Genomic DNA, 72,089 nt, shown 5'->3' on the forward strand with positions numbered 1-72,089 from the left:
AGTCGACCAATTCAGTGCAACAGTCTGTGGATCTGGCTCTGGTGTATAAGCTTGCAAAAGATCAAGTAACTCATTAGCAGTAGAAGCAGAGATAAACTTGACACAACTTAAAAGTAAATTTTAACTCCCAAGTATAAGAGTGTCTTGTTGTATTATAACTCGGTGAGTCCGAGGTCGATCCACAGAGAAAAGATTTAATTAGTTTATTTTATTTTATCTAAAAATTGAAATTAAAACTTGAATATAAACAACTTAATTTAAATGAAACTATGGAATTGAACTAGTTAGGGTTATGGATCCACTCTTAGAAATAAATAAAACTTAATAAATTCTTTTTGCCAATTTGTTTTAGATTTATTACTCAAAAGATTAATTATACAAATTATTATTATTTTCCCTTTAATTTTATGATGGATTAAGTATTTATTGTGCCAAAATTTAATTTGTCTACAATAAGTCAAAATACCATTTCACCATGCCTTATATTAAGATCTTAAGAATTTATTGTGCCAAATTCATTTGTTTGTCTACAATAAATCAAATTTTCAAAATATAAAACATGTATAAAATTAAATAGAAAATAATTTAATTTATAAAATTAAACATAGAATTTGATTAAATCATATTTATTTCTTAAGAGTTTCACCTTCCCCTAACTAATATTATTTAGTTAAGCATAATTAAAATAAAAAGAAGTAGTAAAATTGAATTACTTATAATTAAAAGAAATAAAAACAACTAAAATTGGAAATAAAACTAATTTTATTAATGAAAATAATTATACAAAATATTAAAAACACACCTGGAAATCAAGATTACAAGGAGATGGAGAGAATTTGAGAAGAAGAGAGTTGTAGAGAGATGATTAAAACATAAAAATGAGGCTCTATTTATAGAAAAATAAATTCATAATCCAGTGCTTTGCGGTCCATCATAGGCTTCATGCATGTGCTCCTCACAACCCTTAGATCAAGATCCAATGGCTGGTCAAACTTCAAAAGTCAACATCACACATGGCATCATTTGACTCGTCCGATTTACCCAAAGAACGGTTGAGATTTGGCGGGTTAATGGGTGGATCGGGTCGACCCAAATACAAAGATTCGGATCCTCCAACTTGCTTCACCAACCATTGCCACGTGGCACAATCATGGCCATTGAATCATGAACGGTTGAGATTTAGTCAAGATTGCCAATTATCCCATGCACTCATATCTATTGTAAGCTCATTTCATCATCCAATCAGTGCTCGGTCAACAGGAAAAGTCAACTTTTTTTTACACAAGCCCAATTTTAAGCCGATCTTGACTGATCTTAAGGTTTTCGGACCTCCGGAATCCAAATTTGACCTCCGTTTATCTGTTTGGAGCCTCGAAGTACGTGAAATTAATAATTTTCCTAATAAACACATAAAAATACACAAAATTAAATATATTTAAAACATAATTAGTAATTCATAATATATTACATAAACACAAATATAAATTATAACATAAGCATAAAATAACATATTATCGCTTGATAATTAAACAATTTTTAATACTAATCAGTGTTGGCTAATTTTAGGACCCTAGTTTTTTGTCACAAATAATTATCTACTTTGACAAAATTAAAAAATAGTAATTTTAAATTTTGTCTTGAATAATAATATAATTCATGACTTTTTTTTCCTAGCACGTTATTTAGTATCTGACTCTTTTTTTTTTTTTTACGAACTTTACAACACTAAAGAAAAAAGAATAATAACAACATAACCTAAACCTTAGTAACAACACAACCTAACTCTCACTCACAGCCAAAGAAAATAAAGCATTCACAGCCACCATCACCTTACCCTCTCACTCAACTCATAGCACTTAGCCTCCCACTTAAATCAGTCGTCATTGTTCGATTGAAGAAACTTTAGGCCATGCGAAGACCAATGGAAGCGTTGGTAGTGCTGATGTGCGGTGGGATGCAATGGGTCGAGATCCATGACCTGTGCAAATTTGCTGGCTGGCCATAGTAACTCCAATGGCTTTTGGGCAGTGGTGGTGATCGGATTTTGAAGGGGTTGTTGTGAGGAGTAAAACACAGATGGTAGTGGGTTGAAAATCCGGCGGATCTTACTGATCATGGTGACGCTTTACGGGAGAAATCATGGCTTCGTGTAGCCATTTCTAGCTGCTTTTCGGTGGTGACGAAGATACGCGGTTGCTCGCCGGTGCTTGGGAGTTAATACTTTTACTTAACATTCTCTCTCTCCAATTGTTAATCTCGCAATACTTCTTTCTCTTCCAGCTAGTTTTTGGAAACTTCATATAATTGTGTTCCCGTCTTAAATCATGTAAGGTATTGGGATGCACATTATTATAGAAGGCAACAAATGTAGACAGATGATGATGATAAGAAAATGAACTTTATCGAATCTGTAAGTAAAGATTTTAAATTATGTATTTTCCTGGGATCCATATTTTTATGGAATGCATTTATATGTATATAATCATGAGATTGGTCCAGTAGCTTTTGCAAACCTAAAAGACTAAACATTATTTGGTTTGGATTTGATTTGTTACATGTGAACCATGCTACAAAAATCTTTTGAGAATTAAAATCGAATTAAAGTTCCATTTTCTATGAATATTCATAAATTGCATTTTTCTTTTCCCTGCTTTTTTTTAAAATCAATATCAAGCATTCTTTTCTCATATGTATGAACTTTATGATTGCTGGAGATTGCAGGTTGTTCTGTGTTTTTTTTTTTTTTTGGCATAGGAGCCCAATCTAAGCGTTAACAAATACTTTAAAAGAAAGAAAGCACATAATTTCTATTGAGGATTGAGCATGATAAAATATTGCCGTTGTTGATTCGTGGTTGTTTTAATTTCTTGTCATTTACATGATTCATTTATGGTTATTTGGTTTGCAAAGTTGCCTATGGTTGATTGAGTTGTTTTTTTTTTTGCTTTATACAGGTGTTGTTGGACTTGATTTTTGGGTCGTATAAGGTTGACTTGCGGGATTTCTGGGTTGCAAAAGCTTTATGGATTTCGGTTGTACTTGCTGCCATTGATTGAGTATTTCTGGATTAACTAAAGGAATGATAATTGTATCAACAAGTAATAATTGTATACCCTTTAATGGGTTTATGTTAATAATACTTTTCACTTTAAAGTTCTTTTGTCATTAAATTTTAAATTCTATGGCTACATATTGTTATTAAAATTCATGTGAGACTATATAAATTGTCTTTAAAAAAAATTTGAAACTAAATTAATTACCATTTGTATTTGTAAAAATTGTCACAAACAACTACTGAAGATGATTATATAATGTCGCGATATGTAAACTTCAACAACGAAAAAATAGCGTCGATAATTGTATCTTCAAATCTCTAAAATGATGATTTTTAGTAATTATTGAGGCTATATTTCCACACTCTTGAGACAAATATTATAATTATTATAAATCACATATTGAGACAAATATTATAGTCACAATAAACCACGTATTGAGACAAATATTATAGTCACTATAAATTACTTATTGTGACAAATGTGGAGTATCATCGATTGCATTTTTTAATATCATTTGTGACGATTTTAACTTAATTTTAAGACAATGATTGTTGTCACAAAAACATATTTTTAACATGACGAAAATAATTTTGGTCGCTAGAACTTTTTAAGACGATCTTTCCACGACTAACGTGTGACAATTTATTTTTTGTCGTAAAAGATATAAGGTGACTAATTTGTTATCTTTAGTGACTAAATTTTTGGTAATAAAATATCATTTTTCTTGTAGTGGTTATAGACATCTTTCATCGCTTGTAAGGCTGCTTCTGCAACCGCCTATTTGATAACCTCCACAGACCATGCCTGCATCCCTTGATCATCATCTTTAGGATGGTTATTCCTTTGTTCGTGTGGTCGTACCATGATGACAAGTGAACTTGCTTTGATACCAATTGACGAAGTGGAATTGTAAAGAAGATAAAGAAAACAAATTTCTGAATAAAAGTTTATAGAATAATTGAGTCTAAAAAGTTCTTAAAACAATAACAAGACTTTTCTATTTATAATAGAGGAATCTCATTTCCCTAAGTTAACTTAAAATGGGAAACTAAATCACAATTATAATAGAAACAAAATATACTTTCCTAAGCTAACTAAATCTCATACCTTAATTGACTCTAATGAAAATAGAAAGTTCTAAAATAATAAAATACCATAATTGACTTTAATTAAAATAGAAAGTCCTAAAATAATATAATTCTAGAATCTTAAAATTCCTAAAATAACATCCTACATCATGACAACAATGGAATACATAACAAAGGACTAATGCTTGAAAATGAGAATTATGATGTTAAGGAAGAGGGTGAAACAATTGAAAATTATTGTAGTGATAATGAAAATATTTCATCAAAAGATGATGACAGTAATGTCAATTAATAATGCATGCAATATAAATTGGTAATCTTTTTTTTATATGTATTATTATGTATGATTTATTTTAAGTTGTTTGTTTATGTTATTATCTATCAATTGTATATTTTTTAAAAAATATTATGGATTATTTAATTATGTTTTGTTAAATTGTAGGTTATTGGATCATGGCTGCTAAAGGTTCTCGCTGATCATGTTCAGTAGCAGCGGCACAAGCATGTAATGAATTAGCTGCACCAATTAATTCATTGTCTAATTCTAGCTCTAACGCCATTCTTGGTATTTTATCTAGTCATATTTTAATTTTTTTATTTGTATCATGTCATTTAAAATTATTGATATTATTATTATTATTTTTTGGTAGCTGCTAATGCCAAAAAAAAAACAAGAGATCCAAGTCAGGAGGCTAAAAACTTGACAAGCTCATTCACTAGTGCCAAGCACCATTGCCAATTGAGTTTTGTGAAACAATGAATGTGCCTATTAGTGCTAATGCAATGATAACTCTATGAAATGAGAGTGATCATGACATTTTTACACTTAAATCAATATTACTTAGAAAATAAATGACATATTCTTATTGCATTTTAGTTACATTTTGCATGAGCATCTATTTTAGTTTATTTTTAATAAATTGAGTTTATTTTAGATCATTTTATGCTCAGAATATGTGCATGGTGACCGAAAATTTCAAGTTTGATGGATGGAATGTTGCTGCAACAAACTTGTAGAGATGACAAAAGAACTTGGCTGCAGAGGAATTAAAACAAGTTTGAATCAGTGAAGATGTTGTAGCCATTACTGTAGCAATCCTGGAGTAATGACAGAATGATTTCGCGCGCAAGAACTAAAAGATTGTAATATGAAGTTTCCAGAAATGGAAGATACGCGCCAAACACTTTCAATTGCCCTAATTCCAAGTTATAAAGCACGCATGAAAAGAAAAAAAGAGAGCCATCATTCAAGGAAAAACAACAGAGAAAACAATAAGAAAATAGAAATCAAGAGAGATTTGAGGGCTGAAATGAGGATTCATAGATCAAGTATATTTCAACTCTTTATCTTATTTTCTTGTTTTATATTTTGTTTATGGGAATTATTTACTATTCTATCACAAATTACTAACTAAACGTTGTTGTGGTTGAGTAATAAACAAACTTAATGTTTATTTGACTGATATATGCGTGTTGCTTTGTATTTGCTATATCATTTTATCTTAATTTTACTTATTGCAATTATGTATTTCAACTAACCACTCATTTAGTGGATACTAACTAAGAAAGAGCCTAAAGATGGCCTGACTTAGTGGAACAAATTAAGACAATACTTGGTTATAGATTGGGTTTCCAAAGTTGAGTTAATCTTGATTTGGATAGGGTCATGCTTGATCTACAACTAGTGAAGAACTAGACATAGGGATTTACCTTGTAGGGCAAATGAAACCTAGAATGTTTAATGTGATATGTTGAGTGTTAGAAAGTGTATATTTATAAAGGAGAAAATTGTCATTTTACACTCCGAGTCTCACTAACATCCCTAATTTATGTTTTTAAGTCCCTTGTAATTTAATTATGTGTGTTTTATTATAATTATGTATTTTATGTATTTTAGGGGGCATCATGGTCATTTCACAATGAACGAGAGAACATATAGCAAAACGGACAATAATTTTAAACTCAGGACAGTCGAAAACTTTAGGAGGAGCATAAAAGGATAAATGACACTGTTCACATATATAGTATTGTTCACACATACGGTATCGTTCATGACACTATTCACAGCACTGTTCACATATACGGACCGATGACATAGCATGGATCGATGATGTGGCAGTATTCGATTTGGACGAATGATGTGGCATTGATTGCTTCTGTGGCATTGACTGATGAGTTGGCGTTGGCTGATGATGTGTCGCGATCCTATTGGACGAAAACGATTATGTAGAGTTGATCGGTGATGTGGCAGTATGTCAGTGGACTAAAAAAAGTACGTACAATAGATTGTTAGCATATATGTATCCATAATGTTGATTTTGATGATAACAAACAAGATTAAGAATGATTAATGTTTTAAAAGCTCAAATTATTTTTCATACATTTTAAACAAATCATTATTTTGATAATATAAGGTTTTATACTTAAAGGAAAAATGATTTTATAGAATTGGTTAGTTTTCAAGTTCATAGTCAAATTGAAAAAGTTTAAAAACTACGAAAATGGACTGATTTGTAAAGTTTTATGACGATTTGAGTCATAGTATAATTATAGATAGTTTTGGGGTAAAAATATAATTTTAAAAAATAGTATCACTGTAGCAAACGACTAACCGTTTGTGAAAAATGGCAAACCGATAATTTTCAACAAGCATGTTCTACAAAGGATTGTTAAAATGATGATTCTGGAAAACAACGGTGAACCGTTTCTGGAAAACGGTTAACCAATAATTTCCAGATTGCTAACCTTGAACCGTTTAGTGAGAACGGTTAAGCCAAATTTATTTTGCAGGTCTTTAGAAATTAATGGTGAACCGATAGTGACAAACGGTCAACCGTTTATTTGAAATTCAGCTCAACGGTAACTTTGACCAGAATAAACGGTTAACTATTAACAGTTAACGACAATCCGTTTACGGGCAGACAGTCAATAACGACTAGTTTTTTCAGCTCCAACTATAAATAAGCTCAATCCAATTCAAATAAGTAGAATTCCAACAATTATCATTGAGAAAAATATTGAGAATACAACTTTCATTAAGCTTTAAATCCTTGTATTCATCTCATTCATTCACACATTGAGCTTTCATTTGTGATCAAACATATTGTGTGAAAGAAATTCATTTGTAATCCTTTTTGTAAAATCAAGTTAAGAGATTGTAAGTGTTGGGATACACTTGGGTTAAGACATTGGGGATAATCTCTTGTTGTGAAGGTCCATTGACACCTTGGAAGTCAATTGTAAGCATTTGAAGCATTGGAGACTTGCTTAGTGAAATCCTCAAGCTGGGTGAGCTTGAAGGCATGGACGTAGGCGGGGATTGCCGAACCACGTAAAAATCATTGTGTTTGTTTTCTCTTCCCTTACTCTCTTATTATTATGCTTTATTGAATTTATTGTTTTTGATTCCATTAAGGCATTAGATTAAATTCTTGTATGGTTTGCTTAGTTTAATTTTTAATAACCCAATTCACCCCCCCTCTTGGGTTGCCTAGTTAGTATTTCATTTAGTATCAGAGAGAGGTGCTCTTGTATAGACTTAATTGTCTAGAGTTAAAGATCTATAGCCACCCAAATTAGCTCAATCTTCATGGAAGACCAATCTACCACTAGACCCCCATTCTTTGATGGTAATAACTATCCATATTGGAAAACTAGGATGAGAGTCTTTTTACAAACCTTAGACTATGAAATATGGGAAATAGGTTGTGATGGTTCATTCATTCCTAGGAAGAATGTTTTAAGTGAGTCGGATAAGAAAAATATGTCTTTAAATTCTAAGGTTATGAATGCTTTATTTTGTGCCTTAGACAAAAAGGAATTTCATAGAGTTTCAAATTGTTCTAATGCTCATGAAATTTGGAGAAAACTTGAAGTTGTGTATGAGGAGACTACAAACGAGGAGGAATCTCATGAAGTGTCAAATTTGGCACTTATGGCAATTGGAGATGAATCGGATGATGAACTTAATGAGGTAAATGATCTTCCTACTTATGATTAATTACATAATGCTTTTAAAGAATTGCATGATGAGTGGATGAAAATTGCTAAAAAGAATATATGTCTTAAAATAAAATGGTAGAGCTCACAAATGAAAATGAATCTCTAAGTACAAAGATTATATGCCTAGAATTAGAGAGTAAAACATTGCATGATAAAGTTGGATTATCAAATGAGAAACGTAGCACTTCACACGAGCATCTAAAATCACATGTAGATGACTTGAAAAATGAAAAGGATACTTTACAAAAATACAATGATTCATTAAATAGAAAGATTAAAGGACTAGAGTTAGAGAATAAAACTTTGCATAATAGAGTTACATTATCAAATGAGAAACCAAGCACTTCACATGAACATCTAGAGCCACATGTAGATGATTTGAAAAAGGAAAATAAAATGCTCAAGAAAAAGAACATTGAACTTAGTGATGCTGTGTTAAAATTCACAAATGGCCAAAAGAACTTAGATAACTTGCTTAACTCTAAAAAATGTGTATTTGATAAAGGAGGACTAGGGTATAAGTCTAACTTGAAGCAAAAGTATTATAAGAATTACTTTGTTAAAGCTACCTCCACTAATGATCAAATTGTATGTCATTATTGTAATGGAAATGGTCATTTGAGTTTTAGATGTCCAGTTAAGAGAAATGTATATTATGGAGTCAATCAAAGGAATAGCCAAAAGAATACACCATTTGAAAATCAAGAGGAGCAACATGAAGAAACAAATGCGGAGTAAAATGAAGGTACTTCTCAAACACTCCCCAAAGAGTAGAGGTATGTTTCTTCTCACCCTAAGAACTTAATTTTGGAAAATCCATCACAAGGTGTAACTACTAGATCATCACTTAGAAATATATGTAAGCATTTGTAATAATAGATTTGATCACTTGTTCTTTAGCTCATAATAATGGCTTATCTTAATAGCTATGTTAATTTTGATGATCTATATATTGTCATTATGTACTTATGCTTTGCTTAAGTTTTGATGATAAAGATTGTTCTTTGATGATTCCATTGTATTTGATGAAATTTGGTCTTATGGAATCTATGATTGGTGAATGGATACTTTTTTTTTTTTTTGCTTTCTTGACGCATTGTTAAATATGCATTACTTGCTTTAAATGATATCTAAAGGGAGAGAAATACATCTACTTTGAGATTTTTTAAGCGTATAAGATTTTCTAAGTTATATTGAAATGTCACATTAGATCTTTGATAAGTTTAGTTGTCTCGATTTCTAAAATGTGATTAGTAATTATGGAGCTTGGATAGTTGATAATATGTTCTTATAACTTTTGCATGCTAATTTGCTAAACAAATCGAAACCTCTTTGCGAAGAAATATTTTCAAAAACTCAGCATAACCTTGGGATGATGAAATTTATTAATATCTCTAAGCATGTTATTAATATGATTAAAATTGAGTTCTTGATGATTTTGATGATTAATGATTATATCTGTGTTGCTTGATGAATTGATGGAGTTGTTGGTTTGTTATAATTGTTTAAGCTTATATGGAAGTGTTTTTAACCACGTTGTGTATTTGAGGATTTGTTCATTTTTAAGGGGAGACTCTGTCGAAATTTTTGCTCGCATAAAATGGGTAATATCTTCATCGAATTATTTTTTATGATCTTGTTATTGCATCTATCTATCTTTTCTTTTTATGATAAAGGAGGAGTTAAATATGATATGTTTTTGGATAAAATCATTTTGGTTAAAATTTTGAATTGGCCATATATTTAGGGAGAGCATACAATATGATTTTGGATAATATGCATTTTGAGCTTTTTTTTTATGGTTGATATTTGATTATGGTGATGATTTTGAGATATGATGATGATTTGATTACATTGTTTTATATGATAATTTTATGTTATGATAATTACATGGTTGTAATATTATTAAACTTGTATTTGAGGTGATGCTTGTTGTGAGGGGGAGATTCTATCAAAATTTCTACTCGGCCAACATGGGTAACAAATTTGTTACTCTTATTCGTTTCCTTTAAGTTTTATTTTTTATGATGAAGGGGGAAAAGAATACATGTTTTTAAATTTGTAAAAATTTCTACACTTTTTCTTTTCCATTAAGTTTTCTTTTTTATGATGAAGGGGGAGAAGAATACAATTTGTTAATTTAGTTCATTGGCAAATTGTAAGGGGAGCTTACATTTAGCGGGAGAAATTTGTGGAATCATTTTTTAAATATATGTAAAGTTTGCCATCATAAAAAAGGAGGAGATTGTTAGCATATATGTATCCATGATGTTGATTTTGATGATAACAAACAAAATTAAGAATTATTAAGGTTTTAAAAGCTCAAATTATTTTTCATACATTTTAAACAAATCATTATTTTGATAATATAAGGTTTTATACTTAAAGGGAAAATGATTTTATAGAATTGATTAGTTTTCAAGTTCATAGTCAAATTGAAAAAGTTTTAAAACTACGGAAATGGACTGATTTGTAAACTTTTATGATGATTTGGGCTATAGTATAATTATAGACAATTTTAGGGTAAAAATATAATTTTGAAAAATAGTTTCACTGTAGCAAATGGCTAACCGTTTGTGAAAAACGGCAAACCGATAATTTCCAGCAAGCATGTTCTACAAAGGATTGTTAAAATGATGATTCTGGAAAATAACGGTGAACCGTTTATGGAAAACGGTGAACCGATAATTTTTAGATTGCTAACCTTGAACCGTGTAGTGAGAACGGTTAAGCCAAATTTATTTTGCAGGTCTCTGAAAATTAACGGTGAACCGATAGTGACAAACGGTCAACCGTTTATTTGAAATTCAGCTCAACAGTAACTTTGACCAGAATAAACGGCGATCCGTTTATGGGCAGACAGTCAATAACAACTAGTTTTTTCAGCTCCAACTATAAATAAGCTCAATCCAATTCAAATAAGTAGAATTCCAACGATTATCATTGAGAATACAACATTCATTGAGCTTTAAATCCTTGTATTCATCTCATTCATTCACACATTGAGCTTTCATTTGTGATCAAACACATTGTGTGAGAGAAATTCATTTGTAATCCTTTTTGTAAAATCAAGTTAAGAGATTGTAAGTGTTGGGATACACTTGGGTTAAGCCATTGGGGATAATCCCTTGTTGTGAAGGTCCATTGACACCTTAGAAGTCAATTGTAAGCATTTGAAGCATTGGAGACTTGCTTAGTGAAATCCTCAAGCCGGGTGAGCTTGGAGGCATGGACGTAGGCGGGGATTGCCGAACCACGTAAAAATCATTGTGTTTTTTTTTTCTTCCCTTACTCTCTTATTATTATGCTTTATTGAATTTATTGTTTTTTATTCCATTAAGGCATTAGATTAAATTTTGTGTGGTTTGCTTAGCTTAATTTTTAATAACCCAATTCACCCCCTCTCTTGGGTTGCCTAGTTAGTATTTTATACATGCATTACACAAAGTGGCAGCTCTAATGATGTGTTCTATCCAATCAGAACTTGCCATGTGGCGCTGATTAATATTAAAAATTGTTTAATTATCAAGCGATAATATGTTATTTTATGCTTATGTTATAATTTATATTTGTGTTTATGTAATATATTATGAATTATTAATTATGTTTTAAATATATTTAATTTTGTGTATTTTTATGTGTTTATTAGGAAAATTATTAATTTCACGTACTTCGAGGCTCCAAACAGATAAACGGAGGTCAAATTTGGATTCCGGAGGTCCGAAAACCTTAAGATCAGTCAAGATCGGCTTAAAATTGGGCTTGTGTAAAAAAAAGTTGACTTTTCCTGTTGACCGAGCACTGATTGGATGATGAAATGAGCTTACAATAGATATGAGTGCATGGGATAATTGGCAATCTTGACTAAATCTCAACCGTTCATGATTCAATGGCCATGATTGTGCCACGTGGCAATGGTTGGTGAAGCAAGTTGGAGGATCCGAATCTTTGTATTTGGGTCGACCCGATCCACCCATTAACCCGCCAAATCTCAACCGTTCTTTGGGTAAATCGGACGAGTCAAATGATGCCATGTGTGATGTTGACTTTTGAAGTTTGACCAGCCATTGGATCTTGATCTAAGGGTTGTGAGGAGCACATGCATGAAGCCTATGATGGACCGCAAAGCACTGGATTATGAATTTATTTTTCTATAAATAGAGCCTCATTTTTATGTTTTAATCATCTCTCTACAACTCTCTTCTTCTCAAATTCTCTCCATCTCCTTGTAATCTTGATTTCCAGGTGTGTTTTTAATATTTTGTATAATTATTTTCATTAATAAAATTAGTTTTATTTCCAATTTTAGTTGTTTTTATTTCTTTTAATTATAAGTAATTCAATTTTACTACTTCTTTTTATTTTAATTATGCTTAACTAAATAATATTAGTTAGGGGAAGGTGAAACTCTTAAGAAATAAATATGATTTAATCAAATTCTATGTTTAATTTTATAAATTAAATTATTTTCTATTTAATTTTATACATGTTTTATATTTTGAAAATTTGATTTATTGTAGACAAACAAATGAATTTGGCACAATAAATTCTTAAGATCTTAATATAAGGCATGGTGAAATGGTATTTTGACTTATTGTAGACAAATTAAATTTTGGCACAATAAATACTTAATCCATCATAAAATTAAAGGGAAAATAATAATAATTTGTATAATTAATCTTTTGAGTAATAAATCTAAAACAAATTGGCAAAAAGAATTTATTAAGTTTTATTTATTTCTAAGAGTGGATCCATAACCCTAACTAGTTCAATTCCATAGTTTCATTTAAATTAAGTTGTTTATATTCAAGTTTTAATTTCAATTTTTAGATAAAATAAAATAAACTAATTAAATCTTTTCTCTGTGGATCGACCTCGGACTCACCGAGTTATAATACAACAAGACACTCTTATACTTGGGAGTTAAAATTTACTTTTAAGTTGTGTCAAGTTTTTGGCGCCGTTGCCGGGGAAAAGTTTTTTATTTGGTTTGTTTTTCCGTTTTTATTTTTCTCTTATATGTAAAATTTCGTTTGCCCCCTTTTCCTTTTCTTAAATTCTCTTTTGTCCCCATATCTTTCATAATTCTCGTTTCACCCCAACAGTTTCCGTTTCTAGCCCAATCTTCTGGTAATTACGTTCGGACCCCGATATCTTTCAATTGTTTCACTTTCATCCCAAATTGCTAATTCTAAACTTCTAAAAATTACAGTTTGACCATAAAATTAAAAATAATTTGCAATAGAATCCCTAGACGAAATTCCTCAACATAATCAAGACTTGGACATATTTGGACATACTTTGGACATATTTGGACATACTTTGGACATATTTGGACTTATTTTGGACCAAACTAACTTTAACTACTAACTCTAATTACTAACTCTTAACTTACTAACTGCTAACTCCTAACTTTTATTTAATTTCAGTTATTTAATTTTCTGCATTTATTTTATTTCGTATTTATTTTTTTTTTTTTGCTTTATTGGTGGGTTTAACCACCAAACTAACTACTAACCCTTAACTTTTATTTTCAGTTATTTAATTTTCAGTATTTATTTAATTTTGCATTTTTTATTTTTTTAATTGGTGGGTTCAACCACCATTTTTGTTATTTAATTTTCTTTTGTATACTTATATTATTTGCTTATTTATTTATTTTATTTTATTTTGTTATCAATTTATGTAAATATTATCTTTATAACATAACCCTTGCATGAGACATTGGTCTCGATCTTCAAGTGGCAGGTTAATTCGTAGATCTCAATCTCCACCACCAATCATGGATGAGAATCAAGGCGAAAACGTTTTGGGCGAACCTAATCCTCAAATTGATCAGGGAGACAACCAATCTCAACATGGGCATGATCAGAATCAACCAAGGACTCTGAGAGACTACATGAATCCAACCAGAACCGGAGCACCGTCGTGTATAGTATTTCCTCCAGAAGCATCTCGATTCAATTTTAAACCAGGTATTATCCAACTTTTACCAACATTTCATGGTTTAGAATCTGAGAATCCGTACTTGCATCTAAGAGATTTTGAGGAAGTTTGTAATACATACACGGACCAAAATTGTAGCATGAACATAATTAGATTAAAGCTTTTTCCTTTTTCATTAAAAGATAAAGCTAAAACTTGGCTACAAAACCTTAGATCTGGATCAGTAAGAACTTGGAATAACATGCAAGAACAGTTTTTGAAAAAATTCTTTCCACCTCATAGAACAAATTCTTTTAAAAGGCAAATCACTTCTTTCACTCAAAAAAATGGAGAAACATTATACCAATGTTGGGATAGGTTTAAAGAGTTGCTTAACATATGCCCACATCATGGTTTTGAAACTTGGCGATTGGTCACTTATTTCTACGAAGGCTTAATACCCCAAAGTAGACAGGTTGTTGAAATGATGTGTAATGGTGAATTTAGGGATAAAAATCCTGAAGATGCACTAGATTACCTTGACCAATTAGCTGAAAATGCACAACATTGGGATACTGTTGGAACTTTTGAATTGACAAATAAGCAACAATCATCTCCATCTAGTGGAGGAATCCATAACCTTAGGGAAGATCATGATTTACAAGCAAAATTTGCATCCCTAGTTAGGAAAGTTGAAGCTTTGGAGCATAAAAAGAGTGATCAAGTAAAATCTGTTCAAGAAATTGCATGTAACATATGTAATTCGAATGATCATTTCACTCAAGAGTGTCCCACTTTGCCTGCACTTAAAGAATGTCTAAATGATCAAGCTAATGTTATTAACACTTTCAATAAACCAAACCCATATTCACAGACTTATAATCCTGGTTGGAAAAATCATCCGAATTTCAGTTGGAGGAATAATAATAATGCACAATCTTCACAAGCACCACCTCCACAAAATTTTCAAAATCCTCAGCCTTATGCACCATATGTTCCACCACCTTGGAAAAATCTGGAGGACACAATGCATTCATTCATCAGAAAGCAAGATGTTATTAACAATCAAAATGCACAAACTTTTTCTGATTTGAAAGATACACTTGCTAAAATTGCTTCTGCACTCACCATTCAAGAAAAAGGAAAATTTCCAGCCCAACCACAACCAAATCCTAAAATTCAACAAAATCCACCCACAGACCAAGTCAAGTCAGTTATAACTCTTCGTAGTGGTAAGGTTGTTGATAGACCTATGCCTGAACCTTATGAAAATGATGAAAATTCAAAGGGTAAGGAAGGACTAAATGAACTTACACCTAGTGAAGAAATAACTAGTGTTCCACCTGAACCACCATTTCCGCATGCATTGAATAAACCAAAGAAATCAAACCACTCTTCTGAAATTTATGAAATCTTTAAGCAAGTGAAAGTTAACATTCCTCTATTAGATGCAATCAAGCAGGTTCCTTCATATGCCAAATTTTTAAAGGACTTGTGCACTGTTAAGAGGAAATTGAAGGTAAGAAAGAGTGCTTTCATGGCCGAACAGGTAAGTACAATTCTGTCTACTAATAATAAGTTGAAATATAAAGATCCTGGTTGTCCTACCATTTCTTGTATTATTGGTAACCACAGAATTGAGCATGCTTTACTAGATCTTGGTGCTAGTGTTAATTTGCTTCCATATTCAGTTTATCTTCAACTTAATCTTGGTGAGTTAAAATCAACTTCAACTACACTTTTGCTTGCCGATAGATCAGTTAAAGTACCAAAAGGAATAGTGGAAGATGTTTTAGTACAAGTTGATAAATTTATTTATCCTGTGGATTTTATTGTCTTGGAAACTGAACCTGTTGTGAATAATTACAAACCAATTCCTGTAATTTTAGGTCGACCATTTTTAGCAACTGCTAATGCTTTGATTAATTGTAGGAATGGTTTAATGAATTTATCCTTTGGGAATATGACTTTGGAATTGAATGTTTTCAACATGTGCAGGCAACCTAATGAAGAAAATGAGAATGAAGATGATACTGATGAACAAAAGGAATTGTTTGAATCTTGTATCGAGGAAAATATTCAAAAAGGGGATTTTTCTGAACTTTCTAATGTTTGTTTAGTTAATTCAATTGAGTCAAATAAGCAACTTAAACTTGATATTTCTAATATAAATTCGTTGCTTGATTCTATGCAGACTTCGCAAAATTATGATGACGAGCCAAAATTTGAGGAGCTTGGAAGTATTGAAAAGACAGAACAACAAGAAGCACCTAAAATGGAATTGAAACCTTTGCCTGAAGGATTGAAATATGCTTTTCTTGGAGAAGAACAAACTTATCCTGTTGTGATTTCTTCTACTTTAACAAGCGACCAAGAAGGTAAGTTACTAACTGTTCTTAAAAAGCATAAAAATGCAATAGGATGGACTTTAAATGACATTAAAGGCATTAATCCCTTAATCTGCACACATAGAATTAATTTGGAAGAAAATGCTAAAATATGTCAACAACCTCAAAGAAGATTAAACCCACACATGAAAGAGGTAGTCAAAACAGAAGTCCTTAAATTACTTGATGTGGGAATTATCTACCCTATTTCTGATAGTAAGTGGGTAAGTCCTACACAAGTAGTGCCTAAAAAATCTGGAATCACTGTTGTTAAAAATGAAAAAGGTGAATTAATTCCAACACGAATTACATCTAGTTGGCGCATGTGCATTGATTATAGAAAATTAAATGAAGCCACTAGAAAAGATCATTTTCCATTACCATTCCTTGACCAAATCTTAGAAAGAGTAGCAGGACATCCCTACTATTGTTTTTTAGATGGATATTCAGGTTATTATCAAATTCCTATAGCACTTGAGGACCAAGAAAAGACCACATTCACATGTCCTTTTGGAACATTTGCATTTAAAAGAATGCCATTCGGGCTTTGTAATGCTCCTGCAACATTTCAAAGATGTATGTTAAGCATTTTTTGTGATATGGTTGAACATTGTTTAGAGGTCTTTATGGATGATTTGACTGTGTTTGGGAATTCTTTTGATGATTGCCTTGATAATTTGGAGAAAGTTTTAAAAAGATGTGTTGAAAAAGAACTCGTGTTGAATTGGGAAAAATGTCACTACATGGTTACTTCTGGAATTGTTTTGGGTCATGTTGTTTCTATTAAAGGAATTGAAGTTGACAAAGCAAAAATCGAAGTCATATCTAAATTGCCACAACCAAAAACAGTTAGAGATGTGCGATCCTTTTTAGGACATGCAGGATTTTATAGGAGGTTTATAAAAAACTTTAGTGCCATATCTAAACCACTTTGTAACCTCTTATTAAAAGATGCACCGTTTGAATGGAATGATGATTGCCAAAAATCTTTTGAAAAAATAATTTGTCTTTTAACATCTGCACCTATTATGCAATCTCCTGATTGGTCTTTGCCATTTGAATTAATGTGTGATGCAAGTGATTTTGCTGTTGGTGCTGTTTTAGGACAAAGAAGGGATGGTAAGCCTTTTGTGATTTATTATGCGAGCAAGACTTTGGATAGTGCTCAAATGAATTATTCTACAACTGAAAAAGAATTACTTGCTGTGGTATTTGCATTAAACAAATTCCGTTCATATTTGCTTGGCTCTAAATCTGTTGTGTTTACTGACCATGCTGCTGTGAGATATTTGATGAGTAAACAGGATGCCAAACCGAGACTAATTCGTTGGATTTTGTTACTACAAGAATTTGACCTTACCATCAAAGATAAAAAGGGTGCTGAAAATGTTGTTGCTGATCATCTATCAAGACTCACATCCGAATTCTGCAATGATATAACACCCATAAATGATTCTTTCCCTGATGAATTTTTATTTTCTGTTACTTCAATGCCATGGTATGCTAATATTGTTAATTTTCTTGTTACAGGTAAAATGCCTTTGCAATGGAATGCTCAAGAGAAGAAGAAATTTTTTGTTGAAGTAAAGAAATTTTATTGGGATGATCCTTATTTGTTCAAATATTGCCCAGATCAAATTTTTCGGCGATGTATTCCTGATAATGAGGTAAGTAGTGTCATTAATTTTTGTCATTCTGAAGCATGTGGTGGTCACTTTTCTTCAAGAAAAACTACTGCTAAAATTTTGCAGTGTGGATTTTATTGGCCTACCATGTTTAAAGACACATATGAATTTTGCAAAAGTTGTGAAAAATGTCAAAAATTGGGATCAATTACAAAAAGAAACATGATGCCCTTAAATCCCATACTTGAAATTGAAATATTTGACTGTTGGGGAATTGATTTCATGGGTCCATTTCCATCATCTTTTGGATTTGTGTATATATTAGTTGCAGTTGATTATGTCTCAAAATGGATTGAAGCAATTTCTTGTCGAAATAATGACAGTAAAACTGTGATTAAATTTTTAAGAGAAAACATTTTAAGTCGATTTGGAATCCCTCGAGCCATTATCAGTGATGGAGGTAAGCATTTTTGTAATAAGTCATTTGAGTCTTTAATGAAGAAATATGGAATTACACATAAAATTGCTACCCCTTATCATCCTCAAACAAATGGTCAAGTTGAATTAGCAAATAGGGAGATAAAACAAATTTTGGAAAAAACGGTTAACCCAAACCGAAAAGATTGGTCTCTTAGACTTAATGATGCACTTTGGGCTTACCGCACTGCATTTAAAACATCATTAGGAATGTCACCCTATCGGTTAATTTATGGTAAACCTTGTCATTTACCTGTTGAACTTGAACATAAATCACTTTGGGCTATTAAAGCTTTTAATTCAAATTTGGTTGATGCTGGTAATGTGCGAAAATTGCAATTGAATGAACTTGAGGAATTAAGGAATGATGCATATGAAAATTCAAGAATTATTAAGGCAAGAACAAAAGCATTTCATGATAAAAGAATTTTTCGAAAAACATTTGAGATTGGTCAAAAAGTGTTGCTTTATAATTCTCGTCTTCATTTATTTCCAGGAAAGTTAAAGTCAAAATGGAGTGGCCCATTTGTTGTAAAAAATGTATATTCATATGGGGCCATAGAAATTGAGAATCCAAATAATGGTGTCACATTTAAAGTTAATGGTCAAAGATTAAAACCATATCTGGAACATCACCCACGTGACGAGGACACCGAAATTAATTTGGATGACCCACCAATTCTTGATTAAGTTTTTAATGATTTTTTTTTGTTTTACTATTATTTTACCGTTTCATTGTTTGACTTTTTTTTCCTTAGATTGATGCACTGTACATAGTTTTTTTTTAACATTGTTTTTCTTGTGTAAGCGTGTTTGTTTGACAGTTGTACATTCTCTCATTAATTTTCATTTTACATCATGAGCACCTCAATGAGAAAATACCTGTTCGCACATCTTAAAAGATTTCGGCGTATAAAATTTCACTTAAGAGGCCTGATACAAAGCTGTAAATCACATCCACTTTGGGATCTGCAACCACCAGAATTCGTGTCCTATGTTGAGGATCTAGAGGGACAACTCAGAACAGTAGAGAGTGGCATATATGAATTTCAAATGGAGCTTGAGGTTAACTCAATGAGAGGACGAATGTAAGTTCATTTTCCTTTTATATTGTGTGCTTCTTTTTGCTCGCTTTCACGCTTGATTTGATTTTGCAGATTTGTTTTTGGTGTGTTTTGATTTATTTTCCCGTATAAATGGCGGATAACGGTACTCCGTGACTTCTTAAGTCGGTATCTTCAGTTTCCCACAATAACTGAAACCCCAAAATCATACATGGAAGAAATACAACATAAACTCCATAAGCATTTTCCCTCTCTCCCTCAGAATGCCCTCAGGAAAATTTACAAAGCTCGTTGTGAACGACTGCGTTTGTTAATGATCAATGGCATTCCTTCTGACATTCGTTGGTTAATTGAAGCAAAGGTCCGATTAGCAGGTGAGTTTTCTGGTCAATTTGTTTCTTACATGCCTGGTTTTGGTAAAAGTACGTTTGCTAAGAAAAGGAGAGCTAAACGACTTGGCTCAAAATGTCATAACTGTGTGAGACTTGGTTGCAAACGACCAGATTGTAAATCTTTAGGAATGGTTTCTGATACTCGTGAAGATAAAATTAAATTCGTTAAAGATGGCATGAGTAAAGAATCGTTGGATGATATCTTACGATCTCTTGAGACGCATCGAAGCGGAATTGTGCAACGTGAGATTTACAATTTGTGGATACTATTCCAAAAACAAAGTGCACAGTTAAGTCTTGGGAATCTGACTCAAAAAGACCCTGTTTGCCAGTTTATAAGAAAACTGGATGGGAAGCCGATCCTCGACCCATAGAGGGCGTTCAAGCCGTTACTGGACGTAAAACCAGAGGAAGATGTGAGCCACAATCACAACTACCAGTAAATATCCTTTCACTTCACTGTTATTTTACTTTACTGTTATTTTATCATTTGCATTATTGCATTTAGCGATGTGATTTTGTATTTAATAAATATTTGGTTTTCTTTTACTGTTTGCTTTTTCTAATCATTACTTTCTTTTTACTGTTTGTTTTTGAATTATTGAGCCACGAGCTTTACTCGTCATTTGACAAATATTGCCAACCCATTTACAGCTGTTTCTCATTATTTATGTTACCAAGATCTTTAAATATGAGCTCATTTTTCAAACACTCACAACTTGTTTTTGAAAAATTAGTCCAATGGCATCATCTTCGAGTAAACAATTCAAAAATATTTGTGTGCTTTCTGGGTTTCACTATGGAAAGTACAAAGAGTTCGTTCAGGCAGCTGTAGATCTTGGTCGTGTCATAGCAGAGAGGAAACTGCATCTTGTATATGGAGGAGGTGAACGAGGGTTATCAAGACTTGTCTCAGAAGCTGTTTTTACCAGAGGAAGCCAAGTACTCGGCATTATCCCAAAACCCATGAAACCGCTAGTGTGCATGTCTGGCCCACCAATTGGAGAAGAATTAGTGGTATCAAGTATGCAAGAGAGAATATCTGAAATGATGAATCATGCTGATGCTTTTATTTTCTTGCCAGGAGATCTTGCAACTTTTGAGGCACTAATTACATTTGCATCTTGGGCCCACTTGAACATTCATCAAAAACCCATCGGTTTGTTAAATGTTAATAATTTTTATGACGGCTTGCTAACTTTTATTAACCATGCAATAAAGAATCATTTTGTTCCACATTCTGTAAAAAAAACTCTTTATCTCTGCTTCTACTGCTAATGAGTTACTTGATCTTTTGCAAGCTTATACACCAGAGCCAGATCCACAGACTGTTGCACTGAATTGGTCGACTAATGACGGTAACGGTAACAGTAGCAGTAATAAGAAGTGCGATTTAGATTTAACTCTCCGTTTGTAAATATTTTCTGTTGTAGTGTTCATGTGATGTCTTCTACACTCTTTCTCTTTCCTTTTAAAACATTGAGGACAATGTTTTTTTCAGGTTGGGGGGAGGGAATAGTTGATAATTGTGGAATGTCTTAGTCCTGGTTATGTGTTTAAAAAAAAAAAAAAAAACAAAAAACAAAAAAAAAAAATTTTTTTTTTCTGTAAAGACTAACTTAGGACAAATTTGAGTCGAAGATGGCAGGATATAGAGAATGTAGTCTCTCTAGAAACGCATCTTCTTAATCTTAAGGGTGTTGTTAAAAAAAAATTGACTCTTTCTTCATCTTTGTTATTTGCTTTTAAGCTTCTGCATCAAGTTCAGGTGAGATCTCTTCTTCTTCTTCTTTTATTATTCTCTTTTATTTTTATTTTTTTGCATATCTGTAAAATTATAAAATGTTAAGATAATGTTTAGATTAGGTTGTGGGGTGGAGATAATTGACGTATATTTTAAATATGTGTGTTGTTTTTCTCTTTTCTCTTTTCTTTTCTTTGTTAAAAAAAAAACCAAAAAAAAAAAAATTTGTTTTTTGTCTAGGATGGCCGTGTAAAGAGTCACGACTTTTGAGACGCATCCTAATAGTCTTGTTGTATTATATTTTGATTTTGAGATTCATAGTAAGTTGTTTTTGTTCCCTTTTCTTTGAATTACTCAAATTTGTGAACTCTCCACTTGGTTATTAAGTTATTTAATTGTTTACTCATTTAACAGGTATTATTGAATCATTCTTCACACACACACTATGACACATACTAGTGGGTTGTAAGTTAAAGTTTTACAGCATTTAGTTCTTTTGATTTATTAGGAATAGTATCTAAGGTAGTAGAAAGTGTATATTTCCAAAAACAAAAAAACAAAAAAAAACCAAAAAAAAAAAAAAAATCAAAAAAAAAAAAAAAAGAAGAAGAAAAAATGTTTTTAATTTTGTTATATCTAGAAACCCGAGTAATTAAGTCCGTAGGGGTGTTTCAACACCTAGTGCCCTAAGGTCAACTGGTCTGGGAGTCACTGGCATAAAGCTCGCTACATGGGTAATAGATATATTGTTTGTTTATTAGAAACCCGAGTAATTAAGTCCGTAGGGGTGCTTCAACACCTAGTGCCCTAAGGCCAACTGGTCTGGGAGTCATTGACCTAAAGCTCGCTACACGGGTTAGAAATGTAATATAAAAAAAAATGTGTGAATAATCTATTGCCTAAAGATATAATTTCTAATGAATTTTAGAACGAAAATGTTGTTTTTCTTTTAATGAAGCCCCATCAGTATTGTGTTAATTACTTGAGCACAAAAGAAGGTTTGATGATATTCTGGATAATGAGTGAACATCAATGTGGTAAAGGAATTTGGGAGAGTTCATTTATTTGGTAATTTAGAGGATAGATGAACAACTATTAACTTGCATGTGAATTTTATAAATCTTAATATAACGCTTTAATTGCTAGAGGGCTAGCAATAAGCTGGTTGGGGGGTGTGATTAATATTAAAAATTGTTTAATTATCAAGCGATAATATGTTATTTTATGCTTATGTTATAATTTATATTTGTGTTTATGTAATATATTATGAATTATTAATTATGTTTTAAATATATTTAATTTTGTGTATTTTTATGTGTTTATTAGGAAAATTATTAATTTCACGTACTTCGAGGCTCCAAACAGATAAACGGAGGTCAAATTTGGATTCCGGAGGTCCGAAAACCTTAAGATCAGTCAAGATCGGCTTAAAATTGGGCTTGTGTAAAAAAAAGTTGACTTTTCCTGTTGACCGAGCACTGATTGGATGATGAAATGAGCTTACAATAGATATGAGTGCATGGGATAATTGGCAATCTTGACTAAATCTCAACCGTTCATGATTCAATGGCCATGATTGTGCCACGTGGCAATGGTTGGTGAAGCAAGTTGGAGGATCCGAATCTTTGTATTTGGGTCGACCCGATCCACCCATTAACCCGCCAAATCTCAACCGTTCTTTGGGTAAATCGGACGAGTCAAATGATGCCATGTGTGATGTTGACTTTTGAAGTTTGACCAGCCATTGGATCTTGATCTAAGGGTTGTGAGGAGCACATGCATGAAGCCTATGATGGACCGCAAAGCACTGGATTATGAATTTATTTTTCTATAAATAGAGCCTCATTTTTATGTTTTAATCATCTCTCTACAACTCTCTTCTTCTCAAATTCTCTCCATCTCCTTGTAATCTTGATTTCCAGGTGTGTTTTTAATATTTTGTATAATTATTTTCATTAATAAAATTAGTTTTATTTCCAATTTTAGTTGTTTTTATTTCTTTTAATTATAAGTAATTCAATTTTACTACTTCTTTTTATTTTAATTATGCTTAACTAAATAATATTAGTTAGGGGAAGGTGAAACTCTTAAGAAATAAATATGATTTAATCAAATTCTATGTTTAATTTTATAAATTAAATTATTTTCTATTTAATTTTATACATGTTTTATATTTTGAAAATTTGATTTATTGTAGACAAACAAATGAATTTGGCACAATAAATTCTTAAGATCTTAATATAAGGCATGGTGAAATGGTATTTTGACTTATTGTAGACAAATTAAATTTTGGCACAATAAATACTTAATCCATCATAAAATTAAAGGGAAAATAATAATAATTTGTATAATTAATCTTTTGAGTAATAAATCTAAAACAAATTGGCAAAAAGAATTTATTAAGTTTTATTTATTTCTAAGAGTGGATCCATAACCCTAACTAGTTCAATTCCATAGTTTCATTTAAATTAAGTTGTTTATATTCAAGTTTTAATTTCAATTTTTAGATAAAATAAAATAAACTAATTAAATCTTTTCTCTGTGGATCGACCTCGGACTCACCGAGTTATAATACAACAAGACACTCTTATACTTGGGAGTTAAAATTTACTTTTAAGTTGTGTCAAGTTTTTGGCGCCGTTGCCGGGGAAAAGTTTTTTATTTGGTTTGTTTTTCCGTTTTTATTTTTCTCTTATATGTAAAATTTCGTTTGCCCCCTTTTCCTTTTCTTAAATTCTCTTTTGTCCCCATATCTTTCATAATTCTCGTTTCACCCCAACAGTTTCCGTTTCTAGCCCAATCTTCTGGTAATTACGTTCGGACCCCGATATCTTTCAATTGTTTCACTTTCATCCCAAATTGCTAATTCTAAACTTCTAAAAATTACAGTTTGACCATAAAATTAAAAATAATTTGCAATAGAATCCCTAGACGAAATTCCTCAACATAATCAAGACTTGGACATATTTGGACATACTTTGGACATATTTGGACATACTTTGGACATATTTGGACTTATTTTGGACCAAACTAACTTTAACTACTAACTCTAATTACTAACTCTTAACTTACTAACTGCTAACTCCTAACTTTTATTTAATTTCAGTTATTTAATTTTCTGCATTTATTTTATTTCGTATTTATTTTTTTTTTTTTGCTTTATTGGTGGGTTTAACCACCAAACTAACTACTAACCCTTAACTTTTATTTTCAGTTATTTAATTTTCAGTATTTATTTAATTTTGCATTTTTACCACCAAACTAACTACTAACCCTTAACTAAAACCATATCTGGAACATCACCCACGTGACGAGGACACCGAAATTAATTTGGATGACCCACCAATTCTTGATTAAGTTTTTAATGATTTTTTTTTGTTTTACTATTATTTTACCGTTTCATTGTTTGACTTTTTTTTTTCCTTAGATTGATGCACTGTACATAGTTTTTTTTTAACATTGTTTTTCTTGTGTAAGCGTGTTTGTTTGACAGTTGTACATTCTCTCATTAATTTTCATTTTACATCATGAGCACCTCAATGAGAAAATACCTGTTCGCACATCTTAAAAGATTTCGGCGTATAAAATTTCACTTAAGAGGCCTGATACAAAGCTGTAAATCACATCCACTTTGGGATCTGCAACCACCAGAATTCGTGTCCTATGTTGAGGATCTAGAGGGACAACTCAGAACAGTAGAGAGTGGCATATATGAATTTCAAATGGAGCTTGAGGTTAACTCAATGAGAGGACGAATGTAAGTTCATTTTCCTTTTATATTGTGTGCTTCTTTTTGCTCGCTTTCACGCTTGATTTGATTTTGCAGATTTGTTTTTGGTGTGTTTTGATTTATTTTCCCGTATAAATGGCGGATAACGGTACTCCGTGACTTCTTAAGTCGGTATCTTCAGTTTCCCACAATAACTGAAACCCCAAAATCATACATGGAAGAAATACAACATAAACTCCATAAGCATTTTCCCTCTCTCCCTCAGAATGCCCTCAGGAAAATTTACAAAGCTCGTTGTGAACGACTGCGTTTGTTAATGATCAATGGCATTCCTTCTGACATTCGTTGGTTAATTGAAGCAAAGGTCCGATTAGCAGGTGAGTTTTCTGGTCAATTTGTTTCTTACATGCCTGGTTTTGGTAAAAGTACGTTTGCTAAGAAAAGGAGAGCTAAACGACTTGGCTCAAAATGTCATAACTGTGTGAGACTTGGTTGCAAACGACCAGATTGTAAATCTTTAGGAATGGTTTCTGATACTCGTGAAGATAAAATTAAATTCGTTAAAGATGGCATGAGTAAAGAATCGTTGGATGATATCTTACGATCTCTTGAGACGCATCGAAGCGGAATTGTGCAACGTGAGATTTACAATTTGTGGATACTATTCCAAAAACAAAGTGCACAGTTAAGTCTTGGGAATCTGACTCAAAAAGACCCTGTTTGCCAGTTTATAAGAAAACTGGATGGGAAGCCGATCCTCGACCCATAGAGGGCGTTCAAGCCGTTACTGGACGTAAAACCAGAGGAAGATGTGAGCCACAATCACAACTACCAGTAAATATCCTTTCACTTCACTGTTATTTTACTTTACTGTTATTTTATCATTTGCATTATTGCATTTAGCGATGTGATTTTGTATTTAATAAATATTTGGTTTTCTTTTACTGTTTGCTTTTTCTAATCATTACTTTCTTTTTACTGTTTGTTTTTGAATTATTGAGCCACGAGCTTTACTCGTCATTTGACAAATATTGCCAACCCATTTACAGCTGTTTCTCATTATTTATGTTACCAAGATCTTTAAATATGAGCTCATTTTTCAAACACTCACAACTTGTTTTTGAAAAATTAGTCCAATGGCATCATCTTCGAGTAAACAATTCAAAAATATTTGTGTGCTTTCTGGGTTTCACTATGGAAAGTACAAAGAGTTCGTTCAGGCAGCTGTAGATCTTGGTCGTGTCATAGCAGAGAGGAAACTGCATCTTGTATATGGAGGAGGTGAACGAGGGTTATCAAGACTTGTCTCAGAAGCTGTTTTTACCAGAGGAAGCCAAGTACTCGGCATTATCCCAAAACCCATGAAACCGCTAGTGTGCATGTCTGGCCCACCAATTGGAGAAGAATTAGTGGTATCAAGTATGCAAGAGAGAATATCTGAAATGATGAATCATGCTGATGCTTTTATTTTCTTGCCAGGAGATCTTGCAACTTTTGAGGCACTAATTACATTTGCATCTTGGGCCCACTTGAACATTCATCAAAAACCCATCGGTTTGTTAAATGTTAATAATTTTTATGACGGCTTGCTAACTTTTATTAACCATGCAATAAAGAATCATTTTGTTCCACATTCTGTAAAAAAAACTCTTTATCTCTGCTTCTACTGCTAATGAGTTACTTGATCTTTTGCAAGCTTATACACCAGAGCCAGATCCACAGACTGTTGCACTGAATTGGTCGACTAATGACGGTAACGGTAACAGTAGCAGTAATAAGAAGTGCGATTTAGATTTAACTCTCCGTTTGTAAATATTTTCTGTTGTAGTGTTCATGTGATGTCTTCTACACTCTTTCTCTTTCCTTTTAAAACATTGAGGACAATGTTTTTTTCAGGTTGGGGGGAGGGAATAGTTGATAATTGTGGAATGTCTTAGTCCTGGTTATGTGTTTACAAAAAAAAAAAAAAAACAAAAAACAAAAAAAAAAAATTTTTTTTTTCTGTAAAGACTAACTTAGGACAAATTTGAGTCGAAGATGGCAGGATATAGAGAATGTAGTCTCTCTAGAAACGCATCTTCTTAATCTTAAGGGTGTTGTTAAAAAAAAATTGACTCTTTCTTCATCTTTGTTATTTGCTTTTAAGCTTCTGCATCAAGTTCAGGTGAGATCTCTTCTTCTTCTTCTTTTATTATTCTCTTTTATTTTTATTTTTTTGCATATCTGTAAAATTATAAAATGTTAAGATAATGTTTAGATTAGGTTGTGGGGTGGAGATAATTGACGTATATTTTAAATATGTGTGTTGTTTTTCTCTTTTCTCTTTTCTTTTCTTTGTTAAAAAAAAAACCAAAAAAAAAAAAAATTTGTTTTTTGTCTAGGATGGCCGTGTAAAGAGTCACGACTTTTGAGACGCATCCTAATAGTCTTGTTGTATTATATTTTGATTTTGAGATTCATAGTAAGTTGTTTTTGTTCCCTTTTCTTTGAATTACTCAAATTTGTGAACTCTCCACTTGGTTATTAAGTTATTTAATTGTTTACTCATTTAACAGGTATTATTGAATCATTCTTCACACACACACTATGACACATACTAGTGGGTTGTAAGTTAAAGTTTTACAGCATTTAGTTCTTTTGATTTATTAGGAATAGTATCTAAGGTAGTAGAAAGTGTATATTTCCAAAAACAAAAAAACAAAAAAAACCAAAAAAAAAAAAAATCAAAAAAAAAAAAAAAAAGAAGAAGAAAAAATGTTTTTAATTTTGTTATATCTAGAAACCCGAGTAATTAAGTCCGTAGGGGTGTTTCAACACCTAGTGCCCTAAGGTCAACTGGTCTGGGAGTCACTGGCATAAAGCTCGCTACATGGGTAATAGATATATTGTTTGTTTATTAGAAACCCGAGTAATTAAGTCCGTAGGGGTGCTTCAACACCTAGTGCCCTAAGGCCAACTGGTCTGGGAGTCATTGACCTAAAGCTCGCTACACGGGTTAGAAATGTAATATAAAAAAAAATGTGTGAATAATCTATTGCCTAAAGATATAATTTCTAATGAATTTTAGAACGAAAATGTTGTTTTTCTTTTAATGAAGCCCCATCAGTATTGTGTTAATTACTTGAGCACAAAAGAAGGTTTGATGATATTCTGGATAATGAGTGAACATCAATGTGGTAAAGGAATTTGGGAGAGTTCATTTATTTGGTAATTTAGAGGATAGATGAACAACTATTAACTTGCATGTGAATTTTATAAATCTTAATATAACGCTTTAATTGCTAGAGGGCTAGCAATAAGCTGGTTGGGGGGTGTGATTAATATTAAAAATTGTTTAATTATCAAGCGATAATATGTTATTTTATGCTTATGTTATAATTTATATTTGTGTTTATGTAATATATTATGAATTATTAATTATGTTTTAAATATATTTAATTTTGTGTATTTTTATGTGTTTATTAGGAAAATTATTAATTTCACGTACTTCGAGGCTCCAAACAGATAAACGGAGGTCAAATTTGGATTCCGGAGGTCCGAAAACCTTAAGATCAGTCAAGATCGGCTTAAAATTGGGCTTGTGTAAAAAAAAGTTGACTTTTCCTGTTGACCGAGCACTGATTGGATGATGAAATGAGCTTACAATAGATATGAGTGCATGGGATAATTGGCAATCTTGACTAAATCTCAACCGTTCATGATTCAATGGCCATGATTGTGCCACGTGGCAATGGTTGGTGAAGCAAGTTGGAGGATCCGAATCTTTGTATTTGGGTCGACCCGATCCACCCATTAACCCGCCAAATCTCAACCGTTCTTTGGGTAAATCGGACGAGTCAAATGATGCCATGTGTGATGTTGACTTTTGAAGTTTGACCAGCCATTGGATCTTGATCTAAGGGTTGTGAGGAGCACATGCATGAAGCCTATGATGGACCGCAAAGCACTGGATTATGAATTTATTTTTCTATAAATAGAGCCTCATTTTTATGTTTTAATCATCTCTCTACAACTCTCTTCTTCTCAAATTCTCTCCATCTCCTTGTAATCTTGATTTCCAGGTGTGTTTTTAATATTTTGTATAATTATTTTCATTAATAAAATTAGTTTTATTTCCAATTTTAGTTGTTTTTATTTCTTTTAATTATAAGTAATTCAATTTTACTACTTCTTTTTATTTTAATTATGCTTAACTAAATAATATTAGTTAGGGGAAGGTGAAACTCTTAAGAAATAAATATGATTTAATCAAATTCTATGTTTAATTTTATAAATTAAATTATTTTCTATTTAATTTTATACATGTTTTATATTTTGAAAATTTGATTTATTGTAGACAAACAAATGAATTTGGCACAATAAATTCTTAAGATCTTAATATAAGGCATGGTGAAATGGTATTTTGACTTATTGTAGACAAATTAAATTTTGGCACAATAAATACTTAATCCATCATAAAATTAAAGGGAAAATAATAATAATTTGTATAATTAATCTTTTGAGTAATAAATCTAAAACAAATTGGCAAAAAGAATTTATTAAGTTTTATTTATTTCTAAGAGTGGATCCATAACCCTAACTAGTTCAATTCCATAGTTTCATTTAAATTAAGTTGTTTATATTCAAGTTTTAATTTCAATTTTTAGATAAAATAAAATAAACTAATTAAATCTTTTCTCTGTGGATCGACCTCGGACTCACCGAGTTATAATGCACATGCATGAAGCCTATGATGGACCGCAAAGCACTGGATTATGAATTTATTTTTCTATAAATAGAGTCTCATTTGCGATTGGTCACTTATTTCTACGAAGGCTTAATACCCCAAAGTAGACAGGTTGTTGAAATGATGTGTAATGGTGAATTTAGGGATAAAAATCCTGAAGATGCACTAGATTACCTTGACCAATTAGCTCAAACCACTCTTCTGAAATTTATGAAATCTTTAAGCAAGTGAAAGTTAACATTCCTCTATTAGATGCAATCAAGCAGGTTCCTTCATATGCCAGACACTACTTACCTCATTATCAGGAATACATCGCCGAAAAATTTGATCTGGGCAATATTTGAACAAATAAGGATCATCCCAATAAAATTTCTTTACTTCAACTTTCTTCTTCTCTTGAGCATTCCATTGCAAAGGCATTTTACCTGTAACAAGAAAATTAACAATATTAGCATACCATGGCATTGAAGTAACAGAAAATAAAAATTCATCAGGGAAAGAATCATTTATGGGTGTTATATCATTGCAACCTTGAGTGTCCAAATTATTTTAATCCGATGGCCATGATTTACTCATTGTATCTATAAAAAGGCGGCTCCCTCCCCCTAAATCGACACCCCTGAATTCATTTTTGAGCTCCATTTTCTGTAATTCCTTCTCCATCTTGTATTTTCTACGTATTTTACTAAGTTTTCATTGTACCCCTAATTCAATTATGAATAGCTAATTTTCTTTCAAGATTAGGTTGAATGTGAAAGTCTCAACATATTCCATGGGCTTTATTTGGTAAATTTATTTTCTCTTCCCCTCTGATTTTTGTGGATGTTTTGACTTTTCATCGAAAGATAATAATAATCTTGTCCAGATACCGCACCGGTATAACCGGCTCCCTAGTGCAAGGTTATTACTATTTGGCACGATAAGCCCTTAGCACTATATTGATTAGAGTGTAGTTCATGAGGAGTGGAAACCTCCCTCATGATTTAATTGGCGCTAATAAGAAATATTAAGCCCATGGTGCATGTTGATGCAGATCCAGATACTCAAGCGCTTCATTTTAATAGATTTGACTTCAATTTATTCTTGCCATTTTAATTTTAATTTTAGGATAATTTAAATTTTAGGATAATCTAAATCACTTCCACCATAAATCAAATCACCCACTTAGAAAATTAACTCTACATGCAATTAAAATTCACCTCCTCGTGGGATCGACATTCATCACCATTGATCTATTCGATAATAGATTCGTGCACTTGCGAGTTTAATAAAATTTGCACAACATTATATCTGATGTTAGCGTAACAATTAGTCACTATTAGGTTACATTAGATATAAAATATTCAACAAACGACAACTAAGGATGCATGAAAGATTTTGTCCAGTGTTGTAGTAGATGTTGTAGCAACAATATTGTAATTGAAAAAATAGTCAATACCATTAAGTGAGTTTATTCATTCAACTATTATTTCCCATTGATTACATTCTTGTGTTTGACGTGATAAATTTCCCTATTGCATTTTATTTATTGCATTTTTATTTTAATTAGTTCATTAGTTTCATTAATTGTCTTATTTTAATTTAGAACAAAATTGCACTGTTAAGATTGTTATAGCAAATTTGATAACATCAATCCCTGTGGAGACGAACTGAATACTCATCAGTATATTACTTGTTGTGTACACTTCCACACTGACACCTATAGTAATAGAAACAGCATGCAACGATGCTAGCTTCTGACATTGGTGTTGTTCTTAAGAAAATTGCTCCATTAGGGGCAAAGAAATAGAATGATGTGTTAGAATATCAAAGGATATTGATGATAGATGATATTGCAGTATTATTTTATTTCGTTTCATGTTTAAAAGTTCATGGATTTGTGTAGTCTTTTATTTTTTATACAAATTGAACTTTGGTAACATTTGTGATATTTTTTCCTTGTTCACATTACAGATCAAATTTGTCATTGATGTCCATTGATACGAACCCCGTCAAGAACTAACGTGACTCTAATCAATTTAGTCCACAAAATCGAATCTAAACCAGGAATTGAATGGAACTGCGAACCAATGCTTAATGAACGCACGAACCTTAGTATGTGAGGATGTCACAATCAGCTATGGATAGTCTGATTGATAAGTCAAGAGTTTGAACACCATGGAAATCCAATAAGTTTAAAGAGTTTGCATAAGAACTAAATAGAACTAAGTTTCTCACCAATTGCTTTAAAAATTATATCTGTTTATTGGGTACGAGTGCATTTTTCTTTCGTTTTCCTCTCATATTTTCCTCGGCCTCTTTTTAAACTTCACTCTCTTTTTCTTTTGCTCATTCTCTCTCTGTAGGCTCACTTGGTCTCCATAAACTTGCTTTAGTGTCAATGGAACAAGAGTGATGTTGCGTTGATTAGATACAAATGAAACATGTCTGTTGAATTGCCAAGGCCACCCAAGCAACAAGTGTCCAGCCTGCATTAGTACTACATCACATAGCACTTTATCTTCATACTTGCCAATCCAAAAGTCACTAGTACCTACTTGTTCACTTTCACCTCACTACTATCATTTAACCATTGTAGTTTGTATGGTCATGGGTGTTAATTATCGGAAGCCCTAACTTCTCTACCATGATAGTACTAGCAACATTAGAAAAACTTCCTCCATCAATAATCATACTACATACTTTGTCTTGAACATAGCATCTAGTATGGAAAATATTTTCCTGTTGCATAGTTCTTCCTTTACTTGCACACTCAGCTACTAAAGTCAATTCCCCAAGGGCTATATCCTTTCATCATCGACGTCCTCTAATGGTGGCATCTCATTTTCTTCCATTTCATCTTCAGTTACAATCTCACCGTTGTCCCGCAATACCATAACTCTTTTATTCACACATTCACTTGTGATATGCCCCCTACCTTGACATTTAAAACACTTAATGTCACAATTCCTAATAGTAAGAGTCACGGTGTTACCTTGTAAATTGTGCTTGGAGGGCTCAGATCCTGGCTAAGGTGCAGTAGATGCTTGTGGCCTCTCGTTTCATTTTACATAGCTCGGCTTCCAAGGAGTAAAACTCGTTTCATTTCATTTCACTACACGGGTGGTACCCCTCCTCAATCTCCACATAATGTTGCAACTCAACCTTATCTGCGATCTCCCGATTAAGACCATTCAAGAATTGTGCCATGGTAGCCTCTCTATCTTCCTCCACATTTGGTCTAATTATGGCAGTCTCCATTTCTTTATAATAATCCTCAACACTTCGACTACCCTGTGTAAGACTTTGTAATTTTGGGTACAAGTTTCGATAATAGTGCTTAAGTACAAAATGTTTTCTCATTAATGATTTCATTTTATCTCATATCTCAACTAGACGTTCCCTATTTCGCCTCCTACTTATAACAAGTTGATCCTACCAAGTAATAGCATAGTCAGAAAACTCAATCGCAGTCAATTTTACCTTTTTTACCTTTAAATAATTGTCGCAGTCAAATGTGAACTCCATTTTCTTCTCCCATTCAAGGTATGCTTCTGGGTCAGATTTTTCTTTAAAAGATGGAGTCTTCATCTTTATGCTACTTAATCCATCATCTCTATTCCTATCTCTCCTACCTCGTCCATCTCTCTTATAGCTTCCCATTAAGTCCTCCCCTTCATCATACTCATCCTTATAATAGTCATCAATCTCTCCTCTAGCTGGAGCTCTTTCTCTTCTACGTGCTTAGGAAACGGGTTGTGGTTGTCCTACATTTGTGTTCTCCACTTGATCCAAATGCTCGTCTATGAGCTCTAATTCAGCCCTCATCATCATTCTCATCTCTCCCATCAATGCTTGAATTTGTAAATTTTGAGTAGTTGCAGATTGATCCTCTTCATTTGTGTTTTGCATTGGGTTGTGAGACACGGCTAACATCTGTAAAAGAAGGTTAAAAATAATATGGAAAGGACATCACCTCACTTTCTTACGTGTTTCACTCAAGAAAATGATTCACTCAATTCCACTCGTGTTTCACTCAAATTTATTAGTTTTTACCCTTTAGTACGCTCACACTCACTTACCTTTTTCCACTCGTAGTAATTCTCACTCAGTTCTTATCAGACTAATCAAACCAATATCAAGATTCCAGCAGTAATTCACAAAGATTACACTAAGAAGACTCAAATTTCAAGAACAAGAAGGCAATGCGTACGTAAAGTTGGGTTTTGATTTTAGGCAAAAAAATTTCACCTATGGGGTAAAACCAGTTTTAGACTTCTAAGGCATTAATAATGGAAAAAAATGAAAGATTTTCATAAAAGGTTGGGCACTTTTTTTTTTTTAAGGAAAAGGAATAGGTAAAATTTATGGATTTAAGGAGAATTAAACAACAAGGAAGCAAAATTGATTTTTAAAAAAGAAACCCTAAAAATATTGTTCATGCGGCATTGTTCACGTGACACTGTTCATGCGGTACTATTCACGCGGCACTGTTCACGACTTCTTTTTTTTTTTTTTATACTAGCACAAGAATGAAAAACAATAAAGATAGATGGATCTGACCTTGGTGCCTAGGCTCTAATACCAAATGATACGAACCCTGTCAAGAACTAACATGACCCTAATCAATTTTGTCCCTAAAATTGAATTTAAACTAGGAATTGAATGGAACCGCGACCCAATGCTTAATAAAAGCATTAACCTTGGTATGTGAGAACGCCACAATAAGTTGTGGATGGTCTGATTGATAAGTTAAGAGTTTGAATGCCACGAAAATCCGATAAGTTTAAAGAGTTTGCATAAGATCCAAAGGGAATTAACTCTCTCACCAATTGCATCGAAATTGATCTCTGTTTATTGGATACGAGTACATTATATAGGGTTGGTTACAAGAATTTTTAGAAATAAATCCTAAACCAAAATCAAATCAAAAATCTGAATCTAAACAAATAGGAAAGAATCTAAATCAAATCATAATCCTAATTTTAGTGAATAGAAAATAATCTAAATCAAATCAGAATCCTAATCTAAGTAAATAGGAAAAAATCTAAATCAAATCAGGATCATAATTGGCTTAAATGCATTAAATCAATTAAAATGAAAATTAGGCGATTAAAATAGAAATAATTGATTTGATTCTCTAATAGCCTCCTCAAGAAATAGGAAAGTATCCGAAAAAAGGAAAATAATATATTTTCCCGCCATAATGTGCAAGCCAACTTCCTATTTCATGGAAGTGATTATTTGGAAACTTCAAGAGCCGGAATCATGCATTTATCATGTGGGATTCCTTCAATGGGCCTCCACGAATTTGATTGAGCCCAAGTTACTTGAATCAATCCATTAAGCGCTTCTTTGAATTTCTTTGCTCGAGGTCTAGTAACAGCTCTGACGAGAACTTGAATAGGATTTGAATATGCCTCATCCCACGTGCTTGTGATAGTTTTATCCTCAATCTCATCATCCATAGTCCAATCACTAAAAACTACTTACTAGATAAATTGGCGATGAGGTTCAAGAATTTTCATCACCAACTGAAGAAAGAGTTTGAAGAATATCCTACACTTGAGGAGGCAAAGCGAAATCCATCGAAGGATCTTCGTCATAAGCAAGCAAAATGGGAGAGTCTTTGTGATTATTTTTCAAGTGAGGCATTTAAGGTACAATTTTAATATATCAAGTGCTAATTGCTGGTGGAATTCTTCTTTATGATTTCTATTTGTTAACACTAGTTTTTAACACTATTTTTATTGTTGCTCTACAATTTCTGCACTAGAGTTAATTATCATAGATTGTTGGTTTCTCTATAATTTCTGCACTAGAGTCTAGGTCCACATGTTTGGAGACTGGATGGTAACTCTAGATATTTCAATTATCTAGTTTGTAGTACGCAAAGCCCTAGATGACCACTGGGAAATGATATAAAACTCATTTGCCACTTTCAGGGGAAAAAATGAAAGAGGAACAGTTGGAGTCTCTTTTTAACTTTAAATCTTTAACAGTTGGAAACACATTTTTCTTTATCTCCTAGTGTCACTCCATGCACCTTTAAATCTTTAATTAGCGGATTCACTTTAATTAGTCTGCAAATTCATGCCACATTTTCACAAACAAAGAAAAATAGTTCAATACAATACATTAAATGTATATTGATAATTATAAAGTTTGAATAGGCCAAAGCCAAAAGCCAAAGCTGATTGACACGTACGCAACAAGATTAATTGAAGATGAACTTTGAATCATGCAATTTAGTTTAAGCTACTTAGCTTAAACTTAAATGGTCTTAGCAAAAATAGAAAGTTGATGACAAATTTATTACACTAACTTGTAATTGTTAAATGGAGATTAAATTTTGTTTGATTTACGGGCAAAGAACACTACATTGAGTATTAATAGCTTATAAAACTTCTGATATGACCTAATATATGATAATGAAATATGATCTAATTAATTTTTGAAATTTTGAAGAAAATTAAAATGTGATTACTACCTGGCTAATTGATTGAATTTGGCGAGCTAAAATTATTTGAAATGAATAAACATGTTTATTCATAATAAAATTCATAGAAATTGATCTTTTTCAAATGATTATCATCCTATATGAGTTTTTTAATTCAATCTTTCTATAGTAGGTTGGGGTTTGCATAAATCAATCATTTTAATTAGATTGGTTTGAAACCCATTTATTATTAATGTTTATAATAAAATATATCTTTGAGGATTCTTTCCATGAACCATATTATGTACAAATATTAAAATGCAACTACATGTTAAAGTGCTTCAGAAAAATGAAGTTTATGGCTAACTTAGGTGTTGTACATTATTGTAAAATCTTTGTTAACTACATTTTCTATTTTTTTGTGGGCAATTTTTTTCTGTTATATTTTAATTTGTTACGGATGCTTTTTGCTACTGTAAAAGTTGTGCAATTATATATGCAATTGAATGAACATTCATTTATTTACTAGATTTGTTGGTTGACATCACACATAAAATGGCCTGTAGGTAAATCAATTTTGATGTCTTTAATGACTTATTAGAACCTATGTCAGCTTACCCACATTACATGATGACATAGTTTTCAAGTAATGGTTGTCACTCCGGTTAAGTAATTTAATGCTTAATAACATGTTCTAACAAAATCAATTACAGAAACAATAAAAAAAAACAAGCAGAATCAGTTGCATGCCAAGTCAAATCCTTGGCAGTTTGCGATGAGTGAAACATACGTCTAAATCTAGAAATGGGAGGAAAATACCATAAAACCTTCGCCAAAATACCTATCTTATGTTTTTCAACACTACCACTCTTTTTTCTATCTAGACACAGCACAAGTAGGACATTCAAAAAGCCCTTTATACTCTTTTCTGTAGAGTATACAATCATTTGGGCAAGCATGTATTTTCACAAATTCTAAGCCTAAAGCAGACATTGTTTTTTTGGCTTCATATATAGACTCTAGAAGTTCATTTTTTTTAAGGCAACATTTCTTTTAAAAAACTCAACAGTGCAGTAAAATTGTTGTAAGACCACCCAAATTTACCCTTCATATTGAACAACTTCACAAAAGTGTCTAACTTAGTGAATTTTGTACATCCTGGATCCTAAATGCCTTAGGATCTCCCTCACAATCCTTGTAAGCATCATTGAAAATATCCATTGTATTATCATTGTTGAAGTCTGTTGAATCAAATGGAATGTCTACATTAAAAGTGACATGGTATAGCCATCTTCCCCATGCCACTTCCAAGTTTTATAAGACTTTACAAAACCATGCCAACACAGATGTTCGGTTACAATTGTAGGTGTGCAAAATGCTAAATTCCAACATTTATAACACAGAATCATCAAAACTTTTAATGGCAAAGTTCACAAATTTGACAACCCGCTTTTTCATACTCAGGTGATGTTTTACTACAATCAATCCAAGACTTATCCATAGTGTTTTCAACGAGTTTTGATCCTGACACATAACAGAGCGCAAACATGAAACAAGAATATTGACTTTTCAAATTTGTTCTATCATTAAAAAAAATAACAAATTAACATTTACTTACACACACATGGAACCAAAAACAAAAAAAGATCAAAACATGTTGGCCTTACATACTAGCCAATATTTGCATATTAAAAAAGCAATCAACAATGCAATACAAAAGCAAATGGAACATAGAAACAAGACAAACTCAAATACCCAAACAATAAACCAAAAAAAAACAATAAAGGAAGCTGGGTTAATTTACTTAGCATATCCAAATTAATTTAATTTACTAAGGTTATTGATTATAAATGCATACTAAAGAATTAAAATACCTTGGTTTTGATCCCATGCATTGCAAAAAGCTTGAAGGCCCTCGAACTCAGTTGAAAAGCGTGGGCTTGAAAGAAATTGTAGCAAATAATCCAAGACTGAAACAAAAAATCCCTAAAAGCATATCAACAATTGATAATAACACATTACTTTAACTTAAATAATTTATATAAACGTATTTGGCACCATGTGTGACAAACTTAATTGCCCCACCTGCACATTCTACTATTACTTTATTATAACATAATGAAAAATAAAGTTGCCCCATAACTCCTTTTTTTTGCAAAAAAGATAACCTTTACCTAAGCAACACATTCATAAGATAAAAATCAAGATAACATTTATCAATATATAATTCCAGGTCATTGAAATACAATATGAAACAATAAAAAATAGATAACACTACAAATAAGAAATGGATTGAAGAAGTAAAACTTGGTTTGCGAGGTACTGAAATGTAATTATAACCATCAAAAGCAAAACCAGATAGCCCATTTCAATCTTTTTCTCCCTCCCATAGCTATGACAATAACAGGCTTGCCCAAGTAAAAAGTTTGCTTGTCAAATTAAAAAAAAAAATCCAAATCCAAATTATTTCTTCTATTTTACATTTTGCTTTTCTTGGTTTGCAAGTTGCCACATTTATGCAAATATGAAGAAGCACAGGTGGCAAATACCTTACCCCATGCCTCTTCACCAACAAAACTGCAAACACAGACATAAAGCAACCTCGTCAACAGCCTTACACATTCTCAACTTTCTTTGCCCATCTCTACTTACATTAACTTCAACCTTTACAAATCACAAATAAAAAAAAAACTCCACTTTATCTATCTCTATCATCTATGCAACTTCTTCACTAAATACACCATCTCATTCAGTCATTCAGCTAGTCACTCACTCACAAACTCTCTAAACTACAAAATTGCACTCAACCACTTGATGCCTTAAACAAAAATCAAACCTAGAATTAAAGGTTTAGGGCTACAATCCTCTAGTTTACATGACAATATCAGGGAGTAGATGGTTCGTATCGCGTCGCGCCATCGCCATTCATGGTCATAGCGGCCGACTCAAATTCAATCAATGGGTTTATGATTTAGGTCTTGTCATTCGGTCAGTGCTAGTAATGGCCAATTATGTATAGAAAACTTTATGTGTAGGGAACAGTTGGCTGACCAGGGTTTAGGCAGCGACAGTGACTTATAGATTGACGGTTTGACAATGAGTTTGGCTAGGTTTTAAGTGCTGACTGTGAGAGTGACAGTGACGATTAGTGTGCTAGGGGTTTGATTGCCATTTGGTAGAGTGAGAGTAAAGACGATTATGATGAGAGTAGGCTGATTAAATCAAAGGGTGACGATGATTATGGCTACAGTTTCAGTGGCATTCATAAGAGTATGAGAGTGACAATGGCTGAATTGTGTAGTGTTTAGGACTTAGAAAATTTTTGGTCAAACATGGTCAATATCAAATTTCTATCATAATGTTTGTGACTGAGTTAATTTCATCATACAATATCATAAATTCTTGATAGAAAAATATTCCATCACAAGTATATCATTAATCATTTGATAGACCAAAATTTTATCACAAATCCATCACACTTACATGATAAAATGACTTTTGTCATAAAGTGGTTGTCATCTATTGCCAAATTTCTTACAGTGTTAATTAACTCAAACCCCTTTCTAGAGTATTATAATAAAATTTAATTGTTAATTGTATTTAATATTACACTCAACAATTGAAAAATAATGTGACATTAAATAATAATATAATAATAATTTAAATCAAAAAGTGGCAAATTTTATTGGATTTAAAATTATTACATTCAATTACAATTAAAATAATGAAATCAATTTGACTTTAACGATAAATTTTGATAGTGCAAATTATAATTATAATATTAAAAGAATATATTTTAGTGTAACCAATTATAAGTAAATCATTATAGTTGTTGAAAATTAAATTGTTAATTTTCAAGATCAAAAGGATATATATATTTTTTTTTATAAAGAAGTTCAGGAGGATTATTCATGTTGGAGGTAAAACTTTGTTTGGACAAATAGAAGCATTGAGGTAATATAAGTACCCCTAAAGAAGAGAGTGACCAATTAGATTGTGCCATGTATGTAAAAGACTAAAGACACCCCAATACAAAAGGTCGGATCCAACTCTCATTTAATAAGCTAAGCCTCACCTCACCTACTACTATTCATCTTCTTCCTTGAGTTAGGGTTACTTTGTTCACCACATTGACTTGATTATCGGGATACAATCACCAGCCACTACCAGCATCGCCCTCTAATAGCCTTGTCAATAAGAAACTAAAATTTCAACATTAAAAGAAATACACAAAATATATTAATTTAAACAAAATATTTCTACTGTAGGTAAATTATCATCACTAATATCAGTACTTTGCTCCATTTTTTAATCAAATATACAAGTATTATCAATAATTTTAACAAGTAAATTTGATACAATTATTGTTAACAATTAACTAAACAAATAAAAACCCAACTTTAGTAAGCAATCATTAGGTTCAGGTAATTAAAGTAAAATAAACAAAATCTATCAATTAAAATAAAATATAAGTAATATTAAATTTGAAAATTATAAAATTTCTAGTTATTAAAAGCTTTTTTTTTGTGTGTGTATAGATATATATATATATATATATATATATATGCTGTGCTGAGATAAGTTAAGTTTAGGAATTAAGAAATTTAACTTACATTGTATTTATGATTAAATTTTAATGTAATTTTTATTGGTAAGTCCATTATTTATAGAGTTGGCATCTTACGACAAGTCTAGTCAAGTTAGAATTTTATTTATTGAATATCTTGTAATAGGGTTTAATTTATTAAATCCCTAATTTAGTGAAATTCCAATTTATTAGGAATATTTGTTTCCAACTTTAATTAAATGTCTAATTTCGCAAGTCAATTAGTGACAGGATTCTATAATTGGCATGTCCGATTTATTTAGAGTAATAAGTTCGTTTGAACAGGAGGTTTATTAAATGCCTTAGATATTTCTTAGGAGACAATCAAGGTAAGAATATTACATTTATTCATATTTAGATTGACAGGAATTATAAGAGGCAAGAAACTCTTATTTGGAAAAATTCCAAGTCTTTTAAGACTTGTGACTTATATGAAACCTAGTGCCTATATAAAGAGAGGTATTTCACAATTGAAGTTGAACAACACAGAGTATAAAGCAGAGAAGCCAAATTCGGCCTCCTCCCTTGAGAATTCAAATTTGACACATGATGTTATATTGATTTGTTTTCCCATCTTCTTCATTCAAGTCTTGTAATGACACTATTTCTTTTCATCTTTATGGAAAGTATATGTGGATCTTAGATCGCTAGACATTAAAGAATTGAAGAATTGTCTTTGATCACTTTGCGAAGTGCCTTGAGGATAGTAGATCAAGAGGGATAGCAGTTATTCAAGAGAAGCAGATTTTGTCTGACGTTGAGTAAGCTGTATGATTATAAATTGTTAGTGAGAGTCTTAAGTTTGGTAAATCCATAGGTTGGAACATCTCAGCTTAGCAAATTATGTTTTATTCATGCTTGGCCTCGTGGATGTAAGATTGATTAATCTTAATCACGTAAAAATCTCTGTGTCATTTAATTTCTGCAATTTATTGTTTTAGCAAAATTAATTGTAGTTGATGCGGATGAACAATAATTATCAATAGCACCGTGAACAGTAACTATAAACAATACTCATAAATAGTAACTATGAATAGTACTCATGAATAGTAACTATGAATGGTGTTGTCAGAAAATTAATTTAGTTTATTTTGTGTTTTTCATATAATTAGCTTAATTATATTGGAGATGAAATTATAGCTAAGTAACCCAAGAGGGGTGAATTGAGTATTTAAAAAATTAGACAAGTAAATTCACAAAACAAGTCAAAATAATGCTTTAAGAAATTTAGTAATCGGAAAGAATCAATTTAAAAGAGATAAGAGAGAAGAGTGCAAACACAATACTTTGGATCTTCCATCTGTATTAGATGGAATGCTTATTGGAAGTAAATTATGGAAATTTATCTGACAACTATTGATGAAAGAGTTTGGCAATGCATACTTACTAGATATACTCCACCTACCAAAACTGAAGAAGATGGTGTAGAATCTCCAAAGTCAGTCAAAGAATTGTCTAATGATGAGTTTGATGCATCTAGATATAATGCAAAAGGACTGAATGTTATTACCAATAATAGAGTTGACGTGTTTCAACATCAACTAGTTTCTACATGCAAGACATCTAAAGCTGCTTGGGATATACTTAAAAGCACTTTTAAAGGCGACAATACAGTAAAACATTCTAAACTTAAAGGACTTACATCTGATTTTTTAGAACTTGAAAATGCATGGGCAAGAAATCATATCTAAATTTAATTCTAGAATCCTTATTATGGTTAATGATTTTTTTGCTCCTGGAAAACTATTTTCTGAGGAAGAAATTTATAAAAAAAAAATCTTAAGATCTGTCAATCTTAGATATCACCCTAAGTTTTGGCCATTAAAAAAATTGCTAATATGTCTACAATGACTAAAATTTCTCTTACAAGGAAATTAAGGGTCTTTGAGACTAATTACTTGGATTTAAATCCAGAGAAAGAAAATAGTATTGCTTTTTGGGCAAAAACATAGGTTTCAATTGCCAAATCAAGTGAGGATGATGATCTATATATGTACAAGGATAATTCTCTTGCATTCATTGCAAAGAATTTCAAGAAGATTTGAAAGAAAGAACTTCAACAAACCAAAGAAGACTTCTACATCAGTGGCTTCAACAACTCAAAAAGGTTCTTCTAACCTAATTCTAAATTTTATGATCTTAACAAACTTGAGAGTATTCAATGTAGAGAATGTGAAGGCAGCGGGCACATACAAGCACAATGTGCTAACACCCCATGAAAAAGAAAGCAGTGTAATCCACTTAGAGCGATGATGATTCCAATGATAGAATTGATGAAGAGCACCTTGTTGGAGGACTTGTTATCCATGATAATATGTCAAAATAGAATAATGGCGATATACAGGAATCAAACGTTGGAAGTACATCCTCATCTAAAATCTTGCACACAATTCCCTTTAAGGAAGATACTAATTTTCGTCTTAACACAACTGTGCAACATGAAATAAGAATAATGATCTAGATAGTGACGTAAGTGACATTGATCTAAATGACAAGAAAGCTTTCCATGAACACTATGAGACGATGTTCGCTAAATGGGAAGAAGTATACAATGACTTTGATGACTAAAGTGTCTAATCTTTTGGATAATAAGGCAAAACTTGAGATTGAGGTAATTCATTACATGTCTTTACTTACTGACAAAGATAACCAATTGCTTACAATGACTATAGAATTAGAGAATACAAAAAAGTCACTGAAGACGATAAATTGTGGAACTCGAACTCAAAATATATCTTGTCAATTAACAAATCTAGCTCAAATCATCATCGTCTTATATACCAACATGGTGAAGAATCAAATTATCAAGGTGCGTTTGTTAAAGCTTCTCCACCAATAGCTCCTCCACTAACTACTTCTCCACCAATAGCTAAAATTTCGTATTGTCACAAAGGTAAAGTTGTTGCACATTCTTCAAAAGTTCATCAAGATAGGATCAATAGGTTTATTCCTACTTGTCATTTTCCCGAGTTAAAGGACATATAAGACTTAATTACTTCAAGTTCATAAAATATATGAAAAGGATATGTTCTTTTGAGACAAATGACAATAAATCTAAAAACACTTGGATAAGGAAGACTAATTATAAAGCTTATGTTTCTTTTATTTCCTTAAAAGCTTATACTAATGACTTTTGGTACTTTGATAGTAGTTGTTTTAGACACATGATAGGGGATAAAAGTGACTTGATCAGTTATCAAGAAGTTAGTCGAGAAAATGGGACTTTTGCTGATGGTGTAAAAAGTCATGTACTTCGAAAAGGAACACTAAATATGAAAGGTTTTCCAAAAGTTGACAATGTTTTGCATGTAGAGAATCTCCAAGCAAATTTACTCATCAAATTTATGATTATGACTTGTTTGTCAACTTTGAAAGGAATAAATGTCGTGTTCTCGTTATTGATGAAAATTAATTTTGAAAGGATATCGATCATCTGATCATTATTATTAATTGATTAGTTCAATTATTTATCATAAGACCACTCTTGATGACATAGATTTATGACATCAAAAGCTTGGTCATTTGAACTACAAGTTAGTAATTAAAATTGTGAAAACATATGCTGCCAAAGGAGTTCCATTGCTCAAAAAGAAATAACCTAAAGCCATTCAAGATAAAACAACATCTAAAGTACTTTGACTACTTTATATAGACCTTATGGGACCAATGCAAGTTGAAAGTTCAACTGGAAAAAGGTACGTATTTGTGTGTGTAAATGATTTTTCTAGGTATACATAGGTTAATTTTATCAGAGCAAAATCAAACACATTTAATGTGCATAGAAAGCTATGCGAAAAGGTTATAAATGAATAAGATTGCAAGATTGTCAGAATTATAAGTAATCATAGGAAAGAATTTGAAAACTTTAGTTTTGAGGAATATTGTAATTTACATGGAATTTCACATCAATTTTCTGCACCTATTACTCCACAAGAAAATGGTGTTGTAAAAAAAATAATAGGACCTTACAGGAAATGGCTCGAGTGATGTTAAACTTGAAGAATGTTTCAAAGAGATTGTGGGCTAAAGCTCTTAATACTACCTTCTACACTATTAATTGAGTTTATCTTCGTCTAGGTACTAAGAAAACTACCTATAAGTGGTAGAAAGGTAAGAAACCTAATCTAGGTTACTTTTATATTTCTGGGAGTATGTCCTTTATATAGAATGATTGTGAGCATCTTGGTAAATTTGGTCAAAAAAATGATGAAGGTGTTTTTCTTAGTTATTCAAATAGTAGCAAAGCATTTCATGTTTATAATATGAGAACTCATTGTATTATTAAATCTGCAAATGTAATTATTGATGATTATTAAATTTTACAGTTTACTATGTTAAGCAAGGAATAATCAATCTTCTAGAAACACCAAAAGTTGTTACGATTGCTCCTAAAGATCAAATCATTGAAAAAGGCCAATCCAGTGAACCTTTTTTTAAAAGGAAAAGAACCAATTAACTAAAGTAACTCTAGAAACTTCAAGGAGTGAGAAGAAGAAAGTTTCAAAGCTTCAGGCAATCATGGACTTACATGACCCAATTAAAAAGGAACTATCATTAAGAGTTAAGAAAAATCACTTGTTATTTTAGGTAATCTTAATGAACAAATTGTCACAAGAAAAAGATACTCAAATATGGTAAGATTTACTTGTTTTACATCATTGATTGAAGCTAAGAATGTTAAGGAAGTTTTCCTTGATGAATTTTTTGTTAATGCTAAACAAGAAGAGTTGGAACAATTTGAACAAAATGATATATGGATGGTAAAACCTAGACCGAGTCACACTAATGTTGTAGGAACTAAATAGATTTTTTGAGAATAAAACTAATGAATTTGGTAACATAATGAGAAATAAAGTTAGGTTGGTTGCACAAGGTTACACACAAATCAAAGGTGTTGATTTCGATGAAACCTTTGCACCAATTACTAGACTATAGGTTATTTGTTTGCTTCTTACAGTTGCTTGTTTGATAGGCAAGTTATTTCGAATGGATGTCAAGTGTACTTCTTTTAATGGCATCTTAAATTAAGAAGCCTATGTTAAACAACCTAAAAGTTTTGAAAACCCTCATTTCCAAATCCATGTTTCTAAACTAAAAAGGGCTTTATATGGTTTAAGGCAAGCTCTGTGAGCTTTGTATGAAAGGTTTACTCAATTCTTGCTTGAAAATGGCTATAAGCGAGGGGGAGTAGATGGAACAGTATTCGTTAAGCAACTTAATCCAAGGATTTTAGTTGTTCAACTATAATGTTTGGTTCTACTTCTTCTAATCATGTATAAGAATTTGTGAGTCAAAAGAAAAAGAAGTTTGTGATGAGCATGGTATGTGAATTGACTTACTTTTTAGGTTTGCAAGTAAAACAAATAGAGAATGAAATTTTTATGAAAGTAAATTTTCCAAGAACTCGGTTAAGAGGTTTGGCTTAGACTCAACAAAACAAATGAGAACTCTTATTAGTATTAATATCAAGTTAAATATTGATGATAGTGATTCTAGTATAGATCCTAGTCTTTATAAAAACATGATTAGTAGCTTCCTTTATTTAACTACAAGTAGAGATGGCATATGCTTCAGAGTTGGTGTATGTGCTAGGTACCTAGCGAATTCAAAGGTGTCACACTTAGCAATTGTTAAACAAATCATTCATTTTGTTAGTGGGATAATCAATTATGGTATTTGATACACTAATTCAAGTCTTACAGGATACAATGTAGATTGGACTGGCAATGCTAATGATAGAAAAAAACACCACTGGAGGATGTTTTTATCTTGGAAACAACTTAGTTCGTGGCATAGTAAGAAAAATAATTCAATTTCTCTCTCCAAAGCTAAAGCTGAATATATTGTAGCTGGAAGTTGTTGCACTCAATTACTCTAGATAAAACAAATGGCTTACGGATTATGGTATATTTCAAGATACTTTAACTGTGTTTTGTGATAACATTAGTGCTATCAATATTTCCAAAAACCCCATTCAACATTCTAAGACTAAGCATATTGATATTTGTCATCATTTTACTAGACACTTAGTTAAGAGCAAGACTTTGTCCTTAGAATACATTGATACTAAAAAACAGCTTACATATATCTTTACAAAAACTCTAGAGTCAAAATAATTTGATTCTTTAAGGATAGTTTTCGGTGTATGTTCTATGTAAGTCAAAATGTTTTTGCTTTTAAATTTAAGTCACGCATTAGATATAGGACAGGCATTTATGTGTTTTTAATTTAAAATCTTTGTTTTTGTATTTCGATTATGAAACAGTGATAAGTTCTTGGATTAATAAACGACAAACAATTTTTCATCTTTTTCAAAGACTTGAAAGCTTTGAACAAGTTTTGATTGGAGTTATTTAACCTTTCTTCAAAAACACATGAATGACAATTCAGTCTTTACTTTAACTCAAGGTTTTGATGTTGATATGGTCTTTGTTGAGAATATTTAACTTGAGTCAAGATTGTTTTCCTTGTTTCTTATCTTGTCATAAGACTTCTAATACGTATAGACACTATGGTCAGAAATAGCTATAACTCTTAAGAGTGATGCTATCCTTGATTAATATAAGTCTGCATATCACATATATGATAAAGGACGAATTACAATGAGAAGAAGACTACCTTAAGAGGTAGAGTGAAAGCTCTTGACCGTACACACTTTTAGTTATCAATAAACTAAATTATTTTCTAATGAAAACAAAGCTTGTGCTAAACTAGAAAAAAAAAACGGATAGTAAAGTTTCACTTCACACACATTTCTGTCATATTTGAAATGGTCAAAATTAGAGATAAAGATGATAAGGTTATTTTGACCAACTCTATGTTTTCTTGATGTTTTATATTTGAGACTTTAACAATGAATATTAATGAATTTTTGAGAAAAAAGATTTTGATTGAATTGCTTGCACACACACAGAAACTTATATTTCTCTAATCTTTACTTATTTGAGGAAATTAGAGTTGTGATTTCATGGATTAATACTTGTTGTAAAAAATTCCTTGATACATTGATTTTTCACTTGTTCAAGTTTGTTATTAATGCGTAAAAATTAATTGTTTTTAATAATACATGTGCATTATCATGTTCTTACATATTGGCATGATTTTAGGGTTTAAGAGTTAGATTTTTTTGAAAAAAAAAACCTTAATTTTGTTTTCTAAAGTGCATTAAATCTTTTTGGCCCGTCAGAACTAAACAATTACATTCTTTTTGTCATAACTTTGTCTATAGAACTCCAAAGAGAGGTATTTCACAATTGAAGTTGCACAACACAGAGCATAAAGCAGAGAAGCAAAATTCGGCCTCCTACCTTGAGAATTCAGATTCGACACATGATATGTTGATTTGTTTCCTTATCTTCTTCATTTAAGTCTTGTAATTGGACTATTTCTTTTCATCTCTATGGAAAGCATATGTGGATCTTAGATCTCTAGACATTAAAAAATTGAACAATTGTCATTGATTGCTTTCCGAAGTGCCTTGAGGATCATGGATCAAGGGGCTAACAGTTATTCAAGAGAAGCAGATTTAGTCTAACGTTAAGTAAGTTGTATGGTTATAAATTGTTAGTGAGAGTCTTAAGTTTGGTAAATACATAGGTTGTAACATCTTAACTTAGCGAATTGCTTTTCATTTAGGCATGGCCTCGTGGATGTAGGATTGATTAATCCGAATCACATAAAAATCTTCGTGTCATTTAATTGCTGCAATTTATTGTTTTTAGTAAAATTAATTGTATTTGATGCAGATGAACAGTAATATATCAACAGTACCAAGAACAGTAACCATAAACAATACTCCTGAATAGTAATTGTAAACAGTACTCGTGAATAGTAACTATGAACAGTGTTGTCAGAAAATTAATTTGGTTTATTTTGTGTTTTTAATATAATTAGCTTAATTATATTGGAGATGAAATTCTAGCTAAAAAACCCAAGAGGAGGTGAATTGGGAATTTAAAAAATTAGACAAGTAAATTCACAAAATAATTCATAACTAATGCTTTAAGAAATTCAGTGATTGTAAATAATTATTTTAAAAGAGATAAGAGAGAATACTTTTATGTGGATCAGCAAAATCCGCCTACCTCCACTCCTCCAAACAACCCGAGCTTGAGGATTCCACTATCCATGCCTTTTAATCCAAGGCTTCAAGATTTTTACAATTGACTTCTAAAGTGTTAACAATGTTGGGATTACATGCTCTTTAAAGCATATTTATTTATTTATTTTCTAATTAATAAAATATTTGAGACATTTCCAATTGCATAAATATTTTGAATAAGGTCTGTTTAATCATATTATATGTATTTATGTGATCATCATATAGATTCACAGAAGACATAAATACAAGTTATCTTATGATTAAATAAATTTAGTTCGCAGTTGATAAATAGAGTTGGACGCTCTATTTATGTTTAGACTGTAGTACATACATTGAATGATTTGTCTTGATCATGTATGAATTTATTGATGTAGTACGACTACATTAAACAAGATCACATATGAGATTTAATTAACTTTATAATAACTATCAGACTTATTAAATTTCATAGGCATTAATTTTACTATAATCTTAATCTTGAGTTAGTTATGATTTCATGATTGTGATTATTATTCCATTTAAATTACCAATGGACACGACATATATTTGTAGTCAAGATTACCTGATATCTTGGTGGGACGAATTATGAGTATTGGAGTTATAGATCAACAATTTAAAATTTGTACAACACATCTCTTGATGGGTTTTCGGCACTTGATCATAGAATTCTTGGCCAGAGTGTGGCAACATATTTAGTATGTTGAAAATGATCATTAGAGAAAACCAGTAAGTATCAAGGAACAAGATGTAATTAAATTGATTGAACAGTTTAGATATCGATTTAATTAACGATGTGGTACAAATGATTATACAATAAAGAAATCAATGTAGCATGGGTCGAATTATTATTCGAGTACACTATCCTAGATAGTATACAATTATGGAGGTCAATTCTAATCTTTTAGTGGAGTAGATTTGGAATTAAATAATTAGATTAGTTTAATTACAGGCCTAATTATTGTAGCCACTATTGTATGTACCCAAATGATCCCCAGGTTAGCTCATTTAATTAACTGCACCACTACTGGATTAACAAGCAAGATAACTAGCTATTTGGGTCAAAAGCCTAAATATATCATTTAGTGGGAGGCTCCATTTAATATGCTTGTGTGTAAGGGTCTTATGTTATTTTAAAAGGTAGGCCCCTATAGAAAAAGCAAGTAACGTGACTTTTGATTTTTATTATTTGGAGCTCAGGGTTTTCACTAAAGGGAGATATAAAAAAGCTTATTTTCTCTAAAGGAAACAGACAGAACCGCAATATACAAATCAGAGAAAAAGAATTTTTCTCTCTAAAATTGAGAGGAAATTTTTTGTCTTGCTAGTTGCTTTAGTGGTGATATAGGCGCCCACACATCAAGTGCAAATCAACCTTTAGTCATAGCCTGGAAGATTATTTGGTAGCGGATCATGATCTAACAGGAGTTGTGGTGACAGATAATGACCTAGAAGCCTAAATCACTTCAGCGGAAAAAGCAAAGATTGTTCATCTTATCGTATTGTTAAGGTATGATTTTCTAAATTACGTATTCCTATATAATGTAATCTTAAAAGTTTTTATAAAAATTTACAAAATTGATTTTTCACCAACAAATAAAGCTTTACAATTCAAGATGAACACACACCTTTTTTCCCCAAGTTTTTCCCTCACTTACAAACACTCAATTTGAAATATAAAACTAAAGTTTACAAAATTACTCTTTTAAGAGCATATAGGCAAATGATAGCTCAAAAATTATATCAATAAATATGTGTAAGCAAAATAAGAGCTCAAAACATTTTCACATCTTGATAAAGATTGCAAAGATATATGTTTGAAATGAGTTTATCTCAGCTATTTATAAATTGTAAAATAAACTAACCGCTATTAACCTTCTGACCATTATCAGTTAACCACTTACTAGGAAACAATTTGTTGTTTGCTTCTGTGACAAGTTATTGTTATGGCTGAATTTTAAATTTCAGTTTAATTGGTTTGCCACTTATTAGATATCAATTTGCCGTTTGATTCCAAAAAGTCATCCAAGTGTAATCGATTTGCCGCTTCAAGTATTCTAGTTTACCGTTTAATTCCAAAGAGTCATTTAGATACAATCGGTTTGCTGCTTCAAGTCTGCTAGTTTACCATTTAATTGCAAATAGTCATTTAAATATAATCGGTTTGCCACTTCAATCTAATGGTTTGTCATTTGGTTCCAGAGAGTCATTTAGATACAACCAGTTTACCATTTCAATCTAGCAATTTGCCATTTTAGACAAAAATGAAAATTCTTTTCGAAAACTTTTATGAAAAGTAAACAAGCTTATTGAAAACAATACCCATTTTTTAGAATAACATATTTAATAAGATCATATATCCATTTAAAAGAAATTTCCTGGAAAATACAATGAAAACATTTTAAGAGCTTTACTTATTCATTTTTCCATTTAATAATTTATAAGAATATGTATATTTTCTATTTTACCCTTGACGTGGTTTGTTATCATCAAGAGCGAGAAGACCGTATAGCCATATAGGTTATCAGGAGATTTTCTCATACTTCACTCTGTTAAGGAATTTAATTAATTAAGTCGATTAATTAATTAGTTCTAGGGCTTTAAAATTGCTTACATCTATTTGTAATAGATTTAAATTTCTTTCATTTATGATTAAATTTAAAATGTAAATAATTAAAACAAAAAATGTGGGCATGGGTATCCAGTGGATTTTTTCTCAATATCAAACCCACTCGCATCCTGCAGTGGTTTGGTCTAAAATACCAAACCTACCCACAATGCACAAAATTACCAATAGGTAAGTTTTTGTAGACGAATTTGGGGGTTTTGTGAGCCAATAGATAATTTTGCCATCCCTGATCTCAAGGTTCATCATTTGCAATGGGGTAAAAGTTTGTTTAATCCCTATATTATGAGCTTAGTGCCCATTTAATCCCTATATTTTTAAGAATACCTCAAAACGTCCTTGCTATTAAATATTGACACTTATGCCATTATTTTTTATTTTTTTTAGCATGCTTTTACAATTTTACACTCTTACAGTAATGTTTCTTTTTTAAATATTAATAAAAAAATTGGATTATCAAATTAAACCCAAAAATAAAATAAAAAAACAGAAAAGATATATATTAATTTTTGTGGAAGCTCATGTGTGTCCAAAAAAAATAAATTTTGTAAAAAAATAAATTATCAAATTTTAAAAAAAATTAATATTTTAACTTCTCAGCAGAGTGTTCCACAAAAATTAATATATATATATATTGTTTTTATTTTATTTTTTGGTGTTAAACTGGTAATTTAATTTTTCATTTTAATAATGTTTAAAAAAAGGAACATTATTGTAATAGGGTAATCTTGTAAAAGTAAGTCAAAATGAACAAAAGATAATTTAATGATAGGGATACTTTGAGATATTTTTTAAAATATAGGAACTAAACAGACACTAACCTTAAAATATAGAGATTAAACGAGCTTTTACCCTTTACAATGTCCCTCATCAATCAAGCACCCTCTTTCGTGTCTCTATTCTTCAAAGCTTAACCCCACCAATTATCAAAGTTCACCCTCAAGATAGCCCGAAAGCTACTTTCTTAAATATTTTAGTTCATTTGAGGCTTGACCAAAAATGAGCTAAAATAATTAGTGTCTTTTACGCCTTAAAATATTAATTTTGAAAAATCAAAAAGAGTTATTAGGAAAATAAAGGTGCATTTAGTATAGCTTTTGTTTTGTAGCTTTTCATTTTTCCAGAATTAAAACGTATAAAATTTATTTGTTAGGTCTATTTTTGAATAGTAAATATGTCCACTGAAAAAAGTTGTTCTTATTTCCAGAAAGTAGAGAACAAAAATTGGCATTCTCTACTTTTCATTTTCATTCTATATATATATATATATTATCACTATTTGTCTCACTTTTGTCGCATGGAACCATGACTAATATTTATTAAGTTTTAACCCTTTATTTCTTCTTCTTTTTTATAATATCAACACAATATTTTATTATTTATTCATAAACTTACAAGTTCTTGTCAGATAAGATTTATTTTTGTTCCAACATATTTACAATTTTATAGATATTCTTAAATTATTTTTAGCTCATTTTTTTAAAAGTAAAAATTTAAAATAATCAAATAAAATTTAAATGTATATAAGTTATGATAAAATAAATGAACATTTTTAGTTCATTAAAGATTAGACTATTAGCATTATCAATATAAATAAAATATGATAATTTCTAAACATTTAAAAATTATTTCAAATAAATAAATAAATCTAAAAAATAACCTACACATTATTCAAAAAGAAATTTTTTGGACAAACTACTAAATGTATTTTCATTGTTTTTCTTTTCATAAATAATAATTTAGAATTAAGCTGCCAAATTTATCTTCGAATATCGAAACAACCCATCAAAAATATCATTTTTCTTTTGCAAAATAAATTTAGAAACCACCAATTGAAAAACAATACCATACACAATCTAAATTTTTTGTACAATTATTTGAATTTAATGTAAATTATAGAACTGTAAATAATGAAATATAAAAAAATTATTTTAATATTCCAAGTGATTTATTATAATATTATAATGATTTAACAAAAGATTATTGAAAAATGAGAGTGATTTGATCATTTGATGGTCTCACTTTAATATATGAAATTTTAGAAGTTCAAGTCCTCTACTTATAATATATTCCATTTTAACAGATTAATTCAACAAATAGCTTGTCTCGAAAAACACTAGTGGGCCGGGCGGCGAGCTTGAAACATATGCCCAATATAGCCATCACCGCGAACTTCAAAAGCGATATTATCTTGTCCTATCTTCAAAGTTTGCTGAATAAAATATATAAGTAAATAATTTCAGCCCAATATGGCCATCTCTTCTTGGAATATATTTGATACACCCAGAAGATCCTCTAGAATTCCCAGGAAAAATCCCAAGTTTTTAGCTTAGGATTGACTTGTCCTTTTCCAATTTAGTTGTTGTTTTTGTTTCAAATTGCTTTGTCATAGTCAGAGGTGGTTAGTCACCTCCAGAATAATAGTTACGTCGTAGTTTTAACTTGCTGAACTTTAGGAGTCAGTGTTGCTATTGGTTTGCTGTATTAAAACTCTATTTAAGGAGTTTATTTGGAAGGGAATAAAGAAGTTAAGAATTTTGTTCAAGGTTGTGGTTGGCTTTCACCCAAAGGAAGCCAAATTCGTGGAGTTTCCATTGTAATCTGACTGGGACCTATCAGTGGTATCAGAGCTACAATGACAACCAACAAAGAGCGCATTGAAATATTGGAGCAAGGAGTGGGAGGCTTACAGGATGAGGTGCATAATCTTGGGCTCGGAATGAACGATCGTATGCAACGCTTGGAGGAGTCTTTGAAGGCTTTATCTGATGCGGTTCTCTCCTCAAAGGCATCACAGTCGTCGCACTCAGTGAAGCAAGGACACATGCATCAGTACCAACAGGACGTAACAGAAAGTTCTCGTTTGAACATACCCCCTCTACGAGCCAAAATTGAGTGTCCGCGGTTTGCAGGAGATGACCCAACAGAGTGGTTCAATAGAGTGGCACAGTTCTTTGAATTTCAAAGAACTCCTGAAGATCAAAAGGTGAGCTTGGCGTCTTTCCACCTGGAAGGTGAAGCGAACCAATGGTGGCAATGGTTGAATCGGACATACCAGGAAGAAAATCGAATAGTGACGTGGACTATGTTTGCTGAAGAGCTATGGGCACGGTTTGGACCAACAGATGGAGAAGACTTTGACGAGGCTCTCTCACATATAACACAAAATGGATCTCTTCGGGATTATCAACGTGAATTCGAGAAATTGGGCAATCGGGTACAGGGGTGGACTCAAAAGGCTCTTGTCGGAACCTTCATGGGCGGATTAAAACCGGAGGTAGCTGATGGGATACGAATGTTCAAACCAAAAACACTAAAAGAGGCCATCAGTTTAGCTAAGATGAGAGACGAACAACTTACACGACAAAGGAGGTTTGCTCGGCCAATCCCACAAAATCGGCCGCTGGCTGCCGTCACCCCGGTCAATCAAAGAGCAGAGATAGCTCCTAAACGATTGGGCTGGGAGGAGATGCAAAAACGATGTGCTCAAGGGCTATGTTTCAGCTGCAACGAACGATTCACACCAGGCCATAAGTGCCAAGGGCCTCGACTGCTACTCATCGAAAGCCATGATAATTCTCCGGAGAATGAAGAAGAGACAGAGAGCGAAGGTAACAGAGAAGAGAAATTGGAAGTTTCTATACATGCATTGACCGGATGGTCATCTCCGCGGACCATGCGAGTAGCTGCCTCCATCAAGTCGCAACCAATAATGGTGTTAATCGATAGCGGATCTACACATAATTTTTTGAGCGAAAAAGTAGCTAGCACACTACGGCTTCCAGTGGTTCCTACGAAGTCTTTTACAGTCCGTGTCGCCAACGGAGAGCGACTTATGTGTCAAGGGCGATATGAGAAGGTACCGATAGATTTACAAGGCATTTCATTCTCTCTTACTTTTTACTCGTTGCCATTAGCAGGACTGGACATGGTGTTAGGAATACAATGGTTGGAGATGCTGGGGTCGGTAGTTTGTAACTGGAAGCATTTAACCATGGATTTCAATTGGGAAAATCAAGCAAGAAGGCTACAAGGGATACAAAGGCCCATTCAAGTGACTTCACTAGAGACCGTTGCAAAGGAGCATCGACAAGGTCAGATGGTTTTTGCTGTCTATGTTCAAAACTTGGAAGACTCTTCCTGGGATGGCATTCAACCAGATATACAGCAACTTTTAAGCGAATTCGAGGATGTCTTTCAAGAACCCTCTAATCTGCCACCACTACGAGAAATCGACCACCATATACCCCTTAAGGAAGGAACCCAGCCCATTAATGTTCGACCATATCGGTATGCGTATTTTCAGAAGGCAGAAATTGAAAAACAAGTTCAGGCAATGCTGAACGTAGGAATCATCCGACCAAGTACTAGTCTGTTTTCATCTCTTGTCCTTCTAGTGAAAAAGAAAGATGATACTTGGAGGTTTTGCACGGATTACAGAGCATTAAACGCTGCCACGATCAAAGATCGGTTTCCCATTCCAACAGTAGATGACATGTTGGATGAGTTGTACGGTGCTACCTATTTTACTAAGTTGGATCTTCGAGCTGGTTATCATCAGGTACGAGTACATGCTCCCGACATTCCGAAAACTGCATTTAGGACGCATAATGGACATTTTGAGTATCTTGTTATGCCCTTTGGGTTATGTAACGCTCCATCTACTTTCCAAGCCATAATGAATTCTATTTTTCGTCCTTACCTTCGACAATTCATATTAGTTTTTTTTGATGATATATTAGTCTATAGTCCTACATGGGAATTGCATTTAACCCATGTGAGGAAGACATTAGAAATTTTGAAGAAACACAGCTTCTTCGTCAAAGCAAACAAATGTGACTTTGGTAAGCATGAATTGGAGTATTTGGGCCATATCGTAACAAATCAAGGTGTCAAGGTAGATGGTAAGAAGATTGAGGCTATGGTTGCGTGGCCACAACCCACTAATACTACTGAATTGCGTGGTTTTTTAGGCTTGACAGGCTACTACAGGAAGTTTGTCCGTAATTATGGAGTACTAGCTCGTCCCCTCACCAACTTGCTCAAGAAGGGGATTTTCAAATGGGATGATGATGCTATTAGTGCGTTCACAATGCTCAAACAAGCTATGACAACCACACCCACTCTTGCCATGCCTAATTTCAACGAGCCATTCACTATCGAGACTGATGCTTCCGGGGATGGAATTGGAGCTGTTCTAACTCAGCAAGGGAGACCAATTGCATACATGAGTCGAGCTTTAGGGATTGCTAAACGCACCTGGTCAATCTATGCCAAAGAGATGTTAGCAATTGTGGAGGCCATTCGGACATGGAGACCATACATCTTGGGTCAGAAGTTTGTCATTCAAACCGACCAACGAAGTCTCAAATATTTCTTAGAGCAACGAGTTGGCACTCCCGAGCAGCAAAAATGGGTCGCTAAGCTTCTTGGATATGACTATGAGATAACATATCGGCCTGGGAAAGAAAATTTAGCGGCGGATGCCTTATCTCGCCGCCCCAACAGCCCTCTCCTTAATCAAATATTTATTTCACAGGTTTCCTTATGGGATGACATTCGACAGGCAACAGAAACTGATTTGTACATGAAAAGAATATTCCAGCAGGCAGCAAATGATCCTACGGGAAATTATGTAGTGAAGAATGGGCTATGTTTTTACAAGCAAAGGGTGGTGGTTCCGCCTGCACTACGAGATCAGCTGCTCTATGAGTTTCATGACAGTAAGGTGGCTGGACATTCTGGAGTTCTAGGGACTTTCAAACGACTAGCTCAGCAATTTTATTGGCCCTCTATGTACAAATCTGTACAAGAGTACATTCAGCAATGTACAACCTGCCAAAAGACAAAATCTGAGACACTAGCGCCAGCTGGACTGCTCCAACCACTTCCAATTCCTTGCCTAGTTTGGGACGACATCTTGTTAGATTTCATCGAAGGATTGCCATCTTCACATGGTAAGGATAGTATTATGGTGATCGTGGATCGCTTTAGCAAGTCTGCTCATTTCATTGCTTTATCTCATCCTTTCTCTGCAAAAATCGTTGCTGAAAAATTTGTGGAACATGTTAATAAACTTCATGGAATGCCGAAGTCTATCATTAGTGATCGAGACCCTATTTTTGTAAGCAAATTTTGGCAGGAGTTTTTTACCATGTCAGGTACTAAGCTGAAGCTAAGTTCAGCTTATCATCCTCAGACGGATGGACAAACGGAAGTGGTGAACCGTTGTCTCGAACAGTATCTGCGATGTTTCATCCATCAATGGCCTCGTAAATGGTATAGCTATCTGCCATGGGCAGAGTATTGGTATAACACTACATATCATTGCTCAACAGGGATGACACCATTTCAAGCCTTATATGGTCGCCTTCCTCCATCAATTCCTCACTATACAGAGGGTTTGTCTCGTGTTAATGAGGTTGATCAAAATCTCCAAACTCGAGATGAAGTACTGCAGCAACTGAAGACAAATTTGGAGTTGGCTGCCGCTAGAATGAAACATGTGGCTGATCAAAAGAGAAGAGAAGTGGAGTTTCAAGTAGGAGATTTGGTGCTCCTAAAACTGCACCCCTACCGTCAACAATCCGTGTTCAAACGCGCCCATCACAAACTTGCCAGCCGGTTCTATGGCCCATTTCCAGTTGAGCAGAAGTTGGGCAAGGTAGCGTACCGTCTCAGTTTACCACCTGCAGCTCAGATTCACCTGGTGTTTCATGTTTCTCTCTTAAAGAAGTATGTGGGTACTTCTCTTCCTGCGGTTGTTGACTTGCCACCACTGTCTGATAAAGGACAGATTCAAGTTGTGCCGGAGAAGGTGATCGATACAAGATGGGTCAGGCATGGTACCAAGTTTATTGAAGAGAGTTTGGTGCAGTGGAAGACTTTGCCTGTGGAAGATGCTACTTGGGAGGAAACACAGATGCTCAAACATCAATTTTCGGCAGTCAACCTTGAGGACAAGGTTCCACTTGTGGGGGAAAGTATTGATACACCCAGAAGATCCTCTAGAATTCCCAGGAAAAATCCCAAGTTTTTAGCTTAGGATTGACTTGTCCTTTTCCAATTTAGTTGTTGTTTTTGTTTCAAATTGCTTTGTCATAGTCAGAGGTGGTTAGTCACCTCCAGAATAATAGTTACGTCATAGTTTTAACTTGCTGAACTTTAGGAGTCAGTGTTGCTATTGGTTTGCTGTATTAAAACTCTATTTAAGGAGTTTATTTGGAAGGGAATAAAGAAGTTAAGAATTTTGTTCAAGGTTGTGGTTGGCTTTCACCCAAAGGAAGCCAAATTCGTGGAGTTTCCATTGTAATCTGACTGGGACCTATCAATATTCCATTTATTTATGGAAGAACTAAATACGTTAATAAATACCCACAGATTTTTTAATTATCATCAAATTGATCGGCCATCGCTCATAAACTGACAAATTAAGGTGATCGATCAAACCACCTTGTTGTATGAATGAAACTGATTGTTCATGAATTAATCAAATGAATTGCTGCCCTCTGGTTCGTTGGATGACAAATTCAATGAGCATTTCCATGTTGCGATGAGAAGATGCACCTACTCCAATAGCACGATTTGCTATCTCCCCAAGCTGCCTTGTTCTCTTTATCCACTCATCTCCTTGTTTGCCTCGATCCATCAGTTTTTCAATAGCTTCTTTCACTTTCTCCCTCTTAATCACTAAACCAGACTTGTCTTCCAAACCCCATGTCACTGCAGCCTCAATTCCAACACTCACTCATATCCCTAATACTTGCACAGCTAACTTATCATTATAAAATTGCTCGGCAAACAAAGGGCGTGTTACTAACGGCACTCCCGCACTCACTCCTTCTAGTGTTGAATTCCAGCCGCAATGTGTCAAGAACCCTCCAATTGCTCGATGAGATAATAGCAACACTTGAGGTGCCCATCCCCGAATTATAAATCCTCTCCCTTTTGCCCTTTCCTCTAATCCTTCTTCTTGGATCCACTTCTCCAAACCTTGTGATCTTTCACCTCCTCTTATTACCCAAATGAACGGCTGACTTGATGCTTCTAAGCCTAACCCAAGTTCTAAAAGTTGCCAAGTAGCAAGGCCACATATACTCCCAAGACAAGCATAAATCACAGACCAAGGTTCCCATGAGTCAAGCCATTTCAAGCACTGTTCATAATCACCTACCGTTGATCCATTTTCACCTCTGCATCTCTCAGTTTTATCTATGTTCAACTTTTTTTTAATGACATACTAATCTATAGTCCCACATGGAGTTGCCACCTTGAGCATGTTAAACATGCGTCGGAGATTTTAAAAAAACAGCAATTCTTTATCAAAGCAAGCCAGTTTCGGCCAACAAGAGCTTGAATATTGACACTTGCCACGGTGTCAAAGTAGATGAGAAGAAAATTTCTGCCGTGGTGTCTTGGCCATGTCCACAAAACATATCAGAATTAAGAGGATTCCTTGGCTTGACTGGATATTACAATAAATTCATTTAGGGATATGTCTTGCTAGCCTGACCCCTCACCAATCTCCTCAAGAAAGGGTAATTCAGCTAGAGTAAGGAAGCAGAGAAAGCATTTGAAAAATTGAAACAGGCCATGACACAAACACCAACGTTGGTGATGCCGGACTTCAACGATACTTTTATAATTAAAGTATATGCTTCTGGTGAAGGCATTGGTGCGATACTTCAGCTAAAAGGGAGGCCCATTGCCTTGATGAGTCGAGCCCTGAGAGTCTCAAAACAATCATGGTCAACCTAAGCGAAGGAAATACTTGCCATAGTTAAAGAAATTCGGACATGGAGACCATATCTGTTGGGGCATAAATTCATAATTTAAATCGACCAACGTAGTTTAAAATATTTTTTGAAGCAGAAAACAGCTACCCCGGAACAGCAAAAATGGTTGGCTAAATTGATGGGGTACGAATATGTGATTCAGTACTATCCCAAGCATGAAAACATCTCTGCGGACGCCTTATCACTCCGACCTGACAATCCCACTCTTAACCACTTGTTTGTGCCGCAGGTTGCCCTATGGGATGAAATCAGATCGCCATCCATGGAGGATGAGTAGATGAAAAAAATTGCATAGGTGGCTCAAAATCATATTGCAGGTCCTTATTCTTCACGAAACATGTTAATATTGTTTAAGGGGAAAGTGGTAGTTACTTGCGAGTTACGTGAGGCATTGATGTTTGAGGCACATGACACCAAGGTGGGGGGACATTCTGGAGCCCTATGAGCATACAAACGCTTGGCACAATAATTTTTTTGGCCTTCTATGTTTCACTCGGTGCAAGAGTATGTAAGCAAGTATGAGACCTGTCAACGGACAAAAGCTACAACCCTCAAGCCAGCGTGACTCCTACAGCCATTACCAATTCCTTGCCAGGTGTGGGACGATATATCGATGGACTTCGTGGAAGGCTTGCCGAATTCACAAGGCAAAGATACAATTATGTAGGTGGTAGATAGACTAAGAAAATTTGCTCATTTTATACTATTATCTCATCCGCTCTCGGTAAAAACGGTGGTAGAAAAATTCATCAACGGTGTTGTTAATCTACACAGAATGCCTAAGTCCATACTCAGCGATCGAGATCCCATCTTCATAAGCAAGTTTTGGCAAGAATTCTTTAATATGTCAGGCACACAATTGAATATGAGTTCGGCGTATCATCCCCAAACCGACGGACAAACCGAGGTAGTCAATCGATCCTTGGAGCAATATCTAAAATGCTTTGTTCATCAATGGCCGCGAAAATGGAATTCGTACCTACCATGGGCTGCATTTTGGTATAACACAACTTATCATGTGTCCATTGGCATGACTTCATTTTAAGCCTTGTACGGTAGAACCCCAGCTACGGTGCCAATTTATCATATGGGAACTTTGCCAATGCATGAGGTAGAAAGAGCTTTATTATCACGGGATGAATTATTATCTCAACTGAAGAAGAATTTGGCAGCCGCGGCAAATCGGATGAAACAATCTCTGGATAAGGGTCATCTAGACGTGGAATTCCAAGAAGGTGACATTGTGTTTTTGAAACTTCAATAGCATCGACAGTCCTCTGTGTTCAAACGAGTGCTTCAAAAATTAGCCAACCGATTCTTTGGGCCCTACTAAATTCTTCATAAAGTTGGACCTGTCATCTATAAGTTGCAATTACCAGAGGGAGCGAAGATTTATCTCGTTTTCCACGTGTCTTTGCTTAAGAAAATGATGGGTGATTTACCTAATGTCGTTGTTGAGATGCCTCTTATTAATGCCTAGGGCGTGATCGTTCTAGAACCGGATTCTATTGTTGACACTCGCTAGAAGAAACGAGGGAGTAAGCTTATAGAACAAAGCTTGGTTCGCTGAAAAACGTTACCGCCAAAAGAAGCGACATGGGAGGATACGGCATTGATCACACAACAATTTCCTTTGCTGACCATTGAGGACAAGGGTCCTTTTCCAAGAGGGAGCATTGATAAAGAGCCAAGGAGATCAGCAAGAGCACCAAAACCTAACTACAAGTTCAAGGGCTACGTTTGAGCTACATGCTCATGCAAGCCATGCATGGCTTCATGCAAACTGTGTTTCACATGCGGGATGAGTTTGTTTGTGTGTTGAAGCAATAGTAGCAGAATCACCACATCAAAATATTCGTTGTCGGTTTGGAGGAAAATCAAATCGTAGTGGTCATGTTTGATTTGGATTCGGTCTCTAGGTTTATCTTTAAATATTTACTTGTTTTATTTTACTTTATTCTAGCCGATAGTGTTGGCTAAGAATCAAAGACTTGTTATGTTAGCTACTATAAATAAGTTTTCCGCTGCGAATAAAGATCATTGAGAAATTATCAACTCAATTGTCTATGGTCGTTCTCACCAAAAGCATAACAACATTATCATCTTTTAATCATTCTTAGCAAGCATCTGACGGAGACCTATCAATTGGTATCAGAGCAGGTTAGCAATGGGAACCAACAAGGAACGGATTGAACGAGTGGAAGCTGAAATTGGAGGAATGCAAGACAGTATGAAGCGGATGGAATTGGGGATCAACGATAAGCTGCATCACTTAGAGGAGACACTTAGCAAGCTAGTCGATTCAATTAACACCTCCAAAGGAGCGGCAAGTCAACAGGAGAATGTAGGTTCATCCCGTCCGCGCAGAGAAAATAATGTTGGGGGTCGACAATAGTTCCCTTCTAGAATGGCCAAACTAAAATTTCCTCGCTACTTAGGAGATGAATCGACGAAATCATTTAGTCAGGTGACACAATTCTTCAAGTACCAGGAGACGACAGATGAGCAAAAGGTGACTCTGTCCACTTTTCACCTCGAAGGTGAAGCCAACCAACGGTGGTAATGGTTGCGCATGACATACCGAAAAGAAGGGCGCATCGTTATGTAGGAAACATTCATGGAGGAATTGTGGGCTCGCTTTGGTCCAACCGAATGCGAGGACTTCGATGAAGCACTATCCTGAGTAAAGCAAATGGACTCTTTACGTGACTACCAAAAAGAGTTTGAAAGATTGGGTAGCCGGGTGCATGGATGGACACAGAAAACCTTGGTAGGGACTTTTATGAGAGGGCTCAAGTCAGAAATATCAGAGGAGATCCGTATGTTCACGCCAAAGATGTTGAAAGAAGCAATTAGTTTGGCACGAATACGAGATGAGCAACTGTCACACGAAAAAAAGCTATCAAGACCAACATTCATCAACCGGGCGCCAACAATACAACCAGCCACCATCAAAGCTGCTCCGACCGTGCCCTTTAAGAAATTAACTTGGGAAGAAATGCAGCGTCGACGAGCACAGGGGTTATATTTCAATTGCAACAAAAAATTCACCACCAGCCATAAATGCACAAAGGCTCAACTGTTAATCCTGGAGAGCGAAGCGGAACCAGATGAAACTACCTATGAGGAGATCACGGAGGAAATAACCCGAGTAGAACAAGGGGAAATCAAGGATCCCAAAATCACCTTATATGCACTCACGGGTTGGGCAGCACCTCAGACAATGCGTGTGATGGCGAAGATTGGACCCTATGAAATTGTTATTTTAATTGACAGTAGATCGACATATAATTTCATCAGCACCCAACTAGCTAATTTGTTTCAACTACCAATCATGCCCACGGCGATATTCTCAGTCCCGGTTGCTAATGGAGAGAGAAATTATCATGCCAAGGAAAATTTGAGAAAGTACAAATTGTAATTCAAAATATTCCTTTCTCACTTACTATCAATTCGCTGCCAATAACAGGTTTAGACATGGTTTTGGGGATTCAATGGCTCTAAATGTTGGGATCCGCAGTGTGCAATTGGAAATCACTCACCATGGATTTCGATTAGGAAAATTAGAGGCGACATTTGCAAGGGATCTGTCCACAATCATTGCAAACGGCTTCCTTGTCAGAAATTACCAAAGAAATTTGGCAAGGCAATGGGGCTTTTACGATTTGTTTACATAAAAATTTAGAGGAGCCCTTAAACGCAATACCAACAAGCATGCAACAACTATTGAAGGGTTATGGCGAATTGTTCCAAGAACCCACACAGCTGCCCCATACACGCGGAATTGACCATTGTATTACACTCAAGGAGGGAATCGAGCCTGTCATTGTCCTACTGTACCACTACGCCTACTTCCAAAAGGATGAAATCGAGAAACAATTTGAGGAAATGTTGAATTCAGGAGTGATTAGACCGAGTACCAGCCCATTCTCTTCCCCGGTGCTGTTGGTTAAAAAGAAAGACGGCAGTTGGAGGTTTTGCACTGACTAACGAGCTCTCAGTGAAGTAACCGTTAAGGATCGATTTCCCATTCCCACCGTTGAAGACATGCTCGATGAACTACATGGCGCCGCCTATTTCACCAAACTTGATTTAAGGGCTGGGTACCACCAAGTACGAGTCAATCCACCAGACATTCATAAAAAAACATCACACGCACAACAGACACTATGAATATTTGGTGATGCCGTTTGGATTGTGCAGCGTGCCGTCAACATTCCAGGCTATAATGAACTCTATTTTTTGTCCTTATCTCAGAAAATTTATTCTTATTTTTTTAATTACATACTAATCTATAGTCCCACATGGAGTTGCCACCTTGAGCATGTCAAATAGGCATTGGAGATTTTTTTTTTAAAAAAAGCATTTCTTTATCAAAGCAAGCAAGTGCAGTTTCGGCCAACAAGAGATTGAATAACTTGGTTATATTGTCACCTGCCATAGTGTCAAAGTAGATAAGAAGAAAATTCATGCCATGATGTCTTGGCCACATGCACAAAACATATTGGAATTAAGAGGATTCCTTGGCTTGACTGGATATTACTGTAAATTCATTCGGGGATATGGCTTGCTAGCCCGACCCCTCACCAATCTCTTCAAGAAAGGGCAATTCGGCTAGAGTCAGGAAGCAGAGGAAGCATTTGAAAAATTAAAAAAGGCCATGACACAAACACCAACGTTGGCGATGTCGGACTTCAACGATACTTTTATAATTGAAGCAGATGCTTTTGGCGAAGGCATTGGTGCAATACTTTAGCAAAAAGGGAGGCCCATTGCCTTCATGAGTTAAGCCCTGGGAGTCTCAAAAAAATCGTGGTCAACCTACGCAAAGGAAATGTTTGCTGTAGTTGAAGAAATTCTGACATGGAGACCATATCTGTTGGGGCAGAAATTCATAATCCAAACCGACCAACGTAGTTTAAAATATTTTTTGAAGCAGAAAATAGCTATCCCAGAACAGCAAAAATGGTTGGCTAAATTGAAGGGATACAAATATGTGATTCAGTACCGTCCCGAGCATGAAAACACTGCTATGAACGCCTTATCTGCCGACCTAACAGTCCGACTCTTAACCACTTATTTGTGTTGAAGTTGCCCTATGGGATGAAATCAAATCGACAATCATGGAGGATGAGTACATGAAAAAAAAATTGAACAGGTGGCTCAAAATTAAGTTACGGGTTCTTATTCTTAATGAAACGGGTTAATTTTTTTTAAGGGGAAAGTGGTAGTTCCTTGCAAGTTACATGAGGTGTTGATGTTTGAGGCATATGACACGAATGTGGGGGAATATTCTGGAGCCCTACGAACGAACAAACGCTTGGCACAGCAATTTTATTAGCCTTCCATGTTTCACTCGGTGTGAGATCTGTTAGAGGACAAAAGCTACAACTCTCAAGCCAACAGGTCTCCTACAGCCGTTACCAATTCTTTGCCAGGTGTGGGACAATATCTCGATGGATTTCATGGAAGGCTTGTGGAATTCACAAGGCAAAGATATAATGATGGTGGTGGTAGATAGACTAAGAAAATTTGCTCATTTTATAGCATTATCTCATCTGTTATCAACAAAAACGGTGGCAGAAAAATTCATCGACGGTGTTGTTAAGCTACATGGAATGCCTATGTTCATACTCAGCGATCGGGATCCCAACTTTATAAGTAAGTTTTGGCAAGAATTCTTTAATATGTCGGGCATACAATTGAAGATGAGTTTGGCGCATCATCCCCAAACCGACGGACAAACTAAGATAGTCAATCGATGCTTGGAGCAATATCTAAGATGCTTTGTTCATCAATGGCCGTGAAAATAGAATTCATACCTACCATGGGCTGAATTTTGGTATAACACAACTTATCATGTGTCCATTGGCATGACTTCATTTTAAATGCCAATGAGAATGTACTAGAATGTTATTGATGTATTTATTTGGCAAAATAAATGAGAATGAGGAATGAGAATGAGAATCAATTTACCAAAATACCCATAATATTAAATAATGTAATTTTCATTAATTAGATACATGTATAAATATTATTATAAAAATAATATTAATTAAAAAGATTAAAATTAATAATAATAATAATAATAATGACATTTAAAATAATAAAATTAATTGTGATTTGAACAAGAGTAATTCAAGAAATATGAAAATTTTATAAAGATACAAAAGTCATTTCAGAATAAGGGAATCCTCATTCCCAACCCCCCATGGGAAGGGCACGGCTACAGTACATGCATGTATGTGATACATGCAAGCAATAAAAAAAGAGAAAAAATAGAGCAATGGTTTGGCTGCCAAGTAGTAGCCAAGCACTTAAAATAAAATAACTGGGAGCAATCGGTTTTTGCAACTAGTTGCCCATTAAATGAATTAAATAATATTAAATATAATAATATTCAATTATAATAAATAAAATAATAATAGAATAATCATTATTTTAATATTAAAGGACACATAACAATAAAAAATTATTTTATAATAATAAAAAAAGAGTTTTAAGTTTAATGGCATAGGTATCAAGTTAATGGTCTTAATTTCATGTTTATTGGTCCATTATTTCATTCTTTTCATGGTTGCAAGTTAATGATCTCAAGTTTCATATTCATTGTTGTAAGTTTCAAGTTCCTTTGATTTCAAGTTTAATGGTCCATGTATCAAGTTAACGGTCATAGTTTCATGTTTATTGGTCCATTAATTAAATGATTTTCATAATTGCAAGTTAATGATAACATGTTTCATGTTTATTGCCGCAAGTTTGAAGTTCCTTTAGCTTCACGTTTAATGGTCCAAGTATCAAGTTAATGGTCATGGTTTCATGTTTATTGGTCCATTAATTAAATGATTTTCATGGTTGCAAGTTAATGATCTCATGTTTCATGTGTATTGTCCTAAGTTTCAAGTTCCACTGGTTTCAAGTTTAATGGTCCAGGTATCAAGTTAATGGTCATGGTTTCATATTTATTGGTCCATTAATTAAATAATTTTCATGGTTGCAAGTTAATGATAACATGTTTCATGTCTATTGCCCTAAGTTTCAAGTTCCTCTTATTTAACGTTTAATGGCCAAGGTATCAAGTTAATGGTCATGGTTTCATGTTTATTGGTCCATTAATAAAATGATTTTCATGGTTGCAAGTTAATGATCTCATGTTTCATGCTTATTGCCTTAAGTTTCAAGTTCCTTTGTTTCAAGTTCATTAATTAAATGATTTTCATGGTTGTAAGTTAATGATAATATGTTTCATGTCTATGGCCCTAAGTTTCAAGTTCCTTCGGTTTCATGTTTAATAGCCGAGGTATCAAGTTAATGGTCTTGGTTTCATGTTTATTGGTCCATTAATTAAATGATTTTCATGGTTGCAAGTTAATGATATTATGTTTCATGTTTATTGCCTTAAGTTTCAAGTTCATTAATTAAATGATATTCATGATTGTAAGTTAATGATCTCATGTTTCATGTTCATTGTCTTAAGTTTCAAGTTCATTTGGTTTCACGTGTAGTGGTCCAGGTATCAAGTTTAATGGTCTTGGTTTCACGTTTATTGGTCCAATAATTGCATGATTTCCATGGTGCAAGTTAATGATCTCATGAAGTTTAATTCCTTTGGTTTGAAGTTTAATGGTCCAGTAATCAAGTTAATGGTGATGTTTTCATGTTTATTGAGCCAATATTTGCAATGATTGATTTTATTGAAAGTTTATAATCTGATGTTTTCTCAAAAGAAGTTTTATAGTTTTGATTCAAAAATCTCAAAAATATTTTCTATTTTGTCCATAAGCTTTAACAATAACTCATTTTGCGAAATCATATTTTATATCCAAATTTCTTTTAGTGGTACATTTATTATAACTTTAAAATATACATAGAATTTATTGTTAATTTTAAGTTATATAGAATATAACATTATAATTCTTCAAAAAAAAAATTTTGAAAATTTTACTCTGTTAAGTTGCGTTGCATATTGCAAAATCAAATTTAATGTTAAAACAATGATTTAAAAGATTAACAAAACTCGATATCTTGGTTCTTAATTAATTATGGAGATCACTCAAAAAAGAACAAAAAAGAAAAGAAAATTAAGCAAACATCAGTAAAAAAAAATAGGACAAATCACAAAGTCGTATAAATTTTAGACCCTGCTATTTGCAATTACATTGGTATCATCATGATTCAAGAAACATTACAAATGTAATAGATTCTGGATCGAAAATGGCTAGCCTCTTTAAAAGAAGCAGCTAGCCGTTTTCCATCAAAATGCTTTCTGGAATTAAAAAGGCTATCCGTTTACTTTATCGCAGCTAGCCTTTTTCAATCCAGAGTGCATGCAACTCCAAATGGCCAACCTCTTCATTGAAACAGTTAGCCATTTTCGGGAAACATGCTCTCTGGAGTGAAAAGGACTAGTCGTTTTCCACGAAGAGGCTAGCCTTTTTCATTCCAGAGAGCATACGAAGTGAAATGATTAACCTATTTGTTGAAACGGCTAGCCATTTTCGAGAAACATGCTCTCTGGCATGAAAAGGGCTACCCGTTTCCTACGAAGAGGCTAGCATCTTTCATTCTAGAGAACATACAACTCGAAATGACTAACTGCCTTTTCACTACAGGCTAGCCGATTTAGCTCTACATGACATATGAGCGCAGTTAATTTATTTGTACACCAACCAAATCTTTTCTTTAATGGTGACATTAAATGCTTTAAAAACCCAACCTAGACACCACTACGCTTCTTATTACATGGAAGAACTAACACATTTTCTTACTTTGAGGATCGGAGATGATTAGCGTACACCATACAATAAACTCACCCAACTGTAGTCGTTTTACCACTTAAAGTTAATGGTTCACCTTTTTAATTCTAAAAACTCTCCAAAATAGAATCAATTAGCCACTTTAGGTGTTAACGGTTCGTCGTTTATGCCCCAAAAATTACAATTTTATTAAAAATATTATGAAACTCAATCAAACCTATTTTCCAAGATTTCAAATAAAACTTGTTAATTTCAAAAGTATTTTCTATTTCGTCCATAAGCTTTAACAATAACTCATATTTCATGATAGATATAGATTTTTTTTAATGGTACATAGATTTTTTTTAATGGTACATTTATTATAACTTTAAAATACACATAGAATTTTTTTGGTTAATTTTTAGATATATAGAATATAACATTATAATTCTTTTAACAAAAAATTTTTTAGTTTTGAAAAATTTATTCCGGTAAGTTACAATATTGCAAAATTATGCAAAATTAAATTTAATGTTAAAACAATTATTTTTCATTGAGGGATTATTTTAATGTAAGATGGAAGCCAATAATTCTCAAAATACTATTAAATTAAAAGATTAACAAACTTGATATTTTGGATCTTGATTAATTATGGAGATCACTCAAAAAGAACAAAAAGGAAAAGAAAATTAAGCAAACATCAGTAAAAAAATATAAGACAAATCACAAGGTCGTATAGATTTCAGACCCTGCTGTTTGCAATTACATTGGGATCATCATGATTTGAGAAACAAACCCACTACCCAATGCCACCAATATCTGAAACCAAACAAGAAAAAGAAAATGCTAATGATTCAAAATAAAAGAAAAATAAGAGAATTGCTTCTGAAATCCAGGTCCTCATTGGTATCTTCTTGCTCCTTGTCCAGAAACTGCTAATAACCAATGGCTAACTCAGTTCATAGCTGGGTAAAACTACAGATTCTTTCATGGAAGAGAAACAATGTTGGTAGTACTTGAAACTGAGAGCTGCACCCTAAAAACAAGTAAAAGAAAATATAATCCCAAGAACGAATACTCGACAAAATTGCAATTCAAATAAAATACAAGGGAATCTTCCCATTTTAAAAATTAAAAAATAAAAGCAAAATGGAGATCATATTGAAATAAAAATTATAAAGTCTTTCTACACAAACATTAGTAAAACAGTGCCAGTAAATTTCCTGGTGTTGTTTTTGCAGCATAACAGCAACTAAACATCACCTGGAAATTTCCAAGTGCAGTTTTTCTGTACAAACAACAGCAAAACAGCACCTAGAAACTTCCGGCTATTGTTTTTGCTGCATAACAGCAGCTAAGCAGCACCTAGAAACTTCCATGTTTTGTTTTTACTACATAACAGCAGCTAAGCAGCGCCTCAAGACTTCTACATGCTATTTTTGTGCATAAACAACAGCAAAACAACACCCCAAAATTTCCATGTGTTGTGTTTATGTTTATTACATAACAACAGCTAATCAGCACCTGGAAACTTTTAGGTGCTGTTTTTATGCGTAAACAGTCGCAAAACAAATTGCATATTATGCTTAAAATAAAACTGCATTCCTAGCACACCATTATTGAGGAAACTAAACTCTACATATAATATAATTAATTAATTTAGCTCATCACCCTGTAAGATTAAATCAATATAATTAATGACATGTTTAAAATAAAATATCTTTCAAGAGGGAATAGATCAAAATTAAAGAACCAAGAGAAATTTATCAAAACAAATTATAAATATAAAGAGTATAGCTCAAGAATCTTGAAAGAATAACAGAGCAAATTAACACACTCTTATGATACAATTAAGCAATAGTAAAGTATAGACAAATGATTAAAGTTCTATCAAATTCTCCAATTCATATTGTAGTTAAAGAGGAAGATACACCAAATAAAAATACTTGACTTGTAATTTTAATCTAAAAACAATTAAATTCTCCAAAACAACAAAAAACAATTAAGACCTCTTCGAATGTTTGAGGTCCTTTAGGAGCAGCACCATAAACACAAGTATTTATAACACTTGCGCACGACCAAAATTTAAGAGCCTCTTCCTGAATTTGATTGGCTAAGTCTCTAGTAGGTGCTAATAATAACACTATAGCACCTTCACCTTGATTACAAAAAACCTAAGTCAGTTGTGAAAAGAAAATATGAACATGAAGATTCATTTAGATATTTTATCAAACACTTGCAGGGCTTTAAATCTTACCTCTTCTTTTAATCAAATGCCATCCACTTTTAAATAAACTTATTTTGACTAGGCTCTTTTTTTAAAGCAAAATAAATCAAACTAAGCAAAAAAATCTCTCAATCAAACAAAATAAAACTAATTTCCAAAATATATATGTTGAATAAAGCCATTCACCACAAGTTTAAGGCCATGCATCACATTTCATTGAATTTAATAAGCATTCGATTATGTTGGCATATCTATTCAGACAGGCACAAATAAATAAACGAAGACAAGGTATATCTCAACAAAATGAGGAACAAACAATTTCAAAATCTGATTTTTAATTTTTATCCGAAAGCAAACAAACCCTAAAA

At 33.0% G+C, this 72,089-nt stretch overlaps 1 protein-coding gene, 1 long non-coding RNA gene and 1 other non-coding gene across 3 annotated transcripts in view; 1 reads left to right on the forward strand and 2 right to left on the reverse strand.

Annotated features, from left to right (window-relative positions):
- Positions 1 to 14,379: 14,379 nt before the first annotated feature.
- Positions 14,380 to 14,488, reverse strand: LOC112498736 (small nucleolar RNA R71). The gene has a single exon (XR_003066154.2). It is a non-coding gene; the product is annotated as a small nucleolar RNA R71 (small nucleolar RNA).
- Positions 14,489 to 19,826: 5,338 nt separating this feature from the next.
- Positions 19,827 to 26,504, forward strand: LOC127903001 (uncharacterized). Its single transcript, XM_052443432.1, has 2 exons — positions 19,827 to 19,998; positions 25,997 to 26,504. Exons 1-2 carry the CDS (start codon positions 19,836 to 19,838, stop codon positions 26,257 to 26,259), a joined length of 426 nt encoding a protein of 141 aa, XP_052299392.1. The 5' UTR covers positions 19,827 to 19,835; the 3' UTR covers positions 26,260 to 26,504.
- Positions 26,505 to 70,208: 43,704 nt separating this feature from the next.
- The window catches only part of LOC107175161 (uncharacterized), a 2,660-nt gene continuing 779 nt past the window's right edge, over positions 70,209 to 72,089 (reverse strand). The window contains exon 2 of the long non-coding RNA XR_001506957.3: positions 70,209 to 70,530. This is a non-coding gene — a long non-coding RNA (uncharacterized LOC107175161). The remainder of the gene's footprint in view (positions 70,531 to 72,089) is intronic.

This window comes from Citrus sinensis, chromosome 6 (genome assembly GCF_022201045.2).
Source record: "Citrus sinensis cultivar Valencia sweet orange chromosome 6, DVS_A1.0, whole genome shotgun sequence".
NCBI classification, from domain to species: Eukaryota; Viridiplantae; Streptophyta; class Magnoliopsida; order Sapindales; family Rutaceae; genus Citrus; species Citrus sinensis.

Excerpts from the sequence above, each read along its gene's own strand:
- LOC127903001 (XM_052443432.1), top strand. The coding sequence starts at position 19,836 with ATGGAAGAAATACAACATAAACTCCATAAGCATTTTCCCTCTCTCCCT. Across the intron at positions 19,999-25,996 it reads AGCAAAGGTCCGATTAGCAG|ATTGTAAATCTTTAGGAATG; the intron begins GTGAGTTTTCTG and ends GCAAACGACCAG.